The following is a 72,089-nucleotide window of genomic DNA, read 5'->3' as shown; positions in this document are numbered from 1 at the left end:
CTGTGTCTTAGAAACGAGCAAATGGCAAAGGAATGCGGGAGTAAGTCTTAGAGAAAGAGCCACAAAAATAGACTATCTAGCTGGTTGTTAAAAGATTATTAATTTTACTCCTCGTGAAAACTGTTTTGTAAACCATATATGGTTTAAACAAGATTGTATTCAATTTGTATTATGACAAAAACAATATATGGCATTTAGGATTTCTCACTCAAGCATAGTGCTTATTTTAAGCAATCCTAAACCACATCAGGTCTATCCAAGCTTCTACACGGAATAAAAACATCCTCTCATTGGGACGCATATAACCAAACTCAACAGCCATCCTGCTTCATATGCAGAGTAGAATTTGTTGGCAGAATGAATTTCGTGACACCTGAGTCAATCTGCAAAATCATATCAGCCAGACACAAAAATCCCTTTTTGCATCAAATAAATCCAAAAACAAAGAGACTGCCAACGTTCCAAAATTCAGGGGAAAAAAAGAAAGAAAAAAATCAACCTCCCTTTCTTGTTTTTTGATTCCCTTTTTGCATAGAAAGTAAGCAGACTGTTGGTATTTTGTATGTGTCCAAATTTCTTCCTTTCTTTCTTTCTTTATTTGGTGTTTAACGTCGTTTTCAACCACGAAGGTTATATCGTGACGGGGAAAGGGGGGGAGATGGGATACAGCCACTTGTTAATTGTTTCTTGTTTACAAAAGCACTAATAAAAAAATTGCTCCAGGGGCTTGCAACGTAGTACAATATATTACCTTACTGGGAAAATGCAAGTTTCCAGTACAAAGGACTTAACATTTCTTACATACTGCTTGACTAAAATCTTTACAAACATTGACTATATTCTATACAAGAAACACTTAACAAGGGTAAAAGGAGAAACAGAATCCGTTAGTCGCCTCTTACGACATGCTGGGGAGCATCGGGTAAATTCTTCCCCAATAAAGTAACCATTTCAGCACTGACCCAAGACGACCCAACCCGGTCCCTTGCCCATTTCAGGTCTCCTCTAGCAGCCGGCAGCCAGCTGTCTACATCCCCCCCCCCCCCCCTGCATTTTTATTTTTTATTTTCATACAAAGCCGGGTTTTCCCGTGTAACATGCCCCTAATGGCTTTGCCGTGAGGGCGTAAAACTTACATTTTCTCTTCTAAATTCTTCCCACTAACCCGCGGGGGGACCAGGGAGGGGTAAATCCTTCCCCCTAACCCGCGGGGGGATGTGCCCAAGTGAAAGGTGCCCTTAATCCACGTGACAGTAATGACAGATGTGTTGCGCAAAACCTGATCATGAACGTGGTTAAGGACGGCACCTTTAAAAGGCAACATGCAGACAGAAACATGCAGTACCTCACAATAACAATGTCTTGAGATCTTTTTTAAGCAAGACAAAGAATATTAGGTCTTCTGTCTTAGTTCCACAGCTGAGTTGTATTAGAACTGATTTGTTGGTAAATATAATGAAGTATGCGTTGTGATCCATAAGTGTGGTAATGATGGAAGTCGTGTGTGTGTGTGTGTGTGTGTCAACTGTGTGTGTGTGTGTGTGTGTCTCTCTCTCTCTCTCTCTCTCTCTCTCTCTCTGTTGTGCGTGGTCGGGGGGAGGGTAAGGGGGGGGGGGGAGGGGGTGCGTGCGTCCGAACGAGACCAGGGGGTTAGTTTAGGCATTTAGCCCTTAGTCCAGTTGTTTGGTAATATAGCCGATTCTTCCCACACTTTAAAACAGCTCTTTATGGCCCTTGGGGTTTTCGGGAGAAAAAACAACATAACACACACATACAAAAAGCAAAACATCCCAACATCCACTCCAGACCAAAGGGCAGAAGATAATGTCACATTGGACGACACCCCTCTCAGGCCGCTTGTCACCAGAGAGGGGCGAAATAGCTCCGTTACCACATTCCAGGGGTGGCCGGCTACCACACTATTTTCTTTTCTTCGCACATCAAACGGCAGAAGTTTTAAACTGAGCGTGTCTTCAAAGAAAGACAAATACCTATAATGTGTGTCCTGTTATAGAATCGTGGAGCGAACAGCCTTAAACCGGAGCCGGAAATCAAAGACTGCCGCCGGTCGAAAGCGAGACTGTGGCACCAACGCCGACGGTGATGTCGTCATGAGTTGCACGTGGAAAGATCAATTAGTCGTGTGGTATAATAAAGGAGAAGATGGGCGCAACTGTTGACTTGTGTTGTTAAAATCCTTTTTTTTTAACAGAAAATTTAAAAACAACTGATATTACCGTAAAGTACAGCGCCCAGTATCGAGTAAGCGCCCACCCCCCACTTTTAGTCCAAAACCGTGCATAGGGTATAGTACCTTGTAAGCGCCCACCCCCCACTTTACACCATTGAAATCAGGGGAAATAAAAATTCCGCACTTGATCTGCTAGTTTTGTGAATGATTTCCCTTTCTTGCCAACCCTATCACGTGTGTCTGCACGCCTTAATTGGATCTAAACGCCTGCAAGTCAATGATTACAAGATGCCGCGGATCAAATCGTACACCGTTGCATTTAAGCTGTCAGCTCTTGACTACTTGGATAATAACGCCAATGGAAACACACACACTCTCACACACACACACACACACACACACACCAGGGCCGGACTACCGGGGGGGTTATGGGGGTTGCGCAACCCCCCCCCCTAGCCTAAACATGTACCTTACTTATTTAATTTTTTTTTTATTATTGCTTATTTTATGCCGTTTCATGCAAGGAGCGACCATTTTCTTATCTCAGAATATGACCTACCCGTCAGCTTCAGGGGGCTTCGCCCCCTGACCCCCACAACGAGGGGGGGGGGTGGGTTCTAGGGTTTCCGGACCCCCCCCCCCCCCCCAGCCAAAAAATAAAAATATTGAATGAGGTATGCATTTCTTTATTTTACATTGAGTTTCAATTTTTGGGGTATTAATCAGTGACACAATCTGCTGCCTGAAACTGGTAATGATCATCCTCAGAATGCACCAGATTGCACCATTTTGCTTCCTTTTTTTCAAAATTTTCCGGGGGGGCATGCCCCCGGACCCCCCTAGCAAGCTAGGCGCTTTGCGCCATCGGCTCGGCGCTTCGCGCCTTCACACCCATATCTTCACAATATACTTTTGAAAAAAACCAGTCATAAAATGAACTGATCCGCCCCTGCCGCCAGGGGGGACATCCCCCTGGGCCACCACTGGCAACCCCCCCCCTCCTCTTCGCCTAGTCCGGCCCTGCACACACACGTACACACACACACACACACACACACACACAATACTCCCCCTCCTCTCGCTCTCTCTCTCACTCTCTCTCTCTCTCTCTCTCTCTCTCTCTCTCTCTCTCTCTCTCTCTCTCTCTCTCTCTCTCTCTCTCTCTCTGCCGAAAGCAGTCTTTGACTGCTGCCCATATCCAGAAGACGTACCCCTTGTTCAAGGGAAACAGAGACACAGTGCGGCCGACAGCGGCACCTCTGAAGAAAAGGATGCGACGACATTTGTCTCCCCAAGCTCTTCTAATGACAATACAAACAAGAAAAACAATGGAAGATGAAAAAAGAAAGAAGATATGATTACGAAGTGATCAAAGATCACATTTCTTACTGAAAACTGCTCGTGCATAGGGTGTAGTACCTAGTAAGCGCCCACCCCCTACTTTGGGTCGGAATTGGTGCACAGGGGGGGTGGGCGCTTACAAGGTACTTTACGGTACTGTGTTGCTGAACGTTGACATGGATGGGAAGGGGAGGGTGGTGGGAAATCCGTTTGTTATAAGATCTAATGGTCGACTGACAGTACCCCGAATATCCGAAAAGATACTTCTTAACCAAAAATGATTTTTGTTTAACTTGCTGCAAGTTTTCGCGACCAGTTTCCAAAAACATTGTAGACTGAGTTTCATTGTTGTTCCAGATGTTTTACACCTTGAGTAAAAGATGTTCCCACTCGCATGCAATGGACAGACAAGTTTTGCTTTAACAGTTTCTCTGCGTTTATTATCATAGAGTTTGTGCAATGTTGTTGTACTCGTCGCTGTTACCTTTTTTTTTTCATCAATGGAAATCTAAGAAAACTTGATTGTATCCCCTTTTATGTTTTATGTTTTATGTGTGTCGTCCTATACAATTGTTGTTATAATCGTTTACAGGCAGACAGGGTGTGCCGAAGAAAAATTTCCATTTTTATGTAATATTTTAATGGACAATAAAGTGCTGTTATTGTTATTACTGTTATTATTCAAATTATATATTGGCTACCTGTGAAACGATATATCGCAAGCCCAAAGTGGTTATTTAAAAAAACAAAACAAAAACAATACGGTGTCTTTTTCTTGATATTTTTTTTATAGATATATATATGTATTTCTTTTCTTTTTTTTCTTCTTTTTTTTTGGGGGGGAGGGGTCACCCTGTATCTCTACTTACTAATGCAGGAACTGTTTCACGACAGAAGTCACTGAGCGTGCAACTTCATGTATCTCCCAGTGAAGATCGTGTTGTGACAGTCTGAGCTTATCATCAGACTACAACGCAAACAAAACTGTTGGCACAAGGATTATCTACAATATGATAATCAGGAGACACCAGGATTAAAGGGACTTAACTCAAAAGCCAAGGGACTTAACTCGAGTGCGCGACGTCTGCTACTCTTACCTGCATAGAAGAATAGCGTTCCGATAGGATTTTCAAGCACGCCAGAGGAGTTTTTATAAACATTGAAGCCGGTTTGCTCGATTATCCTCAGACAGAACAGAAAAAGAAACATGAAAATGGAATGTTGTCTGATTGAAGCGACGTTCTAATCATCTGGTGAAAGTGACACTCTAAGCGCGAAATCTGTAAAGGAAGTTAACATTGTGGTTTGCGGAGAGAGTTACGACGCTGGTGTCTGGTGATGAAATTGTTGTTACCGCGGGGTTGACTACGGTGATGTCGGAAGACTAAGCGGTGGTAATGAAGTGTCAGTGATAGTGATTTAGATAATTCTGCGGTCGTAGGCTACTTGGTTCATGAAGAATGTTTTGATTTGATCTCTAATAAAATCAAGTCCCGTTCAAATGGTTTTCACCTTCTTCTTCTTCTTCTTCTTCTTCTGCGTTCGATGGGTTTTCACCAATATACCGATAAAGCACCGAATAGAATCGGACGGACAGTAGCATAGCACAGGAAGCCTCCTCAAGTTGTCTCTCCTGCAAGGGATGGCGGGGGGGGGGGGGGGGGGGGGAGGGGGACAAAACAGTCGTCGTCATCATCATCATCATCATCATCATCATCATCATCATCGTCAACGTCATCATCATCCTTCTCCTTATCATCATCACGGGGCGGGGATGTAGCTCAGTCAGGGCGGGGGATGTAGCTCAGTCAGGGCGGGGATGTAGCTCAGTCAGGGCGGGGATGTAGCTTAGTCAGGGCGGGGATGTAGCTCAGTCAGGGCGGGGATGTAGCTCAGTCAGGGCGGGGGATGTAGCTCAGTCAGGGCGGGGATGTAGCTCAGTCAGGGCGGGGATGTAGCTCAGTCAGGGCGGGGATGTAGCTCAGTCAGGGCGGGGATGTAGCTCAGTCAGGGCGGGGATGTAGCTCAGTCAGGGCGGGGATGTAGCTCAGTCAGGGCGGGGATGTAGCTCAGTCAGGGGGGGGGGGATGTAGCTCAGCCAGGGCGGGGATGTAGCTCAGTCAGGGCGGGGATGTAGCTCAGTCAGGGCGGGGATGTAGCTCAGTCAGGGCGGGGATGTAGCTCAGTCAGGGCGGGGATGTAGCTCAGTCAGGGCGGGGATGTTGCTCAGTCAGGGCGGGGATGTAGCTCAGTCAGGGCGGGGATGTAGCTCAGTCAGGGCGGGGATGTTGCTCAGTCAGGGCGGGGATGTAGCTCAGTCAGGGCGGGGATGTAGCTCAGTCAGGGCGGGGATGTAGCTCAGTCAGGGCGGGGATGTAGCTCAGTCGGTAGCGCGCTGGATTTGTATCCAGTTGGGCGCTGTCAGCGTGAGTTCGTCCCCACGTTCGGCGAGAGATTTACTTCTCAGAGTCAACTTTGTGTTCAGACTCTCAGTCCTCGGTGTCCGAACACCCCCGTGTGTACACGCAAGCACAAGACCAAGTGCGCACGAAAAAGATCCTGTAATCCATGTCAGAGTTCGGTGGGTTATAGAAACACGAAAATACCCAGCATGCTTCCTCCGAAAGCGGCGTGTGGCTGCCTAAATGGCGGGGTAAAAACGGTCATACACGTAAAAGCCGTGGGAGTTTCAGCTCATGAACGAACAAACAAACAAACAAAATCATCATCACTGACATATGCTTCCTAGTGCAAACCAAAAATGTAAACGTTTTCCTTTATCCCAGACCCTTACTTTTCTAGCGATTAAAACGCCTTATCGGTAAAGATTTTTCCTTTAAAATTAAGGTAAATTTAAAGCCTAACCCAAGTTGTGTTCTATATGGAATTAAAATGTTTAACACGTTTTATTACAAAATAATTGGGCAAATTCAAGAAATGTTCAATGAGTAAAGTACATTACCTTTCACTTGGGGGCTCTGGTCGACGTTTGATGACTCAAAGACGTTATCCATGTCCCACGTCCGTGTCACGGCCTAGGCACGTAAGGGCTCTCGCTCATTCTGCCAGAAGTGCAGTTGGCCGATTTCACCCAGACACCAGCACGCGATTCTTGTTGCTTTTAGCTTTCCACTTGGAGGTGGAGGAAGTGACATGCAGAATTTCCCAGGTGAAGTGGAATGCTCAAAACAATTTCAGTGGAATAAAAGGCTTCGTCTAATCACAGGCGGAAGGACTTTCTATGTAAGTAGTGGTCCAGTGAACGAAACCTTCCGCCTGTGGTCAGATCAGCTACACTACTGGGCAACATGACAGATTTTTTGTTTGTCGCTGTAGGAAGGGGTGCATCAGTCGTGTGTCTTGCGTCGCTAATTGGCTGTGCCATAGTTTACGAGCTTACTATGCTGTTTAAAACAGAAAACATAATTATTGCGAGTACCGCCAGCGTACAGTTTTCTTCATCAGCTTTCAATAGAATGTAAATTAGAGATGAGACGATCGCTTGTCACTCACTTCATTAGCTTTCAATAGAATGTAAATTAGAGATGAGACGATCGCTTGTCACTCACTTCATCAGCTTTCAATAGAATGTAAATTAGAGATGAGACGATCGCTTGTCACTCACTTCGTCACTGAAATTTCCCACTGCGTTTTCAAACAATATTAAGAACGGACCTGATATTTTCTGTGAACAGCGGGCTGCTTGGTGCGATAAAACTGCTGGATAAATCATAATCACACAGAGCTGTCGTCTCAGAAGACCACACTTTTTTTTTTAAACCACTTGTTCACTCCCACCCAAATTTCAATGGTGATGACAGGGGCGGACCTAGTTGTGGATAAGGGGGGGGTTCCAAATTGGAGCAGGGGTCCAGGGGCCGCACAGGCCCCGGTGGGGTCCAGGGGCAAAGCCGTGGTGGGGAGTCTGGGGGGCGAAGCCCCCCTGATGCTCAAGGAATTTTATTTTTTTAGGTCAATCGGAGGCCTCTCCTGGAAGATAACAAGGTATCTATTCAGTAAATATGCGTGTACAAATATGTGCACCTTCTCGTCAGTTTCAAGCATGTTGCATTTGGAAGGAAGGAAAGCAAAAGCGCTTTATTTTTTTACTAAAAAAAAAAAAAACGGATGGGGGGGGGGGTTCCGGGCACCCAGGAACCCCCCCCCTAGGTCCGCCCCTGAGTGATGGGTTTCCCCGTCAACACTACCTACTACTCACCAACTCGACGTGCGCACAGACATGGGCTACCCATATGTTGCTGAAATTATCGCAAGATTTGGTGTTAATGAGTGTGAGAGAAAATTCTACGAGTTGGTCAGTGGTCAGTGCGCGCGTTCAGGGTGTACTTTGTAGAAAAAGCAATGGCTGGCTTCTTGCCTTCTTGGTGCTTCTCAGGCGAAACTGATCACAAGTTCTGGTCGCGCTTATTTTCGATTTGCTTCTCATATTCGTTCTACTGGTCGTTGCAACAAAGATACTGATCTTTGACTTTGTCAAGCATCCAGTCGAACACTTCCATGCAGATGACAATATTCTGGTAAAAAAAAAAAAAAGAAATTCTCCCTCACGTAGAAATACTGAGCGAGTTTTCGCGAGGAACAGGGTTGAGCTACGGTAGGGTCACTGCGCATGTCTGGTTTTTTTCTTCGCGGAAACGCTGTTGGGTTGTGTCCAGTCGCGTCCCTTGCAACAAGATGGCGACAAGCGCGTTACGGATTTACTGTTGTGGAGAGTTGATGGACGACGATGATGAACAAGCAGTACTGTTTTATTGTTGATGTGAATGTAATGCCAAAACATCGAACTATCGATTCGAACGTCAATGAAGACTTTGTGAGCGTGAAAATCGAGCGCAAAACAGCCGGGTAAAAGTTCAGGGCGCTAAAGTACATTTGAGCCGAACTGAATCGCACCCAAACTCCTGTTGACCTCATTTCTTCCCAAAATAAACATCACTGCTAAAATAAAATGCATTAAAACCAAGACAGTATCCAACCCAGTATCCTTAATTTTTGAAAGTCTAAGTGATTTACAACAAATGTCTTCTCACACTAATCCGTAACTTTGTCAAAAAATATTTGCAGAAGTTTCTCACCTCGCCTTGGCAGCCATCTTGGAACTGGAGAGACCCTACGCAGGAAGCAAGGTTGAAAGTTGGTTAACCGGTGACGTCACTCCAGTCGTACCGGACCGAGTTTTTGCGACCTCCGGTTCGACTCGAGTCACCTTAGTTGACGCTAAAACTCGCTCACTGTCGTCTGCTACCAGTCAAGGGAGATAATTGAGTCACTGTTGTCCTTACTTGTGGCGTGCGTACCTTGGTATGTAATCTTACATAGACCTTTTCACAATTGGTTTTCTCTTTTTCTTTTTCCTATCCGCCCTTGCTTATTTATATGTTTCTTCAAATCCTTGGACATTTTTAAAACAAGTTTCTTCTTCAGTTGTGACTGTTTTCGTTTGTTTTAGATAAATCAACATCAGTCTCACTCTCCCTCCTTCCCACTTTCTCTTTCTCTCCCTCCCTCCTTCCCTCTCTCTCAGTCCCTCCTTCTCTGTCCCTACCTCCCTCCTTCTGTCTTCCTCTCTCTCAGTCTTTCTTTGTGTACGTGTTTTTGTTCGAATGTCGCTTGTGTATGTGTGTGTTTGCGTACGTGCGTGATTGCACGCGCGTATATGCGTGTGCGTGCGCGCGTGCGTTCGTGTGTTACGATTGTATTAAGCTAAAACTCTGCCACCGAAGTACCGCAACCCGGGTATGGCGACAGATACAGAAGCAGCGAGCAGCAGTGAGAGTCGTGATTGACACTGACAAACGACAGCGGCGTGTGTTGACAATCGCACCAGTAATGTCCACTGTGGTCAGTGATGCTGCGATAAGCCCAGGGTCAGTTGAGTGTTGACTCGGGAAATCTACATGGTCACTTGCAGTTATTACAGTCTTCAACTAACATCACTGGCACTGTGGGATTTCGAAAAGTCTTAAAAGCTGGGTGGGGTGGTTGGTTGGGTGGGTAAGTTTCGGAGAGGGGGCTCTGGAAAAAAGGGGAGGGGGCGTTTTCAGGAATTAATTATCATTATCACTATGTAGCAGGTACACAGTATTGTTGGATCAATTAACTTGTTGGTGTTCATTTGTTGGAAGCCCCTCCCTTTCATACACTATAATGTCCCGCCCTGCAAACACACACACACACACACACACGCGGGATCACACACACACACACACACACACACACACACACACACACACACACACACACACACACACACACACACACTCAATCAAAACAAGTCTTTCAAGTAAATAACTTTTTAAATTCTTATCAATCCTTATGATAAAAGCTCTAAGATGTATTTCACTCCTAACATGTAAACAAACAAACAAAGTCAATAAAAGAACGAAACAAAATAAAACAAGACATTTAAAAAAAAACACATTTGTTCTCCATTTTCTTCCCCCACAGCGCAGAGAAAAACATTCAAACTTTTATACCTTGAGGGTCCAGTTCTTTTTTGTCTTAAACCAATCATTAATGAATAAATATTTAATTTTGCTTCTTGGTTTCTAACACAAACTACAGCATATTACACAATGGCTGAAAAACGGCTTCATTAATGCTTGAATTGAAAGCGACCGCAGTCCTCTATCAATCCATATGGATATGACTACCAGGTCTTTTTTGTGTCACCTTTATACCATCTTGCTTCTAGCATTTTAGGTTAAGTGTCACTAACCATTTGTTTCATGAGAAAAACAAGATGAGCAAATGCTCATACAACTCACCTTCGTCCTACATAAATAAGAATCCAAAGAAATTAACTGCTGCGCTAGCTGTATAAACTTTCAAGAACATAATTCCTCATGAACCCCCTGCAGCCACCATCATAACCTTGACATTTGACCAAGATCAGATTATTCCCTTGTTACTCAGATGAGTCTAATACCATTTTGTTTTTCTGTTTTGTGTGTGTGGGTGGTTAAGTTTAACGTCTTGTTAAATTTACTTATTGATTGAAGTCAGACAGATTTCTTTCTTAATTTGGTGTTTAACGCCGTTTTCAACCACGCAGGTTATATCGCGACGGGGAAAGGGGGGGGGGGGGGGGGGGGGAGATGGGATAGAGCCACTTGTCACTTGTTTCTTGTTCACAAAAGCACTAATCAAAAAATTGCTCCAGGGGCTTGCAATGTAGTACAATATATGACCTTACTGGGAGAATGCAAGTTTCCAGTACAAAGGACTTAACATTTCTTACATACTGCTTGACTAAAATCTTTACAAACATTGACTATATTCTAAACAAGAAACACTTAACAAGGGTAAAAGGAGAAACAGAATCTCTTACGACATGCTGGGGAGCATCAGGTAAATTCTTCCCCCTAACCCGCGGGGGTTATCTGACAGATTCTTGAAGCCATTTCACCAAATACTAACAAGATTCCTTTCCCGTGACATTTGCCATTACATGTACGTCAAACACTACAAGGATTCAGACATATGAATACGTAGTTCGAGGCCCTGACACAATACAAATACCACATTGTACAACCGTCAATATACGGAACTGCTACAGAACGTACATTTACAAAGTATAAAATGTGTTGGTGTATGAATAAGGTACTCCACACACTCACAGTGCACATACATCCGTCCAAGTGTCTGTTGATATATACATGTACACAGTCCTCATGGCAATTTATACTGTTGATAAACTTTATCTGCATATCTTGTCCTGATGTTTTTTGAACAACCATAATGAATACTTTCTCATGTGACTGCATTAACGCACACGCACTCACACACACACGCACACATACACGCTCACTCTCTCTCCTCCAATGCCCTATATCAAGTCTGATTTTTTCCCCCCCAGTTGTTCACAACATACACTCAACATAATTTATGGAGTCATGAAATACAAGTGTGAAGAACTGTAGCACTATCGGAATCTCCTTTTCCAGTGATGTTATACATTTCTATTGTGATGATCCAAAACCACTGACACAGCAAACACCCACAGACACAGTAAACCTCCCTGCAACATGTACATTGTGGTAACAACTTAGTACCCAGTACGACACAGAACACATACTTTGAGAATTTGTCATGCTTTCACTGTGCAGTGTAAAGCTCGGAAAAACAATCTCTTTAAATGCAAGGGTGGGACTGGGACAGAAATGAAAAAGCTTACTATGATGAGTTCCCTTTTAAGAAACCCCTGAACCTGGGAAATGTCTATCTTCTTCTGTCTTCTTCTTCTGCGTTCGTGGGCTGAAACTCCCACGTACACTCGTGTTTTTTGCACGAGTGGAATTTTACGTGTATGACCGTTTTTTACCCCACCATTTAGGCAGCCATACACCGTTTTCGGAGGAAGCATGCTGGGTATTTTCGTGTTTCTATAACCCACCGAACTCTGACATGGATTACAGGATCTTTTTCGTGCGCACTTGGTCTTGTGCTTGCGTGTACACACGGGGGTGTTCGGACACCGAGGAGAGTCTGCACACAAAGTTGACTCTGAGAAATAAATCTCTCGCCGAACGTGGGGACGAACTCACGCTGACAGCGGCCAACTGGATACAAATCCAGCGCGCTACCGACTGAGCTACATCCCCGCCCGGGAAATGTCTATGATCCACGGGGCCTGGTAGCTCAGTGGGTAAAGCACTGGACTTATGATCCTTTGGTCAAGGGTTCGAATCCAGGCTGGGACGAATAAGGGTCAACTTAATGTACTCAGAGATGGTATCCACATCCCACCCCTGTGTCACCACAGTGGCACGTATAAGACCTTGGTCATTCTGCCATAAATGCAGGTTGCTGGTTAGATCTTGTTGTTGCTAGCTTTCCACTGGGAGGAAGCAACCCAAATTTCCCAGCAATGGGATAATAACATACTGGGAATGGAAATCTGGACATCAAAAATGTGTTTCAGACTGACAGAAAAAGTGTATTTTCGTGTATCCGAGTACAAATCCCATCCGCGAAAATGCAATTCATGACCAAATTACTTTTAAAATGGCTATAAAAACAGGCACTAATCATATTTAACATTGTTCACTCATTAAAGAGGGGGTATCTGTGTATGGTATGGTATGTATGTTAACCTTCGCCCGTCCGGGTTATCGACTACACACGGAAGTCATTGTGGGGCTGTATGGACCCATGCTTCTCATTTCCTTCTTTGAAAAAGATGGGTCCGCACGGCCCCACGATGTTTGTAGTCTAAATATGACCTTTTTATTTTTCAATTACTTGTTGCTGAAATTTTAGGACATAAGAGCTTTTTCTGTGCCTGAGGCATTCTTAAAAGCTCATTAAAAAATTCCAACTAGTTTAAGAGATATTTGCAATTTAACACCCTGCTGGGTCCACACGGACCCACGACCACCAGCAAAGGTTAAAGTGAGAGTAGTCAGGTAGAGGAAGGGAAGTTGGAGTGCATGCGTGTGTGAGTTGGGGGCTGGGGGCAGAAAAGGGGACGGGGGTATCGACAAAATTAACAGCTTTTGGTGTCGTACGTTCACACAGAAATATCACATGAAGACCTTACCACGTGGGCTACCGTATGTACAGTCCGGCACCTGAACACAAACAAGACACAGCTGAATGAACCAAGACTGCTATCATCAATAAACAGTGCAAATGCAGCACCAAAAATGTTGCGCAAGGAATAACAATGAAATTAATAGTCAAAATTCATGAAATAAACAGCCAGGATAAAAAGATGTAAATTTAAATATTCATGAATATTTATGACGCCAAGTAACCAACCAACATTCACACATGTGCAAATATCCAACACTCATCAAGGATAAAATTGACCAATCCATAACACGTAAACAGCAAATAACCGATTAATAATGAAAGGAGTTGTGGTTATGTATCTCAGCAAAGCTGAATAAAATCATGGCACGTTTTAAAACAAATGTTTACATTATTCAGAAAAAGTACAGCTTATGTATAATATACACATATAAGTCTGCTTGGGTTAAGATTAGACACAAAGGTACACCACTACTATGAACAGCCACGGTTGATAAGCAAAACATGGGAATAATAATGTCATATACCCACATATACACATATAGACCAACGAAGAAATATTTACAGAAAATGTTAAAAGTAGTCTGAACTTTCTGCCTAAGATCTGCCCCAAAAAAATAAGTAAACAATGCGAAGATAATAAATGCAAATTTTTCAAAAGTTGCTATATAAGAAACACAAGCACATAAACCCTGTAATTAGAATAACTTCAATAAGGAGGAGGGGGGGGGGGGGGAGGGGGGGGGGGGGGGGGGAAGTGGGCAGAGATAAGAAAGACGGTCATTATTAAAACAGGTGCTAGAATAGAACATGGTTGCTACAAAATCATTTACATGTATCTGCAATTAAAAGCACTTGAAAAATTAAATTTCAAGTTTTAAATTTAATAAGACAATTACTTCATTAAAACAATAATATTCTAAGTCTTCCTTTTTTAAGTTCATAAACAGTTTTTAAGATCGTGTTCGGATCAGAAGCTACATCATCTCGTATTAGAAATTCTTAACTGACTGGATTGATTCAATTGAATTTTCACATCCAAACTGGCAGCAGAGGAACATATTGAATAATATACCCTTGAAAAAAGTTAAGGACAGGTATACAAAAATCTTTAAAAATTTAGAAAAAAACAAGGGTCAAATAATTTTATTGAAGCTTGCCTTTTCATAAAATTCCCAAAAGGACTATGAGTGTTGCTCTTAAAACATTTTTTGCAGTCTTTTTTATTACACCATGCTAAACACGTGGAAACATTCTGCTTTTAGTAGAAAAGGGGGTGGTTTTCAAAGTCCTTTGAAATCCGTGCAAAACATGCCAGGGAAAACACTTGTATTGCACATACTACAACAGGGTCCTGGCCATAAGCGGCGCTCACCTGTTGGTGTTTAAAAGCCGACACACTGATGAAATAATGCACTGTAGCAACTTACCTCCACTACTGCGAAACTGATACATTTTCTTCACTGGTCCTTAACTTTATTGAATAGTATATGGTTTTCTGACTGTCAATCCTGTCTGTTAACCTTCACCGGATCATGCTTTGGGCAACACAGTCCGGACGATGTGGGTTGTGTACGACCCATACTTTAAAATAAGGATTCAACGTAAAAAGTATGGGTCGTACACGACCTACGCCATGAGAATAGGGATAAACTCTTTACCGCCTCTTGGCAGAGAATGGGTCGTACACAACCCACGCCATCCTAATAGGGATAAACATTGTAAAATCCTTCTTTAATTCTATGTGGGTCACCCATGACCCTCATCATCCGCACTGCCCAGTTCAAATTACATCTTTGTTTATTTGTTTGTTTACAAGATAATCCTTCAGAAAGCGGTCGATGTGAAGGGTCCTAAGGTGTTAGAGGATTACATTAATTATTAATCAAAACTTCCCAATAGTTTCAGAGATACAGACACTTTTGTGAGGCTTTGGGTCGTCCACAACCCAGGAAGCACGGTAAAGGTTGAAGATAAAATGTACAGCCTATCACTATGATGGAGAAGAACAGTAATATAGAATATCTCAGATTTGTTTCCTCTTTGTCATCAAACCCTAACCTTTGCCTTGTTTGTTTGCTTGATTGTTTTGGTGTGTGCTAGTTTCTTTCTTTGTTTGCATAAGGCAGATGAGCTTCATCAGATCCCTTACTGTCAACACAATGTAAGAGAGACAACTCATTTTCAAATCAACGTGTTACACCTCCCCCAGTTACTTCCCTTAATGAAGAACCCAGCTCCCGAACTAACGACCGTTTTTTCAGGTAAAACTTCTTTAACATAACAAAAGAAATAAAAACTTCTTTAACATTACAAAAGAAACATGCTCATGTTTCCATAATTTCTGAATCACAAGTGGTAAGGAAAATCCTACGGCAGTGAAAGAAAGACGAAATAAGCAGGCAGTACCTTGCTAACCTCACAAATAAAAGCCCCAGCCTCAACAACAGAAACATGCTAACAATTGATGCATTAAAGTAGCATTAACAGCACACACAAAAAAAGTGTAACAGGTTTGCAAACAGTGTATCAAAATAAAATCTAAGGCAAAAAAAAAAATAGTCTGTTTACGGTATCCCGACCGACCCTATTTTTTCGCGCGACCCCAGACTTTTTTTTTTGGCATTTGGGGGAGAATTTTTTTTTTTTTTTTTTAAAACAAATTTTAAAAAAAGGTCAGTTTTTTGGCAAAATAACTTAAAAATATGTTTTTTTAGAAAAAAATAAAAAATAAAATCCCGACCCTATTTGTTTTGCTTATGTTACCGTAAACAGGCTATTTTTTTTTGGGGGGGGCCTAAAGCAAAAACAATTTCCAAAAAATCTGTACATAAAAGCAGTACATATTTTGCCATTTCAAACTCAAAAACAAAAAATGAAAAATTCAAGTCACAATCCTTTGAAAACAGCCAGCCTTTAAAACATAAACAAAGCACAGCGAATCACATTAACAGGCTATATTCTTTCTTGATGTACACAAAATGCTTCAAATTATGCACAAATATCAACAAAATGAAAAGTATCATTGTAATTATATTACAATTTGCGGATGAAAAACACCAGAAAACTGCACACTACCGAATATTCAACTGTACACAAAGCCAGTGGAAACATTTCTCTGACCGAGTCCAGAAGTTCGTGGGATTTTATCAATACCAGCACTCACACATACAGGTACACACACACACACACACACGCATAAACCCACGCAGAGGGCTTAATGAATCTCTTGTATAGAACAAAGAAACTCGGTTCTAACACCAAGTTTTGTTTTCACAACACATTGCAACCAACAGTCCCTGCCGCAGGTGTTGGTCAAATCTGATTTATAATAATGAGATGCATCGCAATTGTCTGGACACTTTCTTACACAGGTATGGCCTGATTCCAGTGGAACATGTCAAAGAAAAGTAACGTTATCCACACTCTGCCGAAGAATACGTTCCAGGCGCTGATCTAAGTTAAATTTCTGCTTCTATCCAGCGAAAAGTTTCATTTTTTCTTTCTTTATTTGGTGTTTAACGTCGTTTTCAACCACGCAGGTTATATCGCGACGGGGAAAGGGGGGAGATGGATAGAGCCACTTGTCAATTGTTTCTTGTTCACAAAAGCACTAATCAAAAATTTGCTCCAGGGGCTTGCAACGTAGTACAATGTATTACCTTACTGGGAGAATGCAAGTTTCCAGTACAAAGAACTTAACATTTCTTACATCCTGCTTGACTAAAATCTTTACAAAAATGGACTATATTCTATACAAGAAACACTTAACAAGGGTAAAAAGAGAAACAGAATCCGTTAGTCGCCTCTTACTGGGGAGCATCGGGTAAATTCTTCCCCCTAACCCGCGGGGGGTGAAAAGTTTCATGAATGTGTGAAAGTAGGGATCAGTTGTTGAATTCAGGTCTAGCAGCCAAATTATAGTTAACATTTGAGTATAACCATATTTATTTATTTCTTTTTTTCAAACGACGAGAGATGTAAGGAGTTATTCAAAAAAGTTTTAAAGCAACAAAACCAAAAAGAAGAGGAAGTAGACAAGCTGACTTCAATTTGTAAATGGATTTTTTAAGAATGCACAATCTTTCCAGCTTTGACCGTCTGCAAGATAAGACCAGCTATCCACATGTTTGCATTTATATCTACATCCTGACGCAGGCAGCACGAGCAGCAGTCCATAGCTGTCAAGGTCATTTGGAGAAAGAAGAAAAGGCTGAAGAATGCTTGCAGTACACACATCCACAAAACTCCTCTGCAGAGCTTGCTCCTAGAGTTCACCTCCTGGACTTAAACTGCATTCCTGGAATGAGATCATTAACAGGCACGAAATCATGAAACTGTCAAAAAGCATGACATGCGCGCTCTCTCTCTCTCTCTCTCTCTGTCTGTCTGTCTGTCTGTCTGTCTGTCTGTCTGTCTGTCTGTCTCTCTCTGTCTGTCTGTCTGTCTGTCTGTCTGTCTGTCTCTCTCTCTCTCTCTCTCTCTCTCTCTCTCTCTCTCTCTCTCTCTCTCACATACAACCAACTAATCAAAAATCGTATTAGCTACCTTTACTTTACAATTCAATTCACTCACATAGCCATCAGACGTCATTACGTTCTGACAGGCCCTTGTCCAATCAGATTGTTGGCTGGAGATGACATCACAACGCCTGCCAATGCCACTCCCCCCGGACCGTTTGCCAGCACTGTAACAATGCACACAGAATGAAGGAATCAGCACAATACTAAAAAGTTGCTGCAAAAAGTGCAAAGTTGCTGGTGTAAAGTGTGGTAAATAAGAACAATTGTCATCATTTTCACAAGTTTTCATTCACAAGCACCTGGGAAATAAATCTCATGTTCCCCAGGCAATAAATCCCCGGTTACCATAGTTGCAGGAAGCAGGTTATACATGGATAATCAAAAGCAAACCCAATAGAAACGCTCGGGGATTCTTCGGCTCTTTTCATTGGTGTTTTCCCAGACATAAATAGACGACACGACACTGCTTTGCAAAGTTCCAAAAACGAACTGGCAAAAGTAAACAAAAAACAAAACTACTTCATGAAAGGTCATACATTCATCAAAAACAAATGAAACCTAGCAATATGTTTTGTCTTCTTACAGAGTCATGGAGTGCAAGTATCTGTGTTTCGATACACAGACGTTCGGAGAAACATGAACATCAAGTTCAAGTAAAACGACCCCTGACACACACATTTTGACCCGTGCACAAGAGGTTGTATCGATAAACGAAGCACAAATAAGAAACAATAATAAAAGCAAAGAAACTAGCAACAAGATATGCAAACATCTCACAAAGCCGAGCAAGCAGAATGACAGGTCTATTGAAAAACAAAGAGGTACTAAGTCGGAAACAAGATCGCGATTCTTTCCTTCGCTGCACGACGCAAATCTTCTGTGACCTTTGACCAAACGTAGCTTCCACATTCGATCACTCAGCTTAATATTTACAACAGAAAGCCGAGGGGGTGGAATACCGAGATGAACCTACAGAACTGTGCATCCTCAAACCTGACATATTCATCCCAACATTTAATGTTCTCAAAAACGCAGAAAGTTGCTTTCACACACCAGCTTTGATTGCCAGTGGTTATCAAACCGGGACTCGTGTGGTTATCAGCACGGAACCCGTGTTTCAAAGCATGGCTCCCTGGGTTGATTGTGCACTTATTTTCTCACTACCAAAAATGATGACAAAAACGATGTTTGGTGGTTTGTTGACAGACCAGCTTTTTTGTCGGTCCTCGGGGGGCATATCGACTTTTGTTTCATATTTATTGACCGCAGCCTTCGTCAATAAATATGAAACAAAAGACGATATGCTCCCCCTCGGACCGACAAAAAAGCTGGTCTGTCAACAACCCATCAAACATCTTATAATATCAATTAAACAGCTAAGAGCAAGGTGTGCGATATATAAAGATATTGCAAAAAAAGCAGAGTAAAACCAACTTTTGCTATGTCCATCGATCCATCCGTCCGTCCATCAATCAAGAAGATAACCATAACTTCTGTCCTGCAAAGCCAGCCTTGAGTCGCCTTGTGGTCAGATATGTGCGCGTTATAAATTCTCGTATTATTATTATTATTATTATCCATTAATCCAAACTTTAAGTGTTGTAAATTCGGAATTGGGGGAAAAATGTTTACTTTACACATGAATGCACATGTGAAATTTTCACTTGTATGACACATCTCTACACGCAAGAGCGACAAATCCCTACCTTTCACGTTAACAAAAACAAAATATTCACCTTTAGTGGCGGTGGCAGCAGAGCACCCTTGCCTCACCACCCTCTGGCGTCCCCCAGACACACCGCCTCGGAGATCTGACGCTGAGCATTCTCCATTCACCGCAGACCTCAGCGCCATGTGGTTGGAATCCACGCCACTCCGAGCCAATGCCTTCGCTGATAATCTCGTCTTCAAACCATCCGAGGAACGAAGCTTTGCTTCCTGAGTACCGCCACCAGAGTGGGAAAGCTTAGGCTGAGCGCCCGCAGAGACCATAGGCTGAACGGTCTGCACACGCGAGTTATCTACAGAAGAAGCTACAGTCGATGAAGAGGAAGATCTTAGCGTCCTGGCACCAGGCGAAACCTGTTCAGAACTTCCCACCTCGGAGCTTTCTTGTGTTGGGCAAGCGTCTGTAATACTTTTATCCCTGCCGGGGGAGGGTGCGGCTACAATCCCGAACGACTCATAGCCTTCCTTCTCGGTCTCTGCATCCTGCTGCATGTCGATGCCTTCGTCGTGCTGCTGCGTTGCGTCTGAGCCCTGATCGTGTTGCTGTGTGGCCAGGCCTTGCTGGAGGTGCGTGAAGAACTGGGCGGGTAGCATCTGTGCGGCAGTAGGATCCACTGTGGTGACCTGGACAGAATCAGAGCGAATAGTTCAGTGTTATTCCCAGCCTCAGAGGACAATAGGTTAATCGAAACTGGATTAAAACTATGTATAGGTCCCAACGTTCTGGCTCTGTCTGCTTTGGAGGAAAATTGAAGCCAGCTCAGAAAATATCCTACTATCAAAACTTATCAGACAGTCAACCAGCCATGGGTAAAAAAAATGAGTCAAAATAGTATGCGTCACTGAACAAAGACCGAGGCCTGTGAACAACACTGCTTGGTGTTTTTTTATCCCCATCACAGTTTTTGCTGTTAGTGTTAAGGGGTGGTCGAAAATGAAAGTCCTGACATCTCTTCCCCCCCCCCCCCCCCCCACACACACACAAACACAAACGGACACACACACACACACACACAAACCTCTACCATACCTGGTGAGGGATGCAGCCCTGCAGTTGCTGCCAGACCAGTTGCTGGAGTTGCAGCGTTTGCAACTGCTGGAGCTGCAGACTGTTGAGGCTGTTCCACATCTGCTGGATGCCCAGTGGGGTCAAGGCCACAGGGCCAAGCTGCGACAGGTCCGGCACCGCTGCAGCAGATTGCTGCGGCGCTGCAGGCAGAAACAGCTGCGTAGTGTTGCACAGCTTGTCAACGGGAGCGGAAGAGAAGGCCTGGTTGTTGAGGACCTGCATGAAGGGCACACCTCCTCCGGGCAGCACCAGCACCTGTTGTTGCTGGGCATCATGCTGTAGCTGTTGGAGGTCGTGCGAGGCTGGGTTTAGATCCACGTCTTTTTCAACACCCCCTGCTTCACAGGTATCTGCTTTCTGCTGATGATCGTTCTCCCCCTTCTCCTCTTCTGCTTCTTCCTGTAGACCTTGCGTATCCTGCGCTTTCTCCTCTGGGTTCAAATCCCCACCAGCTTTGCCTGAAAGCTGAGCCTGGGCGGCTAGAGGACTAGTTATGAGCAGAGGGTTCGTGAAAGTTGCTGCAGCCATGGCAGGGAGTGCCAGAGTGTTGAGGAACTGCTGCTGCTGTTGCTGCTGCTGCTGCTGAGCGACTAACGCCGGATTGTTGCCAATGGCGGGAATGACCTGGGTCAGGCTGTTGGTGACGTTGCTGACCATGGGGAGGGAGATGGGGGGCATGGGGGCGTTGAAAGCCAGGATGGACGGCAGGAGATTGTTCAGCATGACGGCCTCGCCGCCCATGTTCATACTGTCGGTGTTGTGCCCTAAGGGTTGCTGGTTCAGACCCTGAACCTGGGAAAAACTTTGGTTGATGCTGTGCCCTATGTTGTGCGCCACGTGTACACTGTGGCCTGGATGACTGGAGATGCCCTGCTGGGGAAGGTGGTGGACTGTCGACCCTGACCCTTTCACCGTCATCTGAGGAGAGGCCAACGGTTGACCCTGACCCCCCGGAGAGGGGGCAGCGACAGAGTCCACAACTTTGGGAGAGAGGTTCATTGTTTTACCGACGTTCATTCCCACAGACACACTGGCCATCAAATTGCCGGATAAGTCTACGGAGATTCCTTGCATAGGCTCCGCCCCCAGCCCCATCAGCTGCTGGTTGATTGGCAGCAAGACGTTGAGTGGCAGACCTTGCAGCTGCGACAGACCCGGAGTGAGAACAGCACCATTCTGAAACTGGGCGGCTGGCAACATGCCAGTCGTCATCATATTCCCATTTGGGATCAGCTGAAGCGGAAGTGTCCCAGGTTGGTTGATGTTGGATGCCTGGTTCACTCCGATCAAACCGGCAGCCATCATTGCTGCTGCGGTCTTAGCGTTCAGTTCTGAGCTGCTGTTCATTGAGGGGTCTACCTGCTGTGGTTGTAGCTGTTGTTGTTGTTGTTGTAGCTGTTGTTGCTGTTGTTGTTGTAGCTGTTGTTGCTGTAGCTGTTGTTGTTGTAGTTGCTGTTGCATAGCTACCATGGACACATCCTGCCCAGCCATGCCGTTGGCTTGCAAGATGGCGGGGAAGAGGAACGGCCCTAGAGGGGTCTGCTGGGACAGCTGGGCTCTGGCGGCGGCCGTCAAAAGACTGCTGGCGGGGAAATCGGGAGTGGCGTTCCCGCTCCCCCCCACCCCCAGAGTAGCGTTGGCATTGCTGCCAGGCAGAGAATACTGTGTGAGAGCTTGCTGCAGGGCCAGGAGATTCAGGTGATTGCCACCCCCACCCCCACCCCCTACCAGCACTTGAGACAGGTCCGGCAGTTGCAAGGGGATTGTTCCCACCAGAGGGCCCTGAGCGCAGGGATCGGCCACGGCTGGTTGAGCGAGAGGGGGAAACGTGGCCGGAGAAACACACTCCTGCAAGCAGGCAGGATTGATGTTGTTCACTTTGGTGGCAGCTGAGACAGCTTTCGTTCGGGTTTTCGCTTTGGGCGACACTTTCTTCTTGGTTTGCACAGAAGGTTGTTGCATGACCACCGTCCCACCACAGTGGCACTCCTGGGAACAGCTGGACACTTTGGGAGACATCTGATCGCGCTCCGTTTTCCCCACAAACAGCCTGTTGTTGTTGTGGTTGGTGCCAGAGCCAGCACAACCGCACATGACCTTAGCCACTGAAGATTGCGCAGGAGAAACCTTGCTGTCTTCCAAGGGACAGGGCGATGCTTCACCATGCGGCTCCTTTTTGAACGTCATCTCAGCCACCTTCGTGTTCACACCTGGAGAAGGTTCTCCGCAGTCCTGCTCCACCTTAATGAGCGGAATGACAGAAGCGGTGTGGGGGGACACTTTTGGGTAGAGGTTGGGAACACTGGTGGGGGAATTGAGGTCCATATTGCAACTGGCCAACGAGTTGTTGATAATGGCCGCCTGCTGAGCCACGAACACGGCCGGGTTCTCCAGGAACGACACGGAACACGGCAAGGAGCTGACTGCCTGCGGGAACACATTGGAAGCGGTGGTGGTGGTGGTGGTGGTGGCGGTGGTGGAGGAGGAGAGGGTGGACGGTATCACACATTTGGAAACGACGGGGAGGGATGAGATGCCCCCAGGAGAACTCTGCATCTGCAGCTTGCCCCTTCCGTCACACGGCGACGTTCTGTCAACAATGCTGTTGAGTTTCTGTTTGTCTTTCTTGCTGCGCGGCCGTTTGCTCTTCGGTTTGCCCGTGTCCAGCCACATGGGCTCTGCCTGGGGGAACATACCCTGGTACATGCCCCCACCCGCAATCTCCTGCGTGAATCCGGGAGGGGGAGGAGGGGCAGGGCCGTGATGGGGTGGAGGGTGAGGGTGTTGGTGCTGGGGAGGCCACATGGCCTGAGAGTTCATGCGCATGTTCTGAAACATGGGGTGGGGTTGCGGCTGCGGGTGGCGTTGCTGGTGGTGAAGGGGGAGGTTCTGGGGGTGGGGATGGCGAGGGTGACCTGGATGACCTCCCTGCTGCTGCATATTCATGGGGTAGACCATGGTGCCGGGGTAGCCGTGCTGGGGGTAGCCGCCTTGCTGTGGGTGGTGGGGGTTGTGGGCGTAGCCGAGTTGGAACTGGGAGGGGGGTACCCCAAGATGGCTGACAGGCCGAGGCCCCTGCCCTCCAAAGGAAGGATGATTAGGTGCACCGTACGACACACTCTGAGGATGAGGGCTGTGGTGCAGCTGCTGTTGCTGTTGTTGTTGTTGATGTTGCTGTTGCATAAAAAACGACTGTTTTATGTCCTCCTGTGGTATAACATTACACTGCGCTGTGCTGACAGCAGCAAAATGACGCGGGTCCATGTGGTTCGGGTTCATTCCCCCCACCCCTGCCCCCATCCTCACAAAACCGGGATTCCTCCCGCCAAACTCTAACTTTGCAGCAAACTGCGGGCCCAGACTGTCAGGCATGTCCCCGCCCCCGACAGAACCTCCGGGCGTACTGCGCATGCTGGCGGGGGAGTGCGGAGTTCTAGGGGAGGGGGTGGGGTAGAGAGAACCAGCGTTGTCAGCCAAACATGTGGGCGTTGCCGTAGGGGTGGGGGGCATGGAAACGGCTCCGCCCTTCTCCAGCTTCACCTCCGTAGAACTGGGCCTGCTCATACTGGCTGTGGTGGCGGCGGAGTCTGGTCTCGGAGACCGCTGCGGAGTGCTGTTGGTGTTGTTGTGGAGAGTCTGGGCGGCGTGTTTGTTGACGGCATTGGTGATGGAGGTCTTCAGCTTGGAGTCCACAACCAGGGGAGACACCAGCAGCGTGTCGCCCAGCTTGCCTTTGTCGCGCTTACGACACTTGGCAGGAGGTCCGTCTAAAGAACACACACAGAGACTGGTTTAGGTTGGGTGCACCAAACAGAGAATTGAGTAGGCCAATAACAAAAATTCAATGTTTCCGATTCCCTGACCAACCCTATGTTTGTTCCTCCCCAGCATGGAATTTTGTTTACCCATCAGCACCTTCGCCTGAAAGCGGCCTACGGCTGCCTAAAAAGCGGGGTAAAAACGCTCATATGCCTAAAAGATGGTGGAAGTTTCAACCCAAGGACAAAGAAGAAGACCCTGGCTTCAGCCCCGGCTAGTAGCCAGCACTTGTGCTCTCATATAGGATTTACTTTCTCTAAAAATTGTGGAAGAGTACATAACTCTATTTCAGGTGCCCCGTATAGAAAAGTTATGTCAACCACTGCGATTCCTTCCACAACCAACCTCTTTCTCTTCTGTACAACTTCAGGGTTTAACCAAAATGTTTGGTAAATCAACGAAGTTTCAATAATTTATGGGACAAAACCCTCACACAGAGCAAGCCTACAAGCTAGGCAAAACAAAATGACACGCTCAGGGTTTCATTTACAAGTGCGCCCTGCGCCATTGGCGCATCAAATCTGAAAATGTCCCATCACTATTCCCTTCAGTGCGTCAAAGGGCGCATTGAGATTACGTACCACTGCGCCACTAAATGTACACTTTCTATAGATAACACGATATAGCGGCTAATTCTCAGATGGCACCATATTGCACCATTTTGCATCATTGGTAAAAAAACAAGAAGGGCAAAGCCCATACGACTCACATGCTTGACCTTTACATGACCTTGACCTTCAGCTAAACCTAGCAATGACATCATACACTAAGAACTGCTTTACACATTTTTCCTACCAAAATGCATGTGACCTTGACCCAAGGTCAAGGTCATCCAAGGTCATGCAACACAAAGCTGTTAATTCAAGACATAGGAAGTACAATGGTGCTTATTGGCTCTTTCTACCATGAGATATGGTCACTTTTAGTGGTTCACTACCTTATTTTGGTCACATTTCATAAGGGTCAAAGTGACCTTGACCTTAATCATATGTGACCAAATGTGTCTCATGATGAAAGCATAACATGTGCCCCACATAATTTTTAAGTTTGAAACAGTTATCTTCCATAGTTCAGGGTCAAGGTCACTTCAAAATATGTATACAATCCAACTTTGAAGAGCTCCTGTGACCTTGACCTTGAAGCAAGGTAAACCAAACTGGTATCAAAAGATGGGGCTTACTTTGCCCTATATATCATATATAGGTGAGGTATTAAATCTCAAAAACTTCAGAGAAAATGTGAAAAATGTGAAAAATAGCTGTTTTTTAGACAACATTTATGGCCCCTGCGACCTTGACCTTGAAGCAAGGTCAAGATGCTATGTATGTTTTTTGGGGCCTTGTCATCATACACCATCTTGCCAAATTTGGTACTGATAGACTGAATAGTGTCCAAGAAATATCCAACGTTAAAGTTTTCCGGACGGACGGACGGACGCCAGGACGGACGGACGGACGACTTGGGTGAGTACATAGACTCACTTTTGCTTCGCATGTGAGTCAAAAACCGCGCACAGGCCTCGTATGTGCGTCTTGCCTTTGACTATGACCCATCGGAATTTGGCTGAGGGGGACAAATGTCCCATTGCCTTTTTCTCCCAGTCTTCTTCTTCTTCTTCTTCTGCGTTCGTGGGCTGAAACTCCCATGTACACTCGTGTTTTAGCACGAATGGAATTTTACGTGTATGACCGTTTTTACTTCTCCCAGGCTAAACCCTGCACGCTGATAGGTGGGAGAAAAGAAAATGAAGCTGACCCACTCGTCAAGTCTGCACCTGAAAATCGATAAAGCTTGACAAAGTGAAAGAAATGAAAATAAAGAAAGAATACGCTTACCTGATTTGCCGTGTGAATCCTGCCCGGCAGTGGAGCTTTGAAATGCAGCCAGGGCCAACACCTTCCGCTTGTGGTTGCATAACTTGGTCAGGTCACCAGAGCATGTCACGTCTTCCATACTCCACATCCGTCCTTCCACCGAGGGGTCAAAGTTGAAGGTCTGTTCGACCACCAGGGGGCACTCCAGACCACACTTGCAGGTGTTGTTCTGCGTCAGGTACGTGCGAATCTCCTCACACGATGACAGGCAGACGTTGCTTGGGCTGAAAAAGAAAAGAAAACGGATAAGCATAAATAAAAAATTTTAGTAATAAATTTTCATTTGATTAATATACTTACCCAACTCACATATAGCAATTAACCCTAGTTCAGTGCTGGTAACGCTGTACGCGTCCCCTTGGTAACAAGAGTAAAAAGAGTGACTAATACCCATACCGGTATCAAGGTCAGACCAATACTGAGTCCATCTTCGTTATGCGCGCGCATATGCCGCCATTTGTCTTCATTTCTAACCGAAGCGCAACTCACTTCCTTTTTTAGATAGATATAACCCCAATAGCGGGGAGGCGGGAGGGAATAAACGATGTGAGTTGGGCAAGTATATTAATCAAATGAAAATTTATTACTAAAATTTTTGATTAAATTACATGTCTTATCCCAACTCACATATATAGCAGATTGCTACTATAGGTGGAGGGAACTCACCATATCAAGAATAGAGAACCTGTCTTGCCGCTACCAACGCTGGTAAGGCAGAACTGCCATCCTGTTGTGTTCCAGCAACATCTCTAAGATAGAAGTTGATGAAAATGTCCTCCGAGCGCCAGTAAGCCGACTCTAGGACCTCTGATAGGCGCCCAGAACGGAGGACTGCTAGCGAAGAGGCCCAGGCTCTAGCCTCGTGGGCTCTGGCAGCAGTTAGAGGTAGGACTGCCCGATTGTCCCCTGACTGGCTTTGCCACCAAATGTAGGCTTGCCTAATCGTTGTGGACACCCATTTAGCCAGGGTGACTCGAGAAATATCTTTCCCCCGAGCCGTGTTGAGGGAGATAAATAGCAGTTTTTGAGTTTCTGAGCGAATGGGCAATGTCCGAGACAGGTACCTGCTGAGCGCCCTAACAGGACAATTACATAAGTCCGGGTCTCCAGGAGCAAGAACGTTGCTCAAGGGGGGAATGTGAATAAGAGGGGATGTTTGACCAGGCTTCTGATTCTTAGCAATAAAATCTGGCCTAAACTTAAGAGAAATAGAGCCATCTTTTTCGAAAGAAATATCCTTAGAGAGTCCAGATAAAGCGTGAACTTCGCTACCACATCTAGCGGTAGCAATCAAAACAAGAAACAAAGCCTTACGCGTCACGTTAGCCAAACTGGCCGAACGTAGAGGCTCAAAGTCCCCAGAAGCAAGAAATCTCAAAACCAAAAACAGATCCCAAGCAGGGAGCTGAGACCTAGCACGAGCTGTGTCTAGGGAAGCCCCCTTGATAACACTAGCAATGACGCCCCCAAGATTAATTTTATGCCCTAACTGCCTGAGTGTAGAAGAGATCGCTGATCTCCTAACTCTAAGCGAAGAGGGAGAACCTCCTTGATCAGATAACCAAGACAGGTGATTGGCTACATGCATTGACCTAGGAGACAAAGGATTAACCCCGTTATCAGAACACCATTTAGACCAGGACGACCAGTGTGAAGAATACACGGAGCTGGTCGAATCCCTGTGAGAGTGCTGCACCAATTTCAAAGTCGAGGCCGAGGCACCTGCACGGAGCAGAGAGACTCGGACAGAATCCACCCGTGAAGCTGCAGAGCTTGCGGATTTTCGTGCGGCACGCCCGACCGAGGTTGAACTAAATCGCCCTTTCTTACTCCAAGAGGAATCGGCGGACGAACCGCAAGACGGAGTAAGTCTGGGTACCAATGTTGGCTGGGCCAGAGAGGGGCAACCAGCACCAACGCTGGTCTCTCGAGGTCTACCTTTCTCACGACTTTGCCCAGAAGGCAAAAGGGAGGGAAGGCATAGGCCACTAGGCCTGTCCAATCCATCTCGAGAGCATTCACTCCCCATGTTTGTGGGTCCGGAAAAGGGGACACAAACACGGGTAGTCTGGTGGAAAACCTTGTCGCGAACAAGTCTATGGACGGCTTGTACACCTGAGCCCAGAGCCGATGCAACGCCTGATGAGACAGTGTCCACTCCGAATGAAGGACTTTGTCTCCCCTGCTGAGGGCATCTGCCAAAACATTGAGACTGCCCTGCAGATACTTTGCTGAAAGCAGGATGCGATGATTGCTGCACCAAATCAGAATGTGACACGCACTGTCTGACAGACTCTGAGACCGAGAGTCCCACCCTGACGGTTGATGTAAGCCGCCACGGTCATGTTGTCCGTATGTAACCTGACATGACTGTCTGTCAACAGAGGCAGAAACGCCTGAAGACCCAGAGCCACAGCTTCCAATTCCAACTCGACCTGGACGTTCCAGCACTGAATCGCTTGATTCCATCTTGCTTGTAAAGCTGCCTGAAACGGCCTTTTGTGAACTCTGCCAAGCGGAACCAGCGAAGCCATAGATTCCATCTGACCCAGCAGGGAGGACAATTCCCGAGCTGTGGATCGATTCTTTCCGTAAAGAGAGCGAATCAGTGCCTGTAATTTGTTCACCCTTCTTTGAGAAGGGCGGACTGTCCAGTTTAGAGTATCAAACTCTATCCCCAAGTACGTGAAACTCTGGGACGGTTCCGACTCCGACTTCGTCAGATTCACTGTGAAGCCTAGTTGCCAAGCCTGCCTGAGGACCAACTGTGTGTGTGTCCTGCACATGTCCTGGTCCTGATGTAGAATGAGCCAGTCGTCCAGATAGGCCCTCAATCGTACCCCTTCTTGCCTCACCAGGGCACAGAGCTGACGAACGATCATGGTGAAGGTCCAAGGAGAGAGAGACAGACCGAACGGAAGAGCTCGGAATTGAAAAATTCTGTCTCCCCATCGGAAGCGCAGCCATTTCCTGTCCGCTACATTCATCAGGACGTGAAAATATGCATCTGTCAAATCGACCGACGTGGCCCAGTCTCCTGGTCGGAGAGCCTCCCTCACCGAGAACGGGATCTCCCTAGTGAATTTCACCACCCGGAGATATCTGTTCAGAGTTGACAGATCGAGTACCGGTCGCCATGCTCTCGAAGCTTTGGGAACCACAAACAGGCGGCCGTAAAACCCCAGAGACCCTTGATCGTGGACCTCCTCAATAGCTTCCTTCAAAAGGAGGGAGGCCACCTCTCCCTGCACTGCAAACTTGGCCTCCGGGTCTCTTGGAAATTTGAAAGGCGGAGGTACCCTGGTCAGAGGTGCCTTTCCCTCTGCCCAGAGAAGCCGGAATCCCGAACGCACTATCCCTAACACCCACTCGCTGGCCACCAAGCGCGACCAGGAAGTGATGGGCCCTGGAGAGGCCGCCCGCCACCACAATGGTGGGGGCTGCGGGGATCAGAGGTTCGGGAGGGCATCATTGGGGGTGGGGCTTACGCCCCGACCCCCTAGAACCACCAAAGGAAGGGCCTTTCTTCTGATATGGAGCGCCTCTGCCCCTACCTCGAGAAGAAAAGCTCTGGCTCTGTGCCTTGCCGCCACCAGAAGAAGAGGCCTGAGCCTTTTGCTGACCCTGAGGCTTGCTCTGCACCTTCGGAAAACCCTGGTGCGCGATCCGAGCAATGGCAAGATCTCTCGCATCCTGAGTCTCCTTTTGCAACGCGTCCAGAGAAGGACGACCCAACAGAGACCCCTCCGTGAAAGGTGAGACCTTCAAGTTCTCAATCGTTCCTTTATCTCTGATCTTAGATCCCGAAAGGAAGGCCGATCTACGAGAATGTACTGCATGAGTGTACAGTCGGGCAGACAAACTCATCTGTTCTTGTGAAACCCTGGCTAAAGTAGCCAACAGGGTAGTCACATCTACCGAAGAGGCATCGAACCGGAACTCAAATGGATCAAGAGACGTTGCAATCGACCTTGACAACGATCTCTGAAGAGATTCCGAAACAGAAGCTACCTCCAGCAAAGAACGTCCAGTTTCTTCCAATGCCCTAAGGGAGGCTTCGGTGTAGGGGACAGGCCTGTCCTTACCATAACCGTCCTCCCTCAAAGTGGCCAGTTCTGGTGTGACCAGAAGAGAAGAACGTGGCAGCGCAAAAGCCTCAACAAGATTGATGGGCGGTGCATTCAAGTTGAACTTCCAATTGATGGCCAAAAATGCAGAAGCTTGCTGATCCACTTGAGCCAGCCAAGGCTTAGCCGAATCCGGAGCCGGACTGTGTTGAGCCAACAAAGGCACTGCAACACCCGGAACTCCCATTTGAGAGCGTGATTTGGACAAAACTTTCGCCATCTCAAAAGCCGCAGACGGAGATTCCCGAAAGCGGAAAGAGCCTTTAGTCTTCTTGAGACCGCGGAAATCACTGAGTGCAGAAGGTGGAAGAGCGTACTGAAATTTCGACTCGACCACTCCCTCCTCAAAATATCTGGAAGCCGTTTCCGCTGCCAACGCAACCGCAGTTGACAGCCTCTGCGGCAACCGGAAATCAGTGCCTTCCTCCACAGCGGAAGCACCATCGTCAGTATAACCTTCATACACTTCCATGCAATCCGGAAGTTGACCCCCACATTGACTACCATAGTCCAAAGGAGAGTCAACCGGAAGGGAAGGCGAACGTGGTGAATCAACCGAACGTAAGCCGCCCTTACTGACTTCTTCCTGCCCACCGGGCGGAAGCGGAAGCTGATCTGCCAGTACACCATCTTGTGACGTGTCCGGGAGAAACAGATCTTCCGTGCGAATCTCAGAGTCCCTACCTCAAACTGACCGACCGACTGAACGGCACGGGCCGGCCCGGAGATGAGAACTTTCACCCCGTCGCACCACGAAAGGGGTTACTTCCTTCTGAGACCGCGCTCCACTTTGGCCGGAAAACCCGGTTACTCGTGGAGCTGACATACCTTGAGAAGATACAGGCACAACTCAAGACCGGACACTCGCCAAGGGGGAGTGAGCGTCAAAGGCGTCATGCGTCGCGTGAACATCAGCATGGGTGACCGTGGCGGAAGGGGAAGGGCGCATCTTGGCCAGCGAAGCAACATCTGCCATACCGGAAGGAAGAGCCCGTAGCTCAGCTCTCGTCGAGGAAATTTCTGACGCCAGAGAGCTAACCTGCGAACTAAGTGACAAAAGCAAGGAAGCTACGTCCGCAGCGACCAAACCTGAACCAGCAGAAGAGCTAGGCTCTTTCACAACTTTATCGTCCTTGACAGGCTTGTCCGAGGACTTAACCGGCAAAATGGAGGTTGCCGGCAAATCGACCAAAATATCAATGCATTTTTTGGAAGACGGTTCTACAACAGTAACAACAGCCTGGCCTGAATGTCTAGGTTTCCTAGGCGTTTTCTTAGGAGAAGACTCAGCAGGTACCTGCTTGGGAGGATGCTTCTTCCTGCCGCTATCGGCCATGACAAAATGAACTCACGAAAAATTTTTATCAAAACAATTTTACAAGTACAAATTTAGGCCAAATGTAGCCAGAAAACCGTGTAAAATAAGGAAAGACCTCACCACAACAGGCTGCAAAGTCCAAGACAAAGAAGAAGATACCAAGGGGAATGAAACCAAGTCCAAGACCCAGTAACAAAAGCTGTCAAAACAGCAGGAGTGTACAAAACAGCGACCAACTCGTCTGAGCGCTGGGTTAGGAATGAAGACAAATGGCAGCATATGCGCGCGCATAAGGAAGACGGACTCAGTATTGGTCTGGCCTTGATACCGGTATGGGTATTAGACACTCTTTTTTAGAGTTGTCTCCCTTGTTACCAAGGGGATGCGTACAGCGTTACCAGCACTGAACTAGGTTTAATTTCTATATATATATATATGTAAGTTGGGATAAGATATGTAATTTAATTGAATTTAAATTAATTTAACTGCCATTTCTTACTCTCATATAATTATCATCTTCATTATCTGAATTCTTTAGGTATTAAAATTCTTGTTTTACCCATCACATTAAAACTACATTCAGATATTCAAAATTATATTTGTTGTATTTCAAAGCTGCTTACAATCGATAACATACATCAATCTAAAAGTCACAGGGAAGAAAAAATTAAAGAAAGAAACAAGATGTGTTAGGCAAAATTAATACACAAATTTAGTCAATCTGTGGAACTCACAGAATAAAACTGAACGCACTGCATACATTAGCTCCAAGATTAGTAAACAACAGGTTGGCTGAAACCCTGCAGCTGAGAAAGCACTGACACATTGCCTCGGTAACACAAGCACAATGAACCTAATTTGCACACAACAAATTTTCTTAATTTGTTTGCTTTTTTTTCAATCCAAGCATTCATTTTTGGATTCAGGAGATGATAAACAACATAATGCAATAATTTAAAAATCTTTCAGCAAAAATGAAATTTTCATCCCAATTTGTCATATCGTTGACCCACCTGAAATACAGCACTCTCCCGTCCTCCACCACTCGGCGCCAGCTGTACGGAACCTTCACCATGCTGTTCTCCAGCTTCCCACAATCCCCTGACATGCTCTCATGCGTGGAAGTGGACGCTGCCGTGGAGGGTGTGGAGGGAGACATGGAGCCCCGCCCTGATTCATCTTTCCCGTCCGCATCGGAAGACTGGCTTCCAGTCGGGGAGGACTGCGTTTTGTGCTCGCAGGAAGACGCGCTGACTTGCGGCATACAACTGATGGTGGTGGTGAGGGGGACGGTGGTGTGGATGGTGGTGGCTGTTGTGGAGGAGATGCTGCAGGCCGAGGTCGTCACGGTTACCGTCGTGGTTGTCAGAGCACCTGGGCTGACGCTTGTCAATGCTGTTTCGTTTGAGAAAACTTCTCCAGTTACAGGCGCTGCCATTTTAACCATCGGCGGAGCAGCAACAACCACTCTGCTGGCAGTCGCTGCAGTCGTCAAGCAGCTTTGGGTAGAGGAGTTGACAACGCTGACTCCCAACACAGTAGGTTTGCCTGTGTGCTGCAGGTCTACTGACGCCTTCCCTGCACACTGGATATTTCTGACCTCGTTGCTTATGTTGAGGGCAGTGGCAGCAGGAATAGTCTGCGTCATGATCAGCTGACCTCTTGGCGCCATGACAACCTGGTTTCGAATTCCGCCTCCCATCATGTTCCCCAGCGCTCCGGACACATGGACCTGTCGCACCCCTGAGAAGTTGACACCTGTTGCCGTGGCGACCTGGTTTGGAGATAATGTGTTCTGTGGGAATAAATTTGAAACAAAGCTGTGAACTTGCGTACACTGGAATTTTGAAAGGATGTGCGAGTAACATACACACAGAAGTAAACATGACAACAAGTAAAATTAGAATACTGGTCAAGGCTGGGCTGGGGGGGGGGAGGGGGAGGTGGGAGAAGGAGGGAGAGACATTGCTCTGAAAAGATACTGCGTTCATACCGACAATACTATCCATGCTGACATACTGATCTTGTAAGATTGTACATTCTATACATTACTTGATAATGATATGCTCTGGGAATCGACTGTGCATGCAATCTGGCAATAAGCAAACCAAACAGAAAACATAAGGCCTTGTTATAACTTGATAAATATGCAGTTTCATCCTTTTAGCTTTTACTTACTCTCTTTTCATATTTTTTTGCTCTTTAACTCTTATTTTCTTGCTTTCTTTTAAGGCTTTACCAATAAATACTAACAAGGACCAATGCCATTTTGCTTTTAAAAAAACTGTCTTGCAACAGGTTGAGGCACTGCAAGGTACAGGTAAAAGGAGCAAGTTACCTGAAAAGCCTGTCCTCCTGGTGACACCTGCATCCCACTTGGTGACACCTGAATAGCACCTGGTGACACCTGTCAATCAAACAAAAACAGTGACAGGCTCTTGCTTAGAAACAGACAGCCTTTCCCTGTCTTACCAGTGGCAAAGAACACAAGAAAATCAAAAAGAAAAGTGTTCAGCACTTTACAGTTTACACAACAGACACACGCTAAGGCAAAAAAAAAAAGTCTGTTTACGGTAACATAGGCCAAAAAAAATAGGGTCGGTAGGTCGGGATATTTTTTTTTCTTCCAAAAAAACATATTTTTAAGTTATTTTGCCAAAAAACAAATTTTTTTTTTCTCCCCCAAATGCCCCCAAAACGTCAAGGGTCGCGCGGAAAAAATAGGGTCGGTCGGGATACCGTAAACAGACTTTTTTTTTTTGGCCTAAGTAATATCAAATTTATCATAACAAGTAAACTAAACAACAGTAACAACTGGCATCGAGGGGTGTCACTAAAACTCGAAAAGACACGAAAAGACGCGAAAAGACACGAAAACACGTGAAAAGACGCGACGCGAAAAGAAACGAAAAGACAGCAAATAGATACGAAAAGACGCACAAATACACGAAAACACACCTTTGACCCTTTCACCACTGACACTCACACAGTGCATTCACACCTTCTTGTAACAATCACCTCCTCACAGCTCACACACATTATTAAACTGAGGCTTTGAGTTTTGATCTGAGCGCATCAAACATTCCCACACGAACGTGTTATCAGCGGCTACCCCGGGTAACTCATAAAAGTTACGCAACTGACCACACGCCAGCTGAGCTGGTATTCGATCCATCCGATCCGACAAAGGAATTAACATCTACTTGACAAAACGCTGATTCCCCCAACATACCCAGTCAAGCTGGCGGCACATCACATTACGACCACCTGGGGCCCAAGCTATCCGTTTATGGCGAGCTTCTCACAAATGACCGCCCACTTCAAAAAGATAAGGACTTCCTTCACCCAAAGGAGACTGTTAATTGTGTGCAGCTGGCTGGAGAGAGAGATAGAGAGAGAGAGAGAGAGAGAGAGAGAGAGAGAGAGAGAGAGAGAGAGAGAGAGAGAGAGAGAGAGAGAGAGAATTGAATTGAATTGAAATTTATTTTACGAGGGCGACAGAATAAGCAATGTATACATGCTTCTTTTCATCCGGCCCTCGCCCATTGAGGGGTAACAAACAAGATGAAATAAAAGATAAGAGAGAGAGAGAGAGAGAGAGAGAGAGAGAGAGAGTGTGCATGTTTTGATGATTGTTTATATTAAATCACCAATCTCGACTAAAAACAGTTACATGTACCAGGACTTTTCGTCTCTTTTCGTGTCTTTTCGCGTCTTTTTGTGTCTTTTCGCATTTTAGTAGGACCGGGCATCGAGACCAAAATCTAGAAACCACAGCTGTCAGAGCAATATCAGAAATGCAAACAAGTGTCACAGTCAATGCAAGGATTTGAAGCACTGGCAAATATGGGCGAGTCATGCTTGAAATTCAACCACCTGCAATTTCACTCTCCAATACTCCTTACCAATAAAAATCGTTCAAATCAAGAACCTTGTGTGTTTCAATATTTTAAATATTTGGTTCAGTTTATCAAGCTAATAAATTATTTGCCTCCTAATTAAGACATGTATCTCCATTATGAAGACCAATCTTTGTGATTTTGTTTGGGCCACGATAGCCTGATAGGACTAGGAGTGGGCCTTATATTCAATTTCAGGGTTTTCTTACTGTGGGCCACACGACAAAATATAATCAAAGACCTTTAACACTATCTTCACTTAAATTTTTACCTGCAAACCAGCAGGACTGCCATGCAGGACCTGAACATTCTGAAAACTGGCCACATTCTGTTGTTGTTGTTGCTGCTGTTGTTGTTGCTGGATGCCCGTTGCCACAGTTGGTTGTTGAATGAACGTTGCCATTGCCGTCTGTTGTTTTTGCTGCTGAAAATGTGACCACAGCTGCCCTATGCTGGGCAGTGTAGGCTGCTGTTGTTGTTGTTGTTGTTGCTGCTGTTGTTGTGGTTGGGTGTTGTTGGTGTGGTTGATGTTGTTGGTGCTGATGGCTTGGGGCAGACTCATCCAGCTGGTGAAGTTCTTGTAGCCCCCACCAGGTGCAGCAGCGGAGGTGGCGATTTTCTGCGTCACCTGCACAGATACCAAAAGTAACTTTAACATCGGAGTTCATCGATCTGATAAACAAAAGGGAAGTAAGCGCTCTAAATGCATATTATGACATGTGTAATAGAGTAAAAGGGAGTTATTCGGAACCATTCTCCTGGCACCTGAGAGAATAACAAGCATTGAAATGAACAAGCGACTTAATTCATCCTTTTTACATTTACTCAAGTTTTGACTAAATGTTTTAACATAGAGGGGGGAATCGAGACGAGGGTCGTGGTGTATGTGTGTGTGTCACTGTGTGTGTGTGTGTGTGTCTGTGTGTGTGTAGAGCGATTCAGAGTAAACTACTGGACCGATCTTTATGAAATTTTTCATGAGAGTTCCTGGGTATGATATCCCCAGACGTTTTTTTTCATTTTTTCGATAAATGTCTTTGATGACGTCATATCCGGCATTTTGTAAAAGTTGAGGCTGCACTGTCACACCCTCATTTTTCAATAAAATTGATTAAAACTTTGGCCAAGCAATCTTCGACGAAGGCCGGACTTTGGGATTGCATTTCAGCTTGGAGGCTTAAAAATTAATTTATGACTTTGGTCATTAAAAATCTGAAAATTGTAATCAATTTTTTTTTTTAAACGATCTAAAATTACGTTTATTGTATTCTTCATCATTTTCTGATTCCAAAAACATATAAATATGTTATATTCGGATTAAAAACCAGCTCTGAAAATTAAAAATATAAAAATTATGATTAAAATTAAATTTCCGAAATCGATTTAAAAACAATTTCATCTTATTCCTTGTCCGTTCCTGATTCCAAAAACATATATATATATGATATGTTTGGATTAAAAACACGTTCAGAGAGTTAAAAAGAATAGAGATACAGAAAAGCGTGCTATCCTCCTCAGCGCCACCGCTACCGCGCTTTTCTGGATTGTTAATTTCACTGCCTTTGCCACGAGCGGTGGACAGACGATGCTACGAATGTACGGTGTTACGGAAAAAATGCAATGCGTTCAGTTTCATTCTGTGAGTTCGACTGAGCTTGACTAAATGTATTTTCGCCTTACGCGACTTGTTTTTTATTGGAGTTCTTCAGTTAAATTAGATAAAACCAACACAAGAATAAAATTACTGTAACTAGTGTAAGCTCACAATCTGGAAATGATCTAACATCTAGTGATCTACCTCACACAAAAAACAAGTCGCGTAAGGCGAAATTACTACATTTAGTCAAGCTGTGGAACTCACAGATTGAAACTGAACGTAGTCCGCCGCTAGTGCAAAAGGCAGTGAAAGTGACGAGCCTGTTTGGCGCGGTAGCGATTGCGCTGTGCTTCATAGCACGCTTTACTGTACCTCTCTTCGTTTTAACTTTCTGAGCGTGTTTTTAATCCAAACATATCATATCTATATGTTTTTGGAATCAGGAACCGACAAGGAATAAGATGAAATAGTTTTTAAAATGATTTCGGAAATTTAATTTTGATCATAATTTTTATATTTTTAATTTTCAGAGCTTGTTTTTAATCCAAATATAACATATGTATATATATGTTTTTGGAATCAGAAAATGACGAAGAATAAGATGAAATTGTTTTTGGATCGTTTAATAAAAAAAAATTTTAATTACAAGTTTCCGATTTTTAATGACCAAACTCACTCATTAGTTTTTAAGCCACCAAGCTGAAATGCAATACCAAACCCCGGCCTTCGTCAAAGATTGCTTTGCCAAAATTTCAATCAATTTAATTGAAAAATGAGGGTGTGACAGTGCCGCCTCAACTTTTACAAAAAGCCGGATATGACGTCATCAAAGGTATTTATCGAAAAAATGAAAAAAACGTCCGGGGATATCATACCCAGGAACTCTCATGTCAAATTTCATAAAGATCGGCCCAGTAGTTTAGTCTGAATTGCTCTACACACACACACAGACAGACAGACAGACAGACAGACAGACAGACAGACAGACAGACAGACAGACACACACACACACACATGTACACCACGACCCTCATCTCGATTCCCCCCTCTATGTTAAAACATTTAGTCAAAACTTGACTAAATGTAAAAAAGAAAAAACCCACCTTAAAGCAGACATATTATCAATGCATGTAGTACGTCGATTTGTACATACATGTATGCAATTGCAAAGTCAAATTCTCAATCTCAAAGTCACACCAGGTGAAAACCAAGCACTTCTGATAAGAAGTTTAAGGAGAAGTAGCACACCTTTTAGAGTCTATCTGGCATAAGGAACCCACTGAATTTCAGTTTGACCGTCAGCACAGTGTGTGCTGTCAGATTCCCATGTAAAATATTTCAAGTTATTAGGCCAAAAAAAAAAAAAGGTCTGTTTACGGTAACATAGGCCAAAAAAATAGGGTCGGTAGGTTGGAATTTTTTTCTCCTTTTTTTTCTCTCCAAAAAACCATATTTTTACGTTATTTTGCAAAAAAAACAAGATTTTTTTTTTCCCCCCCCAAATGCCAAAAAAAAGTCTAGGGTCGCGCGAAAAAAATAGGGTCGGTCGGGTTACCGTAAACAGACTATTTTTTTTTTGGCCTTATTATTTTGACCCCACCCAGCTGACATAGTGACAACAGTGGAGCCCCCATTTCAGTAGCGAAATTCTTGAAATAACTCCGCTGGGTTGGTATGTGCTGTGAAATAGTGACTACTCTTGGAAACATTGACTGAGGCAAGCTTTCCCACATGACTTACTGACTATACGGCTATAGGCCGGTTTATTAGTGAGAGGTGTGTCTCAACACGTGCTCCTTATCCACTTGTGGAAACACCCCTCACTGGAGACTGGGCTATAATGTCACGTGGGAAAGCGTTTCCCAATGTTTCCAAAGAGTGTTCAATCTGTCACAACCCATACCAACCTCACAAAGTTATTTCCCAACATCGTCTATAAGAAAACAATCTTAAAAAAAAAATAAATAAATAAATAAATTCAGGTCTTATTAACTTATTTCAGTTAATGGAGGTTAATTTTCAGAGGTTTGAACAAAAAGAGAGCGGGGAGGGGAGAGGAGGAGCTTAATGTTAAATTTAAAAGCCCAAAAAGTCCATGGTACTCACGTAATCGATACTCACCACGTTAGGGCTGAGGTTGCCGTACACATCCACCATGGCCTGGGGAGAACACAGCTGCTCCTGACCCATGGACAGACCAGTGGTCGCCATGGGAAACACGTTCTGGCGTCCGACCACCGTAGGCCCTTGCACCATACTTAGCGTCCCCACCTGCTGCTGCTGCTGAAGATGTTGCTGCAGCTGCTGTTGTTGTAGCTGTTGCTGCTGGAGTTGTTGCTGTTGGATTTGTTGCTGTTGAAGTTGTTGCTGATTTTGGAGTTGTTGCTGATGTTGGAGTTGTTGCTGATGTTGCAGCTGCTGCTGCTGGTGTTGTAGAGGGTGTTGTTGGGGACTGTAGATGATGTTCTTGCCAGCCATGGTGGCCATCTGTGTCGCCTGGACGGGAACGGACGCCAGTTTGGCCGACAGCTGCTGTTGCTGGAGGTCCCCTGCTCCATGGAAGGTGTAGGGATAGATACCGCCTGTAACATTCTGCGCGCCTGCTTGCTGGTTCCCGGCGGCCGGAGTCGTGGCTATGCCCAAGTTGAAACCGTACTGTTGACTGCCATCATAGTTCATGTTTAACCCTGGGGGCTGGGACAGACGCAGCGCCCTGGGTTAATTTCTACACTGCTAACATGTTCTTCCACTTTCTTGTCCCAGCTTTGCAGGAGCAGGTGAAACTATGTCTTGCCCGGCCAACACTCCATGATGCATCAAGATCAAGTGTACTGAACTGAACAAAAACTAATAGAGGTGCACCAGTCCTAGCTGTGCCTGTTTACACTGATTGTACTCAAAAGACTTGGCTTTGTTCCTGCAAATCAGTCAGTGTTAAGTACAACTTTACAAGTCCTTTCTTTCAGCTGCTTGGTATATGTTTAACTAACCAAAAGATAATTATAGCATAGCCAGAAAGGCTAATTGTCAGAGTCAACAAGTTGTTAATCAAAGTCCATGAACAGCACTCTGTCTCTGGTCACTGCTCTGAAAAGCAGCCGTGCTTGATGAGTTGATGAGACAACACAATAAACTGATGTCTTTCTACATTTTTGAATGTCTTCAGTAAAGGTGTATCAAATCAGGTGAGGTACAGCTTCTCCTGGAGAAAAACTGCACACACAGAAGAATACATAACCTCTCACAAGAATACACAAGATGTATTTGCTTAACAGATTTGAGGCTATACAGCCCCGAAAGTCAAAACAACTGTGCACTAGCCATGGGCTAGTGATTCTGAACATTATTAGCCAGAGAGCAAACTTTACTAGCCAAACCAACAATTTGTTTCAGCAACTTTACTTGCATTTGGCGAGTAGATGTACATTTCTACTCGCCAGTTTCATATTTCTACTCACCATGGCGAGTAAAATACTCGCCACTTTCAGGTCTGCTAGTGCTATACAGACAGTGAGATACAGATCGTTTATAAAAAATAAAATTTATTCAAATTGATCAAAAATGCCTCCAAACCTAAACACATGGTGATGTCAGTTAGCTTGGCCTAGTTCATCTAGTTCATCTGCCCTAAAAAGAGAATGACAAAGAATGTGAAGGCTTACAGCTGCTGCGCACAGACCTTAGACAAACTTTGACACAAACAGAAGAGATTATAAGTAAAATAGACATGAATATTATCCAAATGAATACTGTGAGTACTAGACAAGATTATTACTGGGATTGAATTTCAAAGACCCTGTCATTGTCTCACTCTCAGTCACGAAAAGTGAACAAAACAATACAACAAGTACAATAACAAACGTAAACAAAAGATTATTAGACCTTTGTTCAGTCAATGACTATAAATTTCAGCCAAAACAAAATGACTTGCTTCCCGTGGCTATGACTGTACAGCTGACTTATGTGGCGACTAGGCTCAGACATCGTGAGACTGTTACTCAATTCTATCCCCATCTGGGACAGTCGACATGCCAGCACTGGCAAGGATGAACCAGTTTCGAGGAGTATGTAGGTTAACCAAAATTAGTCTCCAAATAGCAAATAATCACGAAAGGATGCCTCCTGATGACTAAGCAATCATAATCGCTCCGCAAACGTGGTTTCTATTTCAACCGAGTATGAATAAATTATGCCAAAAACAAACGAAATGCATGCTAGGTCGGGGGGACTGCCTGTGTTATGGTTCTCCTCGATGTTGCGTGCTCATTGGATGTCAAGGACGCTAAAACCACAAACCAGACAGCTATTTTTATCCGTCTGCACGCATATCCTCGTGGTCGTAATATTGCCGAAGCACACACAGCTCAAAGTAACAGCCACCGCTTGAGACATTGGACTTAAATGTTAAAATGGTCCATGGGACGGCATTCGCATCTGGGCCTAAATCCGACAGGTGGTGAACCCCCTCTCCCGTTGATTTCTGCTCGTTTTCCTGATCGGGAAATCGGGGTAGGTGCGCTGGTGATCGAAAAGGTTACTGTACGACTCACCTTTCTGGCTGGCCGCGCAAGTGTTAGTATGGATCCGTGTAATCCTAGTGCACTTATTGCCATCATACTAGGCTGTCCAATTCCCGAGATTTATCTAATATAAAATTTTACATTTATTCATGATATTTATCATGGCTGAAGTGCATCTACGCATGCGCAATTTTCCCACAATGCGTCAGTTCGACCTGAACAGGAAGTAACCTGCGACACATTGCACCCGTGTCGTTGTGGTTGAATCGAAGACTTTCTGAGAAAAGTCTATTAATTAACAACACACAGTGACATTCTGATGCAATAGTTGCCATTTTCCTCCTGTGTCACATCTTTTTTTGGGTTGTATTTATGACAGCAGGCTGCTTGAAGTCCTGGAGCAGGTGCTTCTGATTCCGAGTGTTTCAGTTTCGGTTTGAAGTGTGAGCACAGGTGCACGGAGAGTGACCTGGCTGCGGTCACAGCACTGCGGGAGATCGAACGCGTGCGTGAACGGCTTAGTTTGCAAACATGGCTCTGGCCTGTCAACAAAACAGTTATCTGAGAGAGGTATCGACCGTTCCGTCCTCTTTTGTAATGTTCATTATTGACTTTTCTTTCTATTCTGTGAAATGTTATCTTTATTTTTCGGAGCAGAATAATAACGGAGACTTGTGCTGCATGTGCATGATACTTTCTTGATAGTGAAAAGAGCCGAAGCAAACAATCAACAAGTCATACCAGTTTTAGTCTGTGTTTGCCAGTTTTAGTCTGTGTTTGCCTATAGAAGAGGTCCTGCGTTGCTGCATTAAATGCCAGAGGTCATTATATATTATACAACTTACAAGCATAAGTTGCCCAAAAGAAGAAAACAGATAGTAAATATGTGCCGGTAGTACGTTTATAGTCTCAGGCCTGGGAATGATACACCTTTCGTCGTAAATACGACGAAGTCCTTTTCTAATTGTGTAAGAAAGAGCCTCCGTGTGCCCTTAACAATGCTTAAAACGCGAAATTTTCCCGTCAGTACTCCCAAATCACTTTTACTCATTCCCAGGCCTGAGTCTGTTTGCCGGTTCGTTTTAATACTGAATTGGGATAAAAGGGAAATTGTTTAATAAAAATAAATTTACGGTCAGTCATGTCTATTAAACTATTATTTATTTCTCTTATTTTATTTCAGCTTACCTCCAAAGTTGTGAGCTGCAAGCCAGTGCAAATCACAGTGTCACAGAATGGGAAGAAAACCAAGGTGCAGTGCCATGAGGTTGTGTTGGAAGACACAGTTCTCTTTCCTGAAGGAGGGGGACAGGTAAGTTTTTTTGTTTTTTTTTAAGCAAAAAGAAAAGGTACGTACAGTGGTACATGTGTTCTGAGGTCCCTCTGATGAGAGGACATCTCCCATGAAAGGACACCATCTGTTGTACCTCTGTCTATTATCTCTACCAAAATATACTTCTCATGACAGGTCACCTGCAAATGTAGACTGGTTGTAACTGTAAGCGTATCCTCTCATCGCAGGTACCACGTACTGTGTATGTAAGTGTTGGGGTTGTCAGACCTCGTTCTTCGGTGATTAATTGCACATACTTTTTTGATCTGATACATTGGTCTGACCCTTCAGCCATAGCTGGTCGACCATCCGATAGTTTTGACAATGAATCATGTAGGAGGTTTTATGACAAAACAGTGATTTTGTAGCCAGGACTTTTGGACCTATAAATGTATATTTTCAATCTGGGTCCAACTGACCTATTTTCATGTGTGTCTGAAAACAATACTGGTAGATTATCAGGTGCTTGAGGAATTGATGTGTTTGGGAGGGTATGAATGCATTAATCTATTTAAACGGGACTTGAGGAATGTAGACCTGAAATTAAATTAGTTTTGGGGCCCTGGGGAAAAATCTGATATGATTATACTGTGGTGACAGTGTCATGTCAGGTAGGCCATGACAAAGAGTGAACAGAGACTATAGAGTATACAGAGACGCTTCATCCTTCTTTGCGCTGCGGTGCGAAAGTGAGACCGGCCAGCCAGCGCGCGGGAAAAGAGCCACTCCCTGCCGCACAAGGAAGTTCGCGTATAGCGGCTGCTGTCGGCTGTGTTTATATCACGTTTATATTAACATACTGTCTGTTCTGTCCGGCTGACAGTGCTGCAAAAAGTAACTGAACGAAAAAATATGTTTGTTTGTGAACATCCTTTTTAAATGACCATAAAAACACCGCAGAAAATGGTGTAGATTAAAATTAAATCAAATTTACTTAGGCAATACCCGCTGCATCGCTGTAGTTATGCAAACATGATTCAAGTCAGTGTCTTTTCACGAACTAACCGTCGTTATTTTTGTGTGTTTTAGTCAAATACAAATACATACTGTATACATGGTCACTTAAGCCTGAGAAAATATGTCAGGAATAAATCGTTAACGAAATAGTTCCCGGTCAAATCGGTAACTAAGGCATTTAGTCAACTTGGCGTCGTCCCAGCACCTCTAAAGTGAAATGGGTAGTCAATTGCACGGTGCTAAGAAATTATCATGTAAGGAAAACTGTAAAATACAGCAACTTAAACAACATTATTGTGACCTAGCTGACTTTAATTAAAGAATCTTGATCGATCGATGATTGTCTTATTTCTTATCGGTTGCTTCTTTCTTGTTCAGAAAGCTCTCTCTCTCTCTCTCTCTCTCTCTCTCTCTCTCTCTCTCTCTTTTTTTTACACCCCCGGTATAGGTCCAATTCATTCTTCTTACTCGGCGTGACGTTATCAAATGGATCGGCTAGCTTTGGCCCTAAGGGGCACAACTCCGCTCATACTCTCTTCGCGCCGCCATATTGGATGCCGTCTTTGTTAGTTTTCTTCATTGCACTCTTGTTCTTTTTGCGTATTTCACTGTGTATGCAGACAAAATGAAGAAAACTGTGCATGCATGAGTCCAAAGGGGATCTGCCTTTTTAACACAACAGCACAACATAACAAGTCGCGTAAGGCGAAAATACAATATTTAGTCAAGTAGCTGTCGAACTCACAGAATGAAACTGAACGCAATGCCATTTTACTCGTAGCATCGTCAGGCCACCGCTCATGGCAAAGGCAGTGAAATTGACAAGAAGAGCGGGGTAGTAGTTGCGCTAAGAAGGATAGCACGCTTTTCTGTACCTCTCTTTGTTATATTTAGTCAAGTTTTGACTAAATATTTTAACATCGAGGGGGAATCGAAACGAGGGTCGTGGTGTATGTGCGTGTGTGTGTGTGTCTGTGTGTGTGTGTGTGTGTGTGTGTGTGTAGAGCGATTCAGACTAAACTACTGGACCGATCTTTATGAAATTTGACATGAGAGTTCCTGGGTATGAAATCCCCGAACGTTTTTTTCATTTTTTTGATAAATGTCTTTGATGACGTCATATCCGGCTTTTCGTGAAAGTTGAGGCGGCACTGTCACGCCCTCATTTTTCAACCAAATTGGTTCAAATTTTGGTCAAGTAATCTTCGACGAAGCCCGGACTTTGGTATTGCATTTCAGCTTGGTGGCTTAAAAATTAATTAATGACTTTGGTCATTAAAAATCTGAAAATTGTAAAAAAAATTAAAAATTTATAAAACGATCCAAATTTACGTTTTTCTTATTTTCCATCATTTGCTGATTCCAAAAACATATAAATATGTTATATTCGGATTAAAAACAAGCTCTGAAAATTAAATATATAAAAATTATTATCAAAATTAAATTGTCCAAATCAATTTAAAAACACTTTCATCTTATTCCTTGTCGGTTCCTGATTTCAAAAACATATAGATATGATATGTTTGGATTAAAAACACGCTCAGAAAGTTAAAACAAAGAGAGGTACAGAAAAGCGTGCTATCCTTCTTAGCGCAACTACTACCCCTCTCTTCTTGTCAATTTCACTGCCTTTGCCATGAGCGGTGGACTGACGATGCTACGAGTATACGGTCTTGCTGAAAAATGGCATTGCGTTCAGTTTCATTCTGTGAGTTCGACAGCTACTTGACTAAATATTGTATTTTCGCCTTACGCGACTTGTTTTAACTTTCTGAGCGTGTTTTTAATCCAAACATATCATATCTATATGTTTTTGGAATCAGGAACCGACAAGGAATAAGATGAAAGTGTTTTTAAATTGATTTGGACAATTTAATTTTGATAATAATTTTTATATATTTAATTTTCAGAGCTTGTTTTTAATCCGAATATAACATATTTATATGTTTTTGGAATCAGCAAATGATGGAGAATAAGATAAACGTAAATTTGGAGCGTTTTATAAATTTTTATTTATTTTTTTACAATTTTCCGATTTTTAATGACCAAAGTCATTAATTAATTTTTAAGCCACCAAGCTGAAATGCAATACCGAACCCCGGGCTTCGTCGAAGATTACTTGACCAAAATTTGAACCAATTTGGTTGAAAAATGAGGGCGTGACAGTGCCGCCTCAACTTTCACGAAAAGCCGGATATGACGTCATCAAAGACATTTATCAAAAAAATGAAAAAAACGTTCGGGGATTTCATACCCAGGAACTCTCATGTCAAATTTCATAAAGATCGGTCCAGTAGTTTAGTCTGAATCGCTCTACACACACACACAGACAGACAGACACACACACACACACACACACACACACACACACACACACATACACCACGACCCTCGTCTCGATTCCCCCCTCTACGTTAAAATATTTAGTCAAAACTTGACTAAATATAAAAAGTAAAGCAAGAATACATTATTATATTCATTTATTTATTCTTTATCTCAAATTACCATGCAGACAGTGCACCAAAATTCACAAGATAAAGCTCTCAAGACAGGCAAATGAGGTACAATGCAGCTCAGGTAACTACTGCAAAGTATAATTTTCAAAGCATCCTATCACAGTGTTCACTCTAAAGGCACAACCGATGGACAATTGTTGATTAGCGCACTGCACACAGCAAAAAATAACCAGTTATAATCGTCTTCTCCGCTCAGTAACTTCCTTCCAGTTGTCACCCTGATGGTAAACAACTTTAGGGATCCTAAAGTGTGCCTGCTGACTGCAGTTTTTGGCCACACAACGTGTCATTTTCACTTTTGTCGAGTCGCCACCCAACGCTCAAGCACTGTCAGAGATCGTGCAAGGCATCCAACATGGCGGCGGATGACCAATTCCAGAGAGTTACGACCCGTGATTCTCATACCGCGCGCGCCGAGTAGAAATGCTGTTGTTAACTTGAGTTTCTGCAATGGGCCTATAGGGGTGTGTATAGGTTTCGGTCGATGTGTTTGTTTGTTTGTGTGTTTGTTTGTTTGTGTGTTTGTTTGTGTTCGCAAGTAGATCTCAAGACTGAACGGACCGATCGTCACCAAACTTGGTGAACAGGTTCTATACATTCCTGAGACGGTCCTTACAAAAATTGGGACCAGTCAAACACACGGTTAGGGAGTTATTGGTGGATTTTGGTTTTTTGGGGGGATCAACTACGGCATAACTCTTCCTTATCTTCTCCATGTTTTCAGCGTTTACCTCCCTTCCTTCGTATGGTGCACTATAGTATGAGGGGGCATCTTCGGATATTCCCGGCGTTCTGTTACTATTTTTAGAAGGTCACCGCAGTGTCCAGAACGTAAATTGGACCCGTAAATTATCCTCACTGTAAAAGTGCAAAGGTCGAATCAATTTATAGCCACGCGAAAAATACACTGTCATCTATCTCTCTATATATACGGCTTCTCTGTGTTTGTGTGTGTGTGTGTGTGTGTGTGTGTCTCTCTCTATGTGGGCAACACCTGTGGATTGTTCAGTTCTGTTTGTGATGTGGTCTGGCGGCTTTTGTGTATTTGTATGTACTGGCCTTCCTTTGAGAAGCCATAACAGTTCAAAAGGGCTTAGAGATAAGCTCTAAATTGCTCAATCCTGAGCAGTGAGAATGGTTATTTCCCTTTGACCAACGGGGGTGTTTTTCCTATCGGAGGAATTTCTTGTTTTTTTCCTAGTCATAGTTATAGTAAAATAGTTTAGTCCCTCTTTAGGGCGAGGGCCAGATGCAAAAAAGCATATCTATGCTTATTCTTGTCACCCTCGAAAAATAAAGATTTGTCATTGTCATTGTCTCTCTCTCTCTCTCTCTCTCTCTCTCTCTCTCTCTCTCTCTCTCTCTCTCTCTCTCTCTCTCTCTCTCTCTCTCTCTCTCTCTCTCTCTCTCTCTCTCTCTCTCTCTCTCTCTGAGTCAGTTACACACACACACACGCACGCACGCACACACACACACGCACACACACACACACACACACACACACACACACACATGAATTGAGATGAATTAACGAGGTACGGACCGACTGGATGACACTTTGAACAGCATCGTCACAAGTATTCTAGTTTGAGAAGTTTTCGACTTTTGCGCTTGGACGAAGAATAGAATCAATTGTTCAGTTGTCCTTCAAAACAAAATTAAGCCTGATGTTAATTAAACAACTGCGCAATCACATTGTTGAGCTTGTGTACAGTGTGTGTTTTCTCTGTTCTGGTAGAATACACGCAGTTCGACGCTACACTTTTTACTGATTTTCCGACATTTAACGAGAGAAAAAAAACAAAAATACAATCCTCACTTGCTCTCTTCCTCAGGAAATTTGAACATCCTGAAGCCTTTGGCATGTGAGTTTGAGCAATTGATGGCCAAAGACCATGCCCCGCTGTGTTTTCTTTTTGGTGCGGCCATGGTGTGCTGCACGATATCGCTACTGCTGTGGAAAGGGAAAGTAGGTTTTTACATGTTTCCGCGTGGTGGCGCCACAGGGCTTCCTGTTTCAATTTTCAGCGCCGAATGAAGCGTCTCTGTGTACTCTACAGTCTCTGGAGTGAAATACAGTGGAGTCCGGGTACAACGAATCTCAAGGGAGATACATTTTAGTTCGTTATATCAGTAATTCGCTGTAGAGTTTTCAACCCTAAATGGCCTCAAGACAAGTTTTCCCAATCACCTTCAAATGATCGTCCCATCGAGTACAATCTCTGCATGTTTTCAACAGCTTCATAATATAATCCGCCCCCCGCGGGTTAGGGGGAAGAATTTACCCGATGCTCCCCAGCATGTCGTAAGAGGCGACTAACGGATTCTGTTTCTCCTTTTACCCTTGTTAAGTGTTTCTTGTATAGAATATAGTCAATTTTTGTAAAGATTTTAGTCAAGCAGTATGTAAGAAATGTTAAATCCTTTGTACTGGAAACTTGCCTTCTCCCAGTAAGGTAATATATTGTACTACGTTGCAAGCCCCAGGAGCAAATTTTTGATTAGTGCTTTTGTGAACAAGAAACAATTGACAAGTGGCTCTATCCCATCTCCCCCCTTTCCCCATCGCGATATAACCTTCGTGGTTGAAAACGATGTTAAACACCAAATAAAGAAAGAATAATATAATCCATAGAGAGAGGCAAACTAACAGCGGGAGGTGCATGAAAAGCGTCAGTTTTCACGATAAAACTTTGACTCGCTCGATCATTCACGGGACATAACTGCACTCCGGACTGTCCACAGTGTTGAGCAATTTAGGAGACTTCACTGCCTGAGGAGAGTATTGATTCAAACGAACGCGTGGTTCTATATCGCGTCACTCGGTCACGGATCGGAGAAAACAAAAAACAGTTCCAGATTTCGAAACCATGTTCGTCAGCCATTGTTTTTAGCAAGACAGACCACATGTGCACGAGCTTCGCTGACGTACATCGCAAAATGTCATGACGTCACCACAACTTTCGGTTTTGGTTCGATCTGTTCCGTGCACCTACCGCTGTTAGTTTGTTCAGAGTTCGCTCATCACGCAATGTGCACTTGTGTTTGTGTATTTTTGTCTTTGGAGTCAATTATTGACATCAGTTCGTTGTAGCCTTGTGACTTTTAGAGACAAAACCGCTCTGGGGCGATGAAAACGTGTTTGTTAAAAGAGGGGTTCGTTATGGAAATGAGTTCAAAAGGTTCGATGTAGCCGGAAAGTAACAAGTAAGAAATAGAAGGCTGTCTGCCGGGAAATTAATGGCAGTTTGATTAAAATAATTTTATTTGATTATTAAGAGGGATTTTCTAGTTTTTCAGGCTTAAGGATACATAAGAGAAAGTCTGAGGCGATGTGGTTGGGTAGTAGGAAACATTGTGATGAAACATTTTATAATTTTGTTTGGAAGAAGAAGTTGAAGATTTTGGGTGTATATTTTTGTAATGATAAGAGTGCTTCTTTGGTAGAAGATAACTGGACTGGAAGAATAAGGAATATTAAGCGATTGATTTGTGCATGGGAGAAGCGAAATTTGAGCATTTTAGGGAAAATATGTATTGTGAAAACGTTTTTAATTTCACAATTTGTGTATATTATGCAAGCGTTTGTATTACCTGACTGTGTTTTGAATGAAGTCAATACCTTATTGTACAGATTTTTGTGGCGAAAAAGAGATTGTAATCGGAAGGCCTTTGAAAAGGTGAAAAGAAGCGTTTTATGTTTTGAAATTGAAAAAGGTGGTTTAAAAATGATCGATATTAGGCAAATGCAAATTTCTTTTTTATTACAATGGGTTTCACAACTGACTACATCAAATGAAAATGATAATTGGAGTCTCACTCCAAAGATGATGTATTTGCGTTTTGGAAAGCACTTTGAATGTTTCTTATCGAATGTAAACAGTGCAAGATTTAAAGGGTTAGACCTAGTGAAATCACACTTTTGGAAAGCAGTATTAAAATATTGGCTGGATAATAACCACTACGATCGTGGGACAATCGGGCCGATTTTATTATGGAATAATGCATGCATAACGTATAGTGGCAAAGTTTTATTTTTTGAAAGTTGGATACGACGAGGTGTATTGGTATTAACAGACATTGTACGTTCGGGAGACATATTATCATATCAAGATATATGTGATTTGATTGGATATTCGCCAAACCGAATTCTTGAATATAATGTTGTAAAAGCTGCTGTGTCATTATTCATGAGGAAAAATGTTGTAAATATGACTGATGATGTTTGTATTACCCCACTGTTTAACGGCAAAAATGTGTTAAGTGCCAAAGAATATCGGAAAGAGATTATTAATATGAAAACAGATGTACCATGTTCCGGAGGATTTTGGAAGAGAAAGTTTAATGTAGAAATTGATGAACGTTCTTGGATAGTTGCCCATCAGTCAACACAAGAGACTAGATTAAGAGTTTTACACTGGAAAATTATGCACAACATCTATCCGACCAACATTCTCCTGTGTAAAATGAAAGTAACGGAAACTAATAAATGTAATTACTGTTGTGATGTAACTGATTTCATTGAACACTTCTTTTTTGAATGCCCGGTTGTATACAAATTCTGGAAGTTTATTGAAGAATTTATTTTTCGTACTTTAGAAATTAAGATTGTTTTGAAAGTTAGTGATGTTTTATTTGGTATGCATTTTGTAATGGTGAAAAAGGCAACTATGTATAAATTGAACCACATTATCTTAATCGGAAAGATGTGCGTTAGTATATATAAAAAAACAAATTCGTTTTTACCGTTGGAAAGTATTTTTAATAGGCAGTTACAGATAAGAAGCATTTTTGTGTGAGTGTTCGAAGAACAAAACGTTAAAAAAAAAGTTAGCTTGTTGTACTCGATAAGATGTATTTAATTCATTGTATGAGATATTGTTGATTGTTGTTATTTATTTGAATAAAATTGTAAAAAAAAAAAAAAAAAAAAAAAAGAGGGATTTCGTTATACCCAGGTTCGTTATAGCTGGAATCCACTGTATAGCAAAGTTAAAGATTTACAATTAATCCAATTATCTGCTTCTATTGTTTTTGTGTGTGTGTTTTTGTGCATTGCAGTAATGCTGTGCCTAAGAGTAAGAGAGTGTGTGTGAAAAAAGAGATTTTGGACAAGTTTTTGTTTCTTTTACCATGAAATTTTCTCTTTTCTGTCCTTAGCCGGACGACAGAGGACAGGTGAGTTATTTATTTTCTGTTCAGCAGAGCATGACATCACATGTTGCATTACATTTGCAAGGACTTTGATATTACAGCTTGTTTACTGGTGTCTATACATCGTTGTGGGGACAACCTCATCTACCTGTTAAAAGAAAGTTGCAACTCCTTGTTAAACCATATCATTGTTTCACAGGAGAAAAAGGGTGGGTGGGGGGAGTATGGGTGTTTGTTTAGAAAATGTGTCAAAAAAAGGATGAGTTGCAAAATTCATTATGTATTATGTTGAAAGGTGAAGCAGAGGTTGTCAGTGTGTGTGTGGGTGTGTGTGCGTGTGTGTGTGTGCGTGTGTGTGTGTGTGTGTGCGTGTGCGTGTGTGTGCATGTGTGTGCATGTGTGTGTAAGAGAGAGTATGTGAATTTCTGTGCGTGTGTTTAGCTAACATGTGGGAAAAGGACGAGTTGCTCCCATGGGGTCGCCTTCACGCGGCGGGAGTGTTTCCACAGAGCTACCCCACCCCTTTATTTCTCTTCTTTTGTCTTATTTCTGCCTTACCAGTCCTTTCACCTATATTTCCTTCCAAGAAAACTCTCCCTACTATTCCCTGCAGTTTTCCAATTCTTTTCTTGTTGTCTTATTTCTACCTGACTGGATCCATCACCTTTATTTCACTTACCAAAAGTCTTCTTTTCCACATCCTTATTTCTCTGCCCCCCGCATGTCGTAAGAGGCGACTAACGGATTCTGTTTCTCCTTTTACCCTTGTTGAGTGGTTCTTGTATAGAATATAGTCAATGTTTGTAAAGATTTTAGTCAAGCAGTATGTAAGAAATGTTTATTCCTTTGTACTGGAAACTTGCATTCTCCCAGTAAGGTCATATATTGTACTACGTTGCAAGCCCCTGGAGCAATTTTTTGATTAGTGCTTTTGTGAACAAGAAACACTTAACAAGTGGCTCTATCCCATCTCCCCCCTTTCCCTCGTCGCGATATAACCTTCGTGGTTGAAAACGACGTTAAACACCAAATAAAGAAAGAAAGGAAAAGGACGAGTTGCATAAACCATGATGCATTGTGCAGATAGGCGAGTCAGAGGTCCTCAAAGTGGAAAGAAGGGGAGCAACTGCAGTGCACTACACACTAGGGGAGCTAACCCCAGGGTCGGAGGTCAACATGAAGGTGGATTGGGAGAGACGCTTTGATCACATGCAGCAGCATAGTGGTAAGTGACTCAGTGAGGCTGATGGGGGAATGTTCCACCATCTCTATACCGGTGCTGGGTGACCAAACCATGTAGTGGTAAGTGACTCAGTGAGGCTGATGGGGGAATGTTCCACCATCTCTATACCGGTGCTGGGTGACCAAACCATGTAGTGGTAAGTGACTCAGTGAGGCTGATGGGGGAATGTTCCACCATCTCTATACCGGTGCTGGGTGACCAAACCATGTAGTGGTAAGTGACTCAGTGAGGCTGATGGGGGAATGTTCCACCATCTCTATACCGGTGCTGGGTGACCAAACCATGTAGTGGTAAGTGACTCAGTGAGGCTGATGGGGGAATGTTCCACCATCTCTATACCGGTGCTGGGTGACCAAACCATGTAGTGGTAAGTGACTCAGTGAGGCTGATGGGGGAATGTTCCACCATCTCTATACCGGTGCTGGGTGACCAAACCATGTAGTGGTAAGTGACTCAGTGAGGCTGATGGGGGAATGTTCCACCATCTCTATACCGGTGCTGGGTGACCAAACCATGTAGTGGTAAGTGACTCAGTGAGGCTGATGGGGGAATGTTCCACCATCTCTATACCGGTGCTGGGTGACCAAACAATGTAGTGCCCCAACGTGGACAGTGCTAAACACCTTCTACATGATGCTTGGGCATTAGGCAAAAAAAAAAATAGGTGTGGTTACGGTAACATAGCCAAATAAAATAGGGTAGGAAGGTAGGCAATCACTTTTTTTTTTATTTTAACTTTTTTTTTCTAATGTGTACAAATTAAACCTACTTGACAGGGAAATAAGTGTGCGACTCGGGCGATTTTGCTTTCATTGCGTTTTCTGCACTCGGTTTTTTTTTGTTTTTGTTTTTTTGTTGACAAATGTAATAAAAAGTTATAGGGTCGGCCCCTAAAAATAGGGTAGGTCGGGTTACCGTAACCACACGTATTTTTTCTTTAGGCCTTATAATGTTCGTGCTTTCTGAATAACTTGTTGAACATGTTGTTAAACAATGCTATACTTAAACACCATTTGCTACACTGAAAATTCCACACACATGAAACAAGATCTGAAAAGGAGGGGGGAGTCTTAAATTGGGGAGGTTCCACTGCTTTGTATAACGGGTGTACGTTGTGGAATGAGCGCTTCTGGGGTGATAACGCGAGACAACTCCTGTGATCTTACCTCACCAGAACCGACCATTGTCTGTTTACCGTATGAAATGCACGACTTACACTGTTACCAAACCGATATGCTTTTTGGGACCAATGCAAGTTTTTTTTCCCTTTCTCATTGATCTTGCCGCCAGGTGGCGCCAGTTACCAGCCGAAAGAAAGAGGGGGCATAACCTCACCAGAACTGACCATTGTCTGTTTACGGTATAAAATGCACGACTTACACATGAACTGTTACCAAACCGATATGCTATTTGGGACCAATGCAAGGTTTTTTTCCTTTCTCGTGTGATTTTGCCACGAGGTGGCGCCAGTTACCAGCCGAAAGAAAGAGGGGGCATAACCTGACCATAACCGACCATTCAACCTCATCAGCGTAATTTAGATGATTCATTGACTCTGTCAGGAGCTAACTTACCACAGTTTTTTCCCAGTTATTCCCCCTTCCACTTTCTCGACAATTGTCCACACAAAAGGTCCAGAAAAGGCTTTTGCTCATTTTAATTCTTGTTGCAACTGCTTTGATTCATTGCCATTTAGACTTCCTTTCAATTTCACCTGCTTTGGAAAGTTCATGACTTTCGTCAATAATAGTTTTGTTTTCTGTCTGTCGATCAACTCCAGCAGGTTTTTGAGCCTAGAATGGACCAACCACCCCCCTTTTAAGACCTCTGAAAATCTTTAAAAAAATCCGTTCTTTTAAAGGCATACTAACGCACTCCCGTGTTTACAAAGTGTAGTTTGCCCACAATCGATGTCAAACGCACCATAAGACCATATAATGACGATACGTCACCATGCGCGGACCATAATACATGCATTACAGCTTGTTCTAGCCTCTGAAAAAGTGAGGATGTCAACAAAGCCGCGGTGTTCTCTCCCTTGCATCAACGTTACATGTGTTGCCAAATCTATAAATAGGACGATCCAGATCAAAATGAAAATTCAAATATCTCAACATTTAAGGGGTCCTAGACCACAATATTTTGCAGGGAACTTAATTTAGTCTGTCTCCAGCTGTTGGTAAAGCAATTAGCGTGTATAGTCATGGAGTACATATGGCTTTAAAGAAGGGAGTATTTGAATGGAGGTAAATTTATAGATGTTGTGAATGAAGTTTGAAAAGTTGGGTCTTTAATTAAAAGGGGGGAAGTAATCCGCTGTATTATAATTATTTGTTTCAGGACAGCATTTGATCACAGCAGTAGCTGACAGTCTGTACAGCTTCAAAACAACCTCTTGGTAAGCAAAACTCTTTCATGAGCTAGCAGTTAGGGTAATGTTGTAATCTGTGTTGGCTCGCCATGGTCACTTCACCAAGAGGGTCCCGGGACCGCAACTTTGAATGTTTAGAGCGTCTGTGGACCCCCTCAGTAGACATTTCCAGGGTCCAAGGGAGTCCCGGGAGGTAATGTATGTCGCTCTCACAGGGAAAGAAAAGAGACACACTCAAGAATGTATGCAGATTGATGTTAAGTGTAAAAATGTTGATTGATTTCTACCTGTATACTTAGCTGAATGTACCCATGGTTTGTTTAGTTTTATATTGAAACCAACAAAATAAAAAAATTATGCTGGTAATTTCTGCTCAATGAGAAAACTGGTAGGGGCTTACGTGATTGTTGTTGGTTTTGTATTTTAAAAATGTATTTCTCTGCTTTGGTGTTATAACTACTGAGAGAAAAAATGAAACGGTTCAGCTTTTTCTTCAAGGAGTCTAGGTGGCGATCTCATCTCTACCATAGAGTTGGACACAGCTGCCGTGTCACAGGAACAAGTTGACGAGATTGAGCGAACAGTCAACGAGAAAATTCGTCAGCAGATTACCGTCACTCCCAGACTGTTTCCAGACAAGACAGACCCACAGCTGCAGCAGGTGATTTTGTATAAAAAGCAGGGGTTCATTTACTAGTGCGCCCTGCGCCATTGGCGCATTGTTTCTGAAAATGTCCCATCACAATTCCCTTCAGTGCGTCAAAGGGCGCATTGAGATCACATACCACTGCGCCACCAAATGTACACTTTACATCGGATTACACACACTCACACACACACATACAGTGATACAGACACATTCACAGATAACACGATATAGCGGCTAATTCTCAGATGGCACCATATTGCACCATTTTGCATCTTTGGTCAAAACGCGTACAGGCCTCTCTGGCACTTCTTGCCTTCGACTATGTCCCATCGGAATTTGGTTGAGGGGAACAAATGTCCCATCCAGGCTTAACCCTCAAAAGATGCAGTTGAAGTGTTGCAGAGAATTTAAAATGATTGTGTAAAAAGATGGCTTTGAAGTGTTGCAGAGGATGTAAAATGAGTGTGTGTAAAAGATGCAGTTGAAGTGTTACAGAGGATGTAAAGTGATTGTGTGTAAAAGATGCATTTGAAGTGTTACAGAGAATGTAAAGTGATTGTGTGTAAAAGATGCAGTTGAAGTGTTACAGAGAATGTAAAGTGATTGTGTGTAAAAGATGCAGTTGAAGTGTTACAGAGGATGTAAAGTGATTGTGTGTAAAAGATGCAGTTGAAGTGTTACAGAGAATGTAAAGTGATTGTGTGTAAAAGATGCAGTTGAAGTGTTACAGAGAATGTAAAGTGATTGTGTGTAAAAGATGCAGTTGAAGTGTTGCAGAGGAGTGTAAAAGATGCAGTTGAAGTGTTGCAGAGGATGTAAAGTGATTGTGTGTAAAAGATGCAGTTGAAGTGTTGCAGAGGATGTAAAGTGATTGTGTGTAAAAGATGCAGTTGAAGTGTTACAGAGAATGTAAAGTGATGGTGTGTAAAAGATGCAGTTGAAGTGTTACAGAGAATGTAAAGTGATTGTGTGTAAAAGATGCAGTTGAAGTGTTACAGAGGATGTAAAGTAATTGTGTAAAAAGATGCAGTTGAAGTGTTACAGAAAATGTAAAGTGATTGTGTGTAAAAGATGCAGTTGAAGTGTTACAGAGAATGTAAAGTGATTGTGTGTAAAAGATGCAGTTGAAGTGTTGCAGAGGATGTAAAGTGAACCCCCTTTTTGGACCAGCCTGTTCGCACCGATTTAAGACTTCTCCCTTTTAAGGGCTTGCTAGTGAATTTAAGTTACTTCCCCTGCATTTTGACATTATTTGCTTCATTTATATAAAGAATTGCTTTGCTTATTTTTTCTGCACCAACAAGAAATACACTCAATTATTTGCTTTGAACGTGGTTACAATGGGAAGGTGAATAATATAGCATGGGTATCTTTTGGGGTGTTGGTTGTGGGCGGTTGGTCTTTATTGAGAGGTGGGCGGGGATATAGCTCAGTTGGTAGCGCGCTGGATTTGTATTCAGTTGGCCGCTGTCAGCGTGAGTTCGATCCCAGGTTCGGCGGAAATTTATTTCAGAGTCAACTTTGTGTGCAGACTCTCTTCGGTGTCCGAACCTCCCCCCGTGTACACTACATTGGGTGTGCACGTTAAAGATCCCACGATTGACAAAAGGGTCTTTCCTGGCAAAATTGCTTAGGCACAGTTAATAATTGTCTACCTATACCCGTGTGACTTGGAATAATAGGCCGTGAAAGGTAAATATGCGCCGAAATGGCTGCAATCTACTGGCCGTATAAAAATTTCATCTCACACGGCATCACTGCAGAGCGCCTAGAACTGTACCCACGGAATATGCGCGATATAAGCCTCATTGATTGATTGAGAGGTGGTCGCCAGGACAGGTTGGACTGTACATGGAACAAACTTTCTTTGAGGTGGTCATTGTAGAGAGATGGTCGCCAGAGCGAGTTTGACTGTATACCTGTCATGGCAGGCCACCTGCAATGTAGGGACACCCTAGGGTGTTTTCTCATCCAAAGACTGAGGTGCACGTATCGAAGGTAGGTGGAATCTGATTGGTGGAAATCACAAGAAATCTCAAATTTAACCAATCAGACCCCGTGGCTGCATGACTTCCATCCAGTCGAGTGGCACCAACTTTCGCTTCGTGCATCTCAACCCCGGTATTGGTGTTTGTAGCATCCTGTTGCAGACCTCAGTTTACCCTTACTATTTTGGAGTCATTTATTACCATTTTTTAGGATTTGGGGAAAAATCCTCCATTTGAGTCCAGACTATGATTTTCAAATGGGCTTCACATTACTTAATTAGGTTTGTGTTGCTAATGTTGGCGTTTGTAACCACGGGGTTACTATTTTGGTAATCAGATTGCTATTTTTTTACTTGACCATTACTCTTGTCAGGTTTTGGGGGTCAACAGGTCTGCTGTTGTTGTATGTTCAGTTCAGGGCGAGGGGTCTTCCAGATGACCACGAAGGGCCGGTCAGAGTGCTGGACATTGAGGGCATCGACGCCACACTCTGCTGTGGTACACACGTGTCCAACCTGGCCCATCTACAGGTAAGCGGTCAAGTATGAAGTCCAATGGAACCCCCCTTTAAGAATCAAAAAACAAGAAAGGTTTAGTCTATCGAACATTTAATTTTGCACAAAACAAATCAATGACAAACCAAAAACATTGACAAACATTGACAAACATTCACATTCACAAACATTCACAAACATTCACATTCACAAACATTGACAAACATTGACGAGCATTCACAAACATTCACAAACATTCACAAACACCCTTATTTAACTGATTTGAAGATTCACCCTTGTAAGACCATGGTTATTTAGCTGTTGTGTTCATAACCTTTTTACATTTTCACCTTGCGCGACTTGTTAAATTTATCTCCATTTTAAGACTGCCTCTTTTTTGAGACCGGATTTTCTAAGATTTTTGCAATCTTATTTAAAGGGGTGGTCAACTGTATTCAGTGAAAACATAAGATTTCAGAATCGTATGTCTGACAATGCAAACATGAGCATTTCGGCTCATGCATGTGCACATATTGACTCTGAAATGCACTGCACACGTGTATCACATTGACATGAATTGTGTGTCAGTGAGGAATGTGCCTCTGAATGCTAGAATAGGACCCTCATGGTCTGCAGACCCTCTAAAGTTGGGGGCACCAGGACCCTTGGGGAGCCCTGTAGCCCGGTTCGTGTACAGTGGAACCCCCTTTTAACACTATTGTGACTAGCATTGCCACGGCGTTAACGTCCTGCCTGCCCAAGCTTGCCACCAAGAAACTTCCCAAAAAACAGTAACTGTAAAGAAATCTGTCTAGCAAGCTTGAATTAAGTCCAATCACCACCAAATTTTGTGTACTAATTAAAAAATGGATGCCCAGTTCAGTCGTTCTATTTATAAGTTTGTCACGCGATTTGTTTTAGCAAAGGGGGGGTGAAAGGGGGATAATTTGTGTTTTTTAATGTTTTTTTGTGTGTGTTTTCTTTTCCACTGCTTTTTTAAAAGTTATTTTTTAACAGAAAGTATTATAAATAATTTTATAACCAAACAAGGTGTAAAACCTATGAATTAGCTGAAATATTGTTAAAATTCTACACAGAAATAAGGAGACAGTACAAAGAAAAAAACAAGCAAATCCCGCATTCACTCACAGCATCCTGACTCAAATGAAACAAAACTGTGACACTCACCAAATGATGTCTAGGTAATCCATATTGAATATAAGTCACATTTTCACAACAAAGTCCCAACTGTACACCTATGAACATTTCCAAAAGGATTAGGCTCCAGCCATCCATTGTTATCAGTGCTGCCACGCCCCCCTTGCAACTACACATTCGAAGATTCATGCAGTACCACCCTAACACGTGTAGTTTGCTGACTCATACTAGCAGCAATAACAGGACTGTTTCTTCCTCAATATCACTGCTATTATCGCTTTCTTGAGGCGAAAACAACACATCGGAATCATGATCTACAGGGTCCTCAAGATCCAACATCCGGAGAATCTCCTCCCGTGACAAGGCTCGCCTTCGATTCATTTTTTTTTCTCGAAAAAAACGCACAAATCAGGCTAATTTTGCATATGGCGGAAGGGCACACCAAGTGTGTCAAGGGAAACAACTCAATTTACTGCAAGCTTCAAAAACCGGGAAGCAATCACGAGTCGTGTACCTTGTATGTCTAATACTAAAATAGTCACTTCCTGTCCGTGGGCGTTGCAGCGCTATTACTAATATAGTCACCTCCCGTCGCGAAAGTGTTAAGACTTCACAAAATCTGAGAAAATCAGGTCTTAAAATGGAGGGAGTCGTACATTTACAGGAGTAATAAACAGAAATTCTGAAAAATCGAGGTCTTGAATCGGGGGGGGGGGGGGGGGGTTAAAATGGGGGTTGCACTGTATGACTGTTTTTGCCCCAACCATTTCAGCCACCATACCCCCCCCCCCCCCCCCCCCCCCCCCGCCCCTCCCCGCGGGTTAGGGGGAAGAATTTACCCGATGCTCCCCAGCATGTCGTAAGAGGCGACTAACGGATTCTGTTTCTCCTTTTACCCTTGTTAAGTGTTTCTTGTATAGCATATAGTCAATGTTTGTAAAGATTATAGTCAAGCAGTATGTAAGAAATGTTAAGTCCTTTGTACTGGAAACTTGCATTCTCCCAGTAAGGTCATATATTGTACTACGTTGCAAGCCCCGGGAGCAAATTTTTGATTAGTGCTTTTGTGAACAAGAAACAATTGACAAGTGGCTCTATCCCATCTCCCCCCTTTCCCCGTCGCGATATAACCTTCGTGGTTGAAAACGACGTTAAACACCAAATAAAGAAAGAAAGCCACCATACCTCATTTTGGGGGGACTCAGTTTTCCAAGATACCTTGCTCTTCATGTAAACAAGTATGTAAACCACCACGGCTGCAGGGCTTTTGGGGCTCTTACATGGGGTAAGATCTGTGTTTTTTAACACCCCCCCCATCATTTCAAACTGTGATTTTCCTTCACCTTCAGCCTAATCTGGACCCTGGTCAATTAATTCTGCTTCATTCTGTAGCAGTTTGTCGCACTTTTGAATTTAGAAAAAAAAATGCCGTTACATGAACTACCGGCTTATCATTTTTGATTTACCTGGATCTGAGAAACAAAGGGAAGTAATCGCTCTAAATGCAGCATACAATATAGAGTAAGTGAGAGTTGCGCGGAAGCAATCTCCTGGCACCTGAGAGAGTAACATGCATTGAATGAAACAAGGTAGCAACTTTCATCTTCATTTTTTCCTTTGGTTTACCTTGGCCTCCAAGCAGGTGTACTTTTCATGGAAGTAGAGGTAGCAGGAATTCTGGTCGCCGACCCAGCCAGTGGGGCATTCCCCAGCTGTTACAAGTCAGCCGGAACAGACGTGAGAGTTTTATGTAAATACAGTCTTCTCACCTGTCTAAAACGACCACCAAAAGGACCTACCAAAAGTGATCATTATGGACAGGTGGTTGCTGTAATGAAAAGGTGAATTATAGAGCAGGTGAATTATATAGAGGAAAAACTCATCGTGGATCTTTTGGGGTGGTCTTAATGGGCAGGTGGTGGTGAAGGATGTGTGGCCCCTCCAATAAGAGGTCACCTCCCTTAAAAGGACACCTTCTGTTGTCACTTCTTCTATTATCTCTACCAAAATATACCTGTCATGACAGGCCACCTGCAATGTAGGGACACTTGGCTGGTCCCAAGGGTGTCCTTTCATCGCAGATACCACTGTACCTGGGACATGCACACTCAGACACATCAGGGGACACTATCCATGCAAGTCATAGACGGATCAGAGCTGCAGTTGTCCCCTAGCCCTCCTTAAAAGAAAAAAAGGCATTTACTTAGTTGTGACAGTATGCTTCAGCTTTAACCAGTATGTTATGCAACACAGAAGATTAGGAAATCTGAAATATGGTTGATATTGTAAACACATGAGTATTGTGTGTGTGTGTGTGTGTGTTCTGATTTTGTGTACATAACCTCTGTAAGCTTTCCTCTATTTTAAAACTGGACACAGTCTTTTTTTAGAAGAGATTTTCTCATGTTTTGGCAGTTTTTAAAGAGGGGGGGTTATTCCCAGTGTAAGTCAAGTTTGCATGACAAAAAATGCGATATTAAAGTTACTTATGTCTCTGCTCTACACACCTTCTTCATCTCCGATGCTCCCCAGGCGACTAACGGATTCTGTTTCTTCTTTTACCCTTGTTAAGTGTTTCTTGTATAGAATATAGTCAATGTTTGTAAAGATTTTAGTCAAGCAGTATGTAAGAAATGTTAAGTCCTTTGTACTGGAAACTTGCATTCTCCCAGTAAGGTAATATATTGTACTACGTTGCAAGCCCCTGGAGCAATTTTTTGATTAGTGCTTTTGTGAACAAGAAACAATTAACAAGTGGCTCTATCCCATCTCCCCCCTTTCCCCGTCGCGATATAACCTTTGTGGTTGAAAACGACGTTAAACACCAAATAAAGAAAGAAAATCTCCGTGATGCATGTACTTATTTTTGTGGTGCATAGCATACAGTGTTGCAATTATGCACTGATTGCAAAATATCTGCAGATCTATAGATTTTCTGCATAATCAGACATGAGATTTTTTTTTGTAAATTGGTGATTTTATGTAAATTTTAAAACCCAAGGTTCTTGTGTTTTTGTCAGTCAAAATCACAGCACTTGCATGTGCACAAATAGACACACACACACACACACACACACACACACACACACACACATGCATACATGCATTTGCAAGTACACACACACACACACACGCACGCACACACACACACACACACACACACACACACACACACACACACACACACGCATGCACGCACTTGCAAGTACACACAGACACACCATATATGCAATATACACATCAAGACGTCTTTAATCAACAGCCTGTTTCATTAATACGTTTGATTGGAGCCCGAGGCCTGATACCTGCACATTCTTGTCATGTATAATGTATCCTCATTTTCCAATGACTTCACCCTCAGTGGGCCTGCAACAGTCGAGTCGGTTTCATCATTTTCTCACACATCCTTTTTTTTCTAAAAATTGTATAAGACACACTGCTCACTAAAAATAATGTCACAATAATGTTTTATTCCTATGTCAGACCATAGACCATTTATCCTGGACCGCCAACTAGCTCTCTCTCCGCTCTTTCTCTCTATTACGAGGTAGCGGCCTCTCGCATTTAGGAACCTACGCTTACAAGCCTTTCAGAAATCAGGGGGACGTGATATCCGGTGTCGATTGTAAACATGGACGAAGTTGCCGAGGTAAGTTCTGAAAATGCTAAAATAAACTCAGCAAAAGTGCATATGGAACATGTTTTTCGATGAGTTTTGTAAAGATTAGTTTGGAGTTTTGGAAAATCCAGTTCATTGTCACCTCCCATTGTCACAAATAACTGGAGTGTGCTTTCTTTTCACTGTCTTCGAATCGCTGGCCTTTCAAACCGGACGCGACGCGCCCCTGAAAGTCGAGAGTCGTAACCTCGAAGGGTCACGTGACGAGTTGGCGGTCCAGGCTATTTGGTCTATGGTCAGACTGACTATTTTAGTTTAACATCCTCTGAGAGTAGTCGGCCTATATTGGGACAGGTATTGGATATACAGTGGTACCTCCCTTTTACGGGTCCCTCTATATTACGACCGACTTTTCTCTGACGGCTCTTTTCTCCTTCTTTGTCTTGGTATTTCTCACCTCCATATGCCTGTATTTGACTGTCTGTCTGTGTGCAGGCCATAGAGATCCTTGGCTGTGAGAAAGGGAAGAAGAGCAAGATTGGATGTGTCTGTCTGTGACTTATATGTCTGTTTGTCTGTCTGTCTGTCTGTGTGCAGGCAATAGAGATCCTTGGCTGTGAGAAAGGGAAGAAGAGCAAGATTGGATGTGTCTGTCTGTGACTTATATGTCTGTCTGTCTGTCTGTGTGCAGGCAATAGAGATCCTTGGCTGTGAGAAAGGGATCACAAGACTATGTCTGTATCTGTCTGTGTGCAGGCAATAGAGATCCTTGGCTGTGAGAAAGGGATCACAAGACTATGTCTGTATCTGTCTATGTGCAGGCCATCAAGATCCTTGGCTGTGAGAAAGGGATCACAAGACTATGTCTGTATCTGTCTGTGTGCAGGCCATTAAGATCCTTGGCTGTAAGAAGAACAAGATTGGGTGTGTCTGTCTGTGACTGTCTGTATCTGACTGTCTGTATCTGACTGTCTGTCTGTCTGTCTGTGTGTGTGTGTGCAGGCCATTAAGATCCTTGGCTGCGACAAGGGGAAGAAGAGCAAGAGCAACCTGATGTTTGTGGCTGGAGGGAGAGTGCTCAAATACCTTGGTCGCTCCTATCAAGTTGAGAGAGAACTGACAGGGATTCTCAAGTAAGACTTCTTGTCATCTTCATCTTCTGCCATGAAATCTGAGGTTAAGACCTATAAAAACGTGAGAAAATCAGGTTTTAAAAACGAGGGAGTCTTAAAATGGAGGTTAATAAATAAAGATTTACAAAGGTTATGAACAGAACATCAAAACAAGTAAAGTCTTAAAAAAGGGAAATTAGTCTTAAATTGGGGGTGGGTGTTGGAGGGGGGGGGGGGTCTTAAGTACTTCTTCTGCGCTTATGAGCTGCAACTCCAAAATACCCGTGTGACTTGGAATAATAGGCCGTGAAAAGTAGGATATGCGCCGAAATGGCTGCGATCTGCTGGCCGATGTGAATGCGTGATGTATTGTGTAAAAAAAATTCCATCTCACACGGCATAAATAAATCCCTGTGCCTTGAACATGTGCGCGATATAAATTGCATAATAAAAAAATATATATAAAAAAATAAAATAAAATAAATAAATAGATAAATAAATCCCTGCGCTTAGAACTGTACCCACAGAATACGCGCGATATAAGCCTCATATTGATTGATTGATTGAACTCTCCGTACACCTACTCTTTTTATTTTATTGAGTGTTTTTATGGTAGAACTTGTGACGAGCAGTAATCTTCATAGTGTTTTAATTTTGAGGGGAAGAACTAAACAGAGAAGAAATCAACTGAACTCATATTGAAACAAAATTGCTAGTAACATTTTTGTTCAGGGTGTGTATTGGGGTGGGGGGGGGGGGGGGGTGTAATTATTTCTCAAAACAGCACTGTGCACATTTATTTTACAAAAACAAACAAAACTATTTTGTTATTTTATCATTTTTTGTAAAAGTATCATCGTAAAAAAAAGCACTGATATTTTTACAAAAAAAGTGAAAACGGTTCAAAAAGAGTTCATTTTAAACTTGTTTGTATTCCATTGTAGAGCCGATGTTGTGAGTTCAAAGACAAATAAAAGGAATCTTTTATCAAACAGTTTCATGAATGTTTGTAGTGTAATCCATACACATGACATTTTCTGCAGGGGACCTTTGGACAAACATGTTGAGCTGTCTGACAAAGCAATCAAGGGGTTCAAGTCCTATCAGAAGGTTTGACTCCGCTGCCCTTCTTTACGCAGTTGTCTTTCTTGAATTGCTTCGCTATGATTTGTCTTGGCCAAGATTGTTAAGGTTTTAAGGTTTCTTGTAACATGCAAAAGGCTTGATTATCATAGATTTGAAAAAGGGATAGATGTCAAACATTTGTCTTTTAAATGAAATTGTGAAAAATACTAAGCTGAATCCTGGATGCCCCTAACTGTATCTGTGTGCACACATGCATGCGAGTGTGTGCGTGTTCCTGCTTAAATTGTTACAATCTGCAGTTTTTCTCTTACTATGACAGCCACCTTATATTAAGTAGGCATATCATTGAAATATTGTTCTTGGGTGTGTGTGTGGTTTTTTTTAAGGGGGGGGGGTGTTGACTGATTGATGAATTAATCAATTGATTGATTGATTGATTGATTGATTGATTGATTGATTGATTGTCTAGAACTGTCAGACACTACTGAAGGATGTCGCCATGCTGGAAGCAGAAGTCTACAAAGCTAAGGCAGAAAAGGATCCAGTCTTCTGTCATTTCAGGTGAGACATTTCTGAAGTTGATATATGGCTGCCTGAACCTGGGGCTAAATGCCTGCATGAGTTCATTGCAACACTTTCTTCTGCAGGTTGAAATGTTGGAAAATATTGTAAGATTTCTAAGGCCGTGTTTCCTTTATAGATAAATGAACCTGTGTTAGTGTGTGTGTTTGTTAGTGTGTGTTAGAAAGTGTGTAGGTGTGTGTGTGTGCAAATATACCGTTCATGAAACATTCTGACAAAACAAAATTATTGTTTGTTTGTTTTCATTTAACTTACACATAATTATCACAAGATATGAAAAAGCTGAATTTGTAAAAAGTTTAACAGGAGTTTTTTTATTTTATGTTAAAAAAAAAGATGCTTGATTGTTGCTTTTATTCATTTTTTAATTTAATTTTGATTCTTTTTCCAGGAAAGATGCTGACGCTGACTACATGAATATTTTGGTGACACAAATAGTGGCTGTGAACCCTGTAAGTACTTACTGTCAATTAGTTCTGATGACACAAATAGTGGCTGTGAACCCTGTAAGTACTTACTGTCAATTAGTTCTGATGACACAAATACTGGCTGTGAACCCTGTAAGTACTTACTGTCAATTAGTTCTGATGACACAAATAGTGGCTGTGAACCCTGTAAGTACTTACTGTCAATTAGTTCTGATGACACAAATAGTGGCTGTGAACCCTGTAAGTACTTACTGTCAATTAGTTACTGTCAATTAGTTACTGTCAATTACTTACTGTCAATTACTTACTGTCAATTAGTTCTGATGTTGTTTCGTTGGTTGTTGTGTTTTGCTTTTTCTATGTAGCCTATTCATACTGAACACCAGCAAGCCATATGAAATTCGTGTTTCGTAAATGTAAATTTAAAAGACATTTACATTGGTAGTTTCAGCAGGAGTTATATTTGAACTAGATCTTGAGGTTAGTTTACAAGTTTAACAGCATGCAGCCTGGCCAACAGTAAAGAAAAGCAGGCATGACAGTTTTACAGCATTTTCAGATTTGCACTGTTTCTTCACCAGATTGCACTGAATAACACAAATCTGCATCATTTAAAAAACATCTCTGTATGTAAAATGTAACTCCATTTTCTTCAACATGGCCCTCCCTCAATCCTCATTGCAACATTGAAAATGCTGAAACTGTTTGATGCCTAAAATACACACAAAACCCCAGACTTTCTTATGACTAAATATTTCTCAAATGAGGCAGGGTTATTCTCTTGGATTCGAGGAGATTGGTACGGCTACGCCATACTCTCACTTACTCTTGTTGCGCATGGTGTGTGCATTTAAAGCTTACGTCCCTTGTTGCTCAGATCTTGTGTGTATGCCCAATATGCAGGGTGTTGCAGAATCCTTGATTATTATTATATGTAAGAATGATTGTAAGGCGCTTAGAACTATTTTAGGATTTGCGCCCTATATATACCCTTATTATTATTATTTTGATCATCTTATGACAGCTGATTTTTGACTGTTCCAGTATTTTTAAAGATGAAATTCTCAGATGTTCTCTGTGGTTTCAGGATGTGGTGTGCATGGTGAGTGTTGGAGATGACAAGGAGAGCGGACTCATGGTGCTGGCTGGACCTCAGGATATTGTGGCAACCATGGGGCCTAAGTGAGTCTTTGAGGTTTTGTGTGTGTGTGTTGTGTGTGTGTGTATTGTGTGTGTGTTGTGTGTGTGTGTGTGTGAGTGTTGGAGACGACAAGGAGAGAGGACTCATGGTGCTGGCTGGACCTCAGGATATTGTGGCAACCATGGGGCCTAAGTGAATCTTCTTGGCTCTGTGTGTGTGTGTGTGTCACTGTGTGTGTGTGTGTGTGTTGGAGATGACAAGGAAAGTGGACTCATGATGCTGGCTGGACCTCAGGATATTGTAACAACCATGGAGCCTAAGTCAGTCTTCAAGGTTATGTGTGTCTGCGTGCCTGCGTGCAGGCGTGTGTGCGTGCCTGCGAGCGCACCAGTGTGTGTGTGTGTGCATGCAGGGGTGAGTGCATGCATACATGTGTGAGTGTGTGTGTGTGTGTGTGATTTCAGTGTGAGTGTGCCTGCGTGCAAATCTTAAATGCTGACATTTGCCAGGTCCATTTGTTTGGAACATTAGTTCGTTTTCACATTGACTTTAGTTTTTAATATGCAGTTGAAAAATGCCACAGTTTAAAGAAAAGAATAAACACAATGATATGTAGCAACAAATTGTAACAGTAATTTTATATCATGCTGCCTCTTTTGTAAATAACAGAATAAAAACAAAAGCGAGAGCCACATGCACAAGTGAAGTTATTTTCTGTATGTATTTTCTACCTGTGTCTGGATCAAAATAAATGTGTATTGTATTCAGCTCCTTTCAATTTTATTCCTTCTTTTTTGATTTGTTCCATCTAGGCTTGCAGAAATTCTGGAGGCTAAAGGAGCCACCACAGGGGGTCGTTTCCGTGGAAAAGTAAACAAGATGTCACAAGGAGCGAAGGCAGAAAAAATGCTGCTTGAATATGTGGCGTCTCTTAAAGGCGCTGGCGAGGCGCAGGCTGAAAGCTAACAGCAGTCGATCCAGATCTTCTTCCATTCCCTCCAACAAAAAAATTAACATGTGATTTTAAAAAATGTGTTAGAATCTTAATGTTGTCCTTGTTTGTGTGTTGATTGTGTTTTAGATATGTGTGTGCATTGTTTAAAGATGAATTGACTTAAAGTGTGCATTGTCTAAAAATGAATTGACTTAAAGTGAAGTAAACTGTTAAAGATTTGTTTTGCAGGGGACTGCCACTCTGAAATTGTGAAAAACCTGAAAGCTGGGGTCCAGGTCCTGGCAGGGGCCAGGAGCAGCTTCCCGTTGGGGGGCGTTGCCCCCTGCATAGCTGCCAACCCTCCCGAATTTTTCGGGAATCTCCCGATTTTTTAAATCTGTCACGAAATCTCAAAATGTGTTCGATTTTCCCGAAAATTGAAATTTCTAAAATACTTTGTGTAAGCAGCCTCTTTTTGGGGGAACAAACCGGTGAAAAGACGCTCTGGTTAACCGAGACCAGCCACGTTGGTGTGCGCATGGGCGGAAAATAAGTTGTGCCTCTATCTTTCCGGTTTTGCCTTCCAACATGCCGCCAAAAACAACACCAAAAGACAAAAAAAACAAAGGCTAAAGTGAGGTTTTTACCACAGTACAAGGCGAACTATGACTTTATCGACAAGTCAGATAAGGGGGAACACTACGCATTCTGTAAACCTTGTCGATGTGACATCAACATCGGACATGGTGGGAAAAAGGACATCGAGCTCCATGCTGCCTCCGCCAAGCATTGCGGCAATGTGAAGCAGTCGACTGCTACTGCTGTGAAACAGATGCCAATGATCACGTCTCTGTGTTATTTCATTTGTTAAATGAATGTCAATTTTGATCATAATATACCAGAAAAAAAGCAATTTTGGCACCTTCATTTACAAAAAATCTTCAGCTTCAGGGGGCGTTGTTGACCCCCACCAGGGGCGTCGCCCCTGGACCCCACCGGGGGACTACTGCGGCCCCCGGACCCCCACAGGAATTTCATTGTCAGAAAGTTGGCAGCTATGCCCCTGAAGCTGAAGAAATATTTAAAATGAAAACTGATTTTGAAGGCTCTCCTGCAATCTAAATGTACATTTTACATAGAAAAGAGAATGTCAAAAAATCAACACTTTAACGTTTATTAATGTAAGCAAACTTACCCAGCAGTCACACTACACTCACAACTGAAGAGTTCATTTAGTTTTGACACAGTTTAGTTGATGATGCAGAAGCTGTTGTTGTGAGGAAGACTGATAACAAGAGAAAATTCCTACCTACCAACAAAAAACAATTAAATAAAAATAAGACCTAAAAAAAACTAAAAAAACCTTTATGTATCGATTGGAGATTGGATTTCCCTTCTTTGAGTCATGTGACGTCAGAGGCCGACAAAACTTTATAATTTGGCTTTTCAGGTTGACCAAAACTTCAAAGGAACTAAAAAAAAAAAAAAACGTCATGTGTTTTATTGCATGCGTGTGTGCTGTTCAATGTCAAAACAACAACAAAGTGAGTACATGACGTGTGTTTTGTAGTTCCTTTGAAGAAACGCCCAAATATGAAGCTTATGGTGATTGCATACATGGGATTGCATGCATGTGTGTGTGTGCTCGTTCAATCGTCAAAACAACAACAAAGTCATAAGTACCTGAAAGGAATTCGATCGATACATAAATGTTATTTGCGTGTTTGACCAAAATATGACATTTTACACAGATCTCGACAGTCATTGTTCACCTCGACCGCTAGCGGTCTCGGAGAACAATGACTGTCTCGATCTGTGTAAAATGTCATATTTTGGTCAAACACGCAAATAACGTATAATGTTGTTTTGATGCTCTGCAAGTTGGGCATGCTCCCTTAGTTTCTTCTTCCCGCTGGTGCCATACTTGATGGACTTCATACAGTAAGTGCAGTATGCAACACCGGGACTGTCCATCTAGATTTTTACCATTCACCCTTCAGAATTTATGTATTACTGTTTAAGAATTGACCATGTCTAATTGACTGAATAATTTGAAGAAAGGCACTTGGTTTGTGTCTGTTTTGATTGATTTTTGATTTTTGTGTGTGAATATGACCTGAATAATTTTGTATTGTTGTGTTTGTACTTTTGAAGTACATGTACATGCGCTGTATTTATTTTTACATTTAGTCAAGTTTTGACTAAATGTTTTAACGTAGAGGGGGGAATCGAGACGAGGGTTGTGGTGTATGTCTGTGTGTCTGTGTGTGTGTGTGTAGAGCGATTCAGACCAAACTACTGGACCGATCTTTATGAAATTTGACATGAGAGTTCCTGGGAATGATATCCCCGGACATTTTTTTCTTTTTTTCGATAAATACTTTTGATGACGTCATATCCGGCTTTTTTTTAAAGTTGAGGCGGCACTGTCACACCCTCATTTTTCAATCAAATTGATTGAAATTTTGGCCCAGCAATCTTCGACGAAGGCCGGTGTTCGGTATTGCATTTCAGCTTGGTGGCTTAAAAATTAATTAATGACTTTGGTCATTAAAAATCTGAAAATTGTAAAAAAAACAATTTTTTTTATAAAACGATCCAAATTTACGTTCATCTTATTCTTCATCATTTTCTGATTCCAAAAACATATAAATATGTTATATTTGGATTAAAAACAAGCTCTGAAAATTAAAAATATAAAAATTATTATTAAAATTAAATTTCCGAAATCGTTTTAAAAACTATTTCATCTTATTCCTTGTCGGTTCCTGATTCCAAAAACATATAGATATGATATGTTTGGATTAAAAACACGCTCAGAAAGTTAAAACGAAGAGAGGTACAGTAAAGCGTGCTATGAAGCACAGCGCAACCGAGCCAAACAGGCTCGTCACTTTCACTGCCTTTTGCACTAGCGGCGGACTACGTTCAGTTTCATTCTGTGAGTTCCACAGCTTGACTAAATGTAGTAATTTCGCCTTACGCGACTTGTAATTTCTTTACATTCACCTTTTTTTTTTAAATAAAAAAGCCAGTTTAGTTGCTGAAAAATGTATCGGTTTATCACATTAGTTATGTGTACAACCAAACTTAGATTTACATAGGAAAGGAGGAAAATGGTTACACAGACCAAATAGAAATTTGGTTACAGATGCCAGTACTGTACATACTACTATTTGAGTCATTCAATCATCTTAGTCAGGGACCTATATTCTTAGTGAAATAAGAGTCTTTGATATTCACTGCTTTTGTTTGTCTTTCTTTTAGTATGAATGTGTGAGTTTTGGTTTGTGTGTGAAGAAAATGTAACTTTCTTGGTCCACGAACACTATACAGTGGAACCCCCTTAAAGACCACCCAAAATCTGAACATCAGGTCTTAAAAATGAGGGAGTCTTAAAATAGGGGTAAATCTACACAGGTTATTTTGTTTGTTCGTTCATGGGCTGAAACTCCCACGGCTTTTACGTGTATGACCGTTTTTACCCCGCCATTTAGGCAGCCATACGCCGCTTTCGGAGGAAACATGCTGGGTATTTATGTGTTTCTATAACCCACCGAACTCTGACATGGATTACAGGATCTTTTTCGGGCTCACTTGGTCTTGTGCTTACGTGTACACACGGGGGTGTTCGGACACCGAGGAGAGTCTGCACACAAAGTTGACTCGGGAGAAATAAATCTCTCGCCGAACGTGGGGACGAACTCACGCTGACAGCGGCCAACTGGATACAAATCCAGCGCGCTACCGACTGAGCTACATC

General features: G+C 43.1%; 2 protein-coding genes across 2 annotated transcripts; one reads left to right on the top strand and one right to left on the bottom strand.

The window, feature by feature from the left end:
• Positions 1 to 13,839: 13,839 nt before the first annotated feature.
• On the bottom strand, positions 13,840 to 41,738 carry LOC138947583 (methyl-CpG-binding domain protein 5/6 homolog sba-like). Its single transcript, XM_070319084.1, has 10 exons — positions 41,592 to 41,738; positions 39,163 to 40,254; positions 35,716 to 36,072; positions 33,884 to 33,952; positions 32,559 to 33,340; positions 26,062 to 26,324; positions 20,369 to 24,174; positions 19,347 to 19,962; positions 17,663 to 17,774; positions 13,840 to 17,387 (listed from the first exon to the last, which is right to left on the bottom strand). Exons 2-9 carry the CDS (start codon positions 39,718 to 39,720, stop codon positions 17,680 to 17,682), a joined length of 6,546 nt encoding a protein of 2,181 aa, XP_070175185.1. The 5' UTR covers positions 39,721 to 40,254; positions 41,592 to 41,738; the 3' UTR covers positions 13,840 to 17,387; positions 17,663 to 17,679.
• A 68-nt stretch (positions 41,739 to 41,806) lies between these two features.
• On the top strand, positions 41,807 to 71,568 carry LOC138947584 (alanyl-tRNA editing protein Aarsd1-B-like). Its single transcript, XM_070319085.1, has 13 exons — positions 41,807 to 42,131; positions 42,745 to 42,873; positions 51,528 to 51,545; positions 52,605 to 52,746; positions 55,105 to 55,162; positions 55,634 to 55,796; positions 58,186 to 58,302; positions 64,046 to 64,176; positions 65,199 to 65,265; positions 65,711 to 65,802; positions 66,215 to 66,275; positions 67,339 to 67,433; positions 68,205 to 71,568. Exons 1-13 carry the CDS (start codon positions 42,093 to 42,095, stop codon positions 68,356 to 68,358), a joined length of 1,266 nt encoding a protein of 421 aa, XP_070175186.1. The 5' UTR covers positions 41,807 to 42,092; the 3' UTR covers positions 68,359 to 71,568.
• The last annotated feature ends 521 nt before the right edge of the window (positions 71,569 to 72,089 follow it).

The sequence above is a fragment of the Littorina saxatilis genome, linkage group LG14 (genome assembly GCF_037325665.1).
Source record: "Littorina saxatilis isolate snail1 linkage group LG14, US_GU_Lsax_2.0, whole genome shotgun sequence".
NCBI lineage: Eukaryota > Metazoa > Mollusca > Gastropoda > Littorinimorpha > Littorinidae > Littorina > Littorina saxatilis.
The sequence above is the reverse complement of the archived record's forward strand: the minus strand, read 5'-3'. Positions and strand labels throughout refer to the sequence as shown.

Excerpts from the sequence above, each read along its gene's own strand:
- LOC138947584 (XM_070319085.1), top strand. The coding sequence starts at position 42,093 with ATGGCTCTGGCCTGTCAACAAAACAGTTATCTGAGAGAG. Across the intron at positions 42,132-42,744 it reads AAAACAGTTATCTGAGAGAG|CTTACCTCCAAAGTTGTGAG; the intron begins GTATCGACCGTT and ends ATTTTATTTCAG. Across the intron at positions 58,303-64,045 it reads CCAACCTGGCCCATCTACAG|GCCATTAAGATCCTTGGCTG; the intron begins GTAAGCGGTCAA and ends GTGTGTGTGCAG.
- LOC138947583 (XM_070319084.1), bottom strand. The coding sequence starts at position 39,720 with ATGAACTATGATGGCAGTCAACAGTACGGTTTCAACTTGGGCATAGCC. Across the intron at positions 19,963-20,368 it reads AGGGCTGCATCCCTCACCAG|GTCACCACAGTGGATCCTAC; the intron begins GTATGGTAGAGG and ends GATTCTGTCCAG. Across the intron at positions 17,775-19,346 it reads TGCTGCCACCGCCACTAAAG|TGCTGGCAAACGGTCCGGGG; the intron begins GTGAATATTTTG and ends GCATTGTTACAG.